This window comes from Tauraco erythrolophus, chromosome 11 (genome assembly GCF_009769465.1).
Source record: "Tauraco erythrolophus isolate bTauEry1 chromosome 11, bTauEry1.pri, whole genome shotgun sequence".
NCBI lineage: Eukaryota > Metazoa > Chordata > Aves > Musophagiformes > Musophagidae > Tauraco > Tauraco erythrolophus.
Window position 1 is genome coordinate 23692566 of NC_141475.1, and position 72089 is coordinate 23764654.

Below are 72089 nucleotides of genomic sequence, written 5' to 3' on the forward strand. Positions count from 1 at the left end.
TAATAGGACATGGCTCAATGGCTCTAAACTGAAAGAGGGGAGATATTGATGAGATCTAAGGAAGAAATCTTATAGAATGAGGTTGGTGAGGCACTGGCACAGGTTACCCAGAGAAGCTGTGGCCGCCCCATCACTGAAAGTATTCAAGGTCAGGTTGGATGAGGCTTTGAACAACATGATCTAGGGGAAGTTGTCCCTGCCCATGGCAGGGGGGTTGGAACTTGAAGGTCCCTTCCAAGCCAAACCATTCTATGGTTTGATGATTCTTTTTAATCCCAGCTGTATCAGAGACAAACGATACCTCAATAATCAAGGAGCTCCCACTCTGCCCAAGCCACCCATGCTGGATGAAACATTTAACCCTTTGGTGAAACAAAAACTCAGGTTTAATCCCTATTTTTCCCTACAGCATTTCCACCATGTGCTCTGTTCCCCTTTTTGCTCTAAAGCCAGAAGATGGCCACTGGATCTGTATAGAAATCCTTTTCTTTCTGCATGACAAAGGACAGGTCTAGCAGTGAGTAAGCCTGTCTGGACATAGTCAGCTTTCTCTTCAGCAGCCAAGAGTCCAAAAGTTGGGGTTTTATTTTGTGGAAAGACTCCTTGCCTGCCTGAGATACTAAAGAAATAATATGACCTTAGTTATGATCTTTGAAACTAATCTGTGATTTTCATTACTTTCTGCCTTTAAATGCTCAAATTTGAGCTGCCTTAAACAGATCTTTTCTTCAATAAATAGATATTTCTATGTTTTCAAAAGCAGTACCCTTCCAGTTTCAGCCTGAGCCCCCTCAAAAAAAGGTATCTAAAGACCTTTGATGTTGTTGAAAATCTTAGTCAGGCTTGAGCTTCGTCAGTATAATATGAGAAGAAAAAAAGAGAGTTCCTAGTGCTCTGGCAAGGTTGCAATTAATTTCAAATAATAAATAAAACACTTGAAAACGTAAATAAAAATACAGACATAGATTTGTTGGAGCGTGTTCGGAGGAGGGCCAAAAAGATGATCCAAGGGCTGGAGCACCTCTGCTACAAGGACAGGTTGCGGGAGCTGGGATTGTTCAGCCTTGAAAAGAGAAGACTTCGGGGGGACATAATAGCTGCCTTCCAATACCTGAAGGGAACCTACAGGAAGGCTGGGGAGGGACTTTTTACAAGAGGACTGTAAAAACACTGTCTTGCAGTGTTCCTGATAGGAACTGTCCTATCAGTGCACTGATAGGACAAGGGGAAATGGGTTTAAGTTGAAGGAGAAATGATTTAAATTAGATCTTAGGAAGAAATCCTTCAGTACGAGGGTGATAAGACTTTAGAATAAACTGCCCAGCGAAGTTGTGGATGTCCCCTCCCTGGAGGTGTTCAAGGCCAGGTTGGACGGAGCCTTGAGTAGCCAGGTCTAGTTGAGAAGCGTCCCTGCCCATGACAGGGAGGTTGGATTAGATGATCTCTAAGGTCCCTTCGAGCCTATGCCATTCTATGATTCTATGATTATCAAGAGCTATCAAAAATATTTAACATGCTTTTAACTTTTACACAGAAAAGAGAAAAACCAAGTGATGATGTAGACAAAGCAAGACGTAAACGGAAGTCAGAAGACACCCCAGACCTAGCTGTGGAAAAAGAAGAAACAACAGACACGGATTGTCGGTTCAGCCTGATACCTTGTGATGCGACACGTCTGTCTGATACTGATCTGAAAACCCCAGAGGACACAGAAAGGGACTTGTTCTACACTGATGAGGAAGACATTTTCTACCAGTTTGCTACGACTATGGTATCTACAAGCACACAATCGACACGTCATGGCTTTGAAAGTGCAGATGATCTGAGCACTCCCAGCAGCAGTGCTTCGCCCCAGATTGACAAACAGCTTCAGATGACCCTCCAGGAAGGCAACGCTTGCTACAAGGAGAACAACTACACAGAAGCAGCAGAGCGGTACTCAACAGCCCGGAAGGTATGGGCTTAAGGCAGTACAATCATGGTAGCAAAGTAAATGAAAGGCTGTCCTTGTACTAACCAGGTGTAACAATATCAAAGTGAGCAAGGAGCACAACACCTGGGATGTGAACAGTTTAAATAAAGATCCTGAGGTGCAATTTCAGGTGCAATCTGAAAATTAAGAGCTGTAGATAAATCATAGGAGGGGGCTACTGGCCTGAACCAAAAAATCTCAGGTGATTTTGTATTTTTCTCCAAGTCTTCAACTGTATTTATGTACAGATGACATTTAAGTCTCAAAGTCAAAAACAAATAAATGCTCCTCTTTTTAATCCCAGCTCTAAGAGGGACCAACGATATCTCAATAATCATGGAGCTGCCACCCTACCCAAGCCAACCATGCTGGGTGAAACATTTAACCCCTTGTCGAAACAAAAACTCAGGTTTAATCCCTATTTTTCCCTACAGCATTTCCACCATGTGCTCTGTTCCCCTTTTTGCTCTAAAGCCAGAAGATGGCCACTGGATCTGTATAGAAATCCTTTTTTTTCTGCATGACAAAGGACAGGTCTAGCAGTGAGTAAGCCTGTCTGGGCATAGTCAGCTTTCTCTTCAGCAGCCAAGAGTCCAAAAGTTGGGTTTCTTTTTGTGGAAAGACTCCTTGCCTGCCTGAGATACTAAAGAAATAATATGACCTTAGTTATGATCTTTGAAACTAATCTGTGATTTTCATTACTTTCTGCCTTTAAATGCTCAAATTTGAGCTGCCTTAAACAAACAGATCTTTTCCTCAATAAGTAGATATTTCTATGTTTTCAAAAGCAGTGCCCTATCCAGTTTCAGCCTGAGCCCCCTCAAAAGGCGGTATCTAAAGACCTTTGATGCTTTTGAAAATCTTAACCAGCCTTGAGCTTCACCAGTATAACATGAGAAGGAAAAAAAGAGAGTTCCTAGTGCTCTAGCAAGGATGCAATTAATTTCAAATAATAAATAAACAAAACATAAAAACATAAATAAAAATACATTATCAAGAGCTATCAAAAATATTTAACATTCTTTTAACTTTTACACAGAAAAGGAAAAAATCAAGTGATGACGTAGACAGAGCAAGCCGTAAATGGAAGTCAGAAGACACCCAAGACCTACCTATGGAAAAAGAAGAAACAACAACAGACACTGGTTGTCGCTTCAGCCTGATACCTTGTGATGCGACACGTCTGTCTGTCACTGATCGTCAAACCCCAGAGGATACAGAGAAGGACTTGATCTACACTGATGAGGAGGACATACTCTACCAGCTTGCTGAGCCCATGGTGTCTGCAAGCACAGAATCGACACGTCATGGGTTTGAAAGTTCAGATGATCTGAGCACTCCCAGCAGCAGTGCTTCGCCCCAGATTGACAAACAGCTTCAGATGACCCTCCAGGAAGGCAACGCTTGCTACAAGGAGAAGAACTACACAGAAGCAGCAGAGTGGTACTCAACAGCACTGGAGGTATGGGCTTAAAGCAGTACAATCATCGTAGTAAAGCAAAATAAATACTAAAGAAATAATATGACCTTAGTTATGATCTTTGAAACTAATCTGTGATTTTCATTACTTTATGTCTTGAAGTGCTCAAATTTGAGCTGTCTTAAACAGATTTTTTTTTCACTAAGTAGATACTTCATAGAATCATAGAATGGTTTGGGTTGGAAGGGACCTCAAAGATCATCTTGTTCCAACTCCCCTGCCATCAGCAGGGACACCCTCCACTAGGCCAGGTTGCTCAAAGCCTCATCCAACCCGGCCTTGAACACTTCCAGGGATAAGGCAGCCACAGCTTCTCTAGGCAACCTGTATCAGTGCCTCACCACCCTCAGAGGGAAGAATTTCTTGGATCTAATCTAAATCTCCCCTCTTTCAGTTTAAAGCCATTACCCTTTGTCTTATCACTACACACCCTTGTAAAAAGTCCCTCTCCAGCTTTCCTGTAGGCCCCCTTTAGGTACTGGAAGGCTGCAATAATATCACCCTGGAACCTTCTCTTCTCCAGGCTGAACAGCCCCAACTCTCTCAGCCTGTCTTCATAGGAGAGGTGCTCCAGCCCTCGAATCATCTTCGTGGCCCTGCTCTGGACCCGCTCCAACAGCTCCATGTCCTTCTTGTGTTGGGGACTCCAGAGCTGAATGCAGTATTCCAGGTGGGGTCTCACGAGAGCAGAGTAGAGGGGCAGAATCACTTCCCTCGACCTGCTGGCCACGCTTCTTTGGATGCAGCCCAGGACACGGTTGGCTTTCTGGGCTGCCAGTGCACATTGCCGGCTCATGGTGAGCTTCTCATCCACCAGCACTCCCAAGTCCTCCTCCTCAGGGTTGCTCTCAATCCATTCTCTGCCCAGCCTGTAGTTGTGCTTGGGATCGCCACAACCCACGTGCAGGACCTTGTACTTGGCCTTGTTGAACTTCATGAGATTCTCAGTGTCCCACCTCTCCAGCCTGTCAAGGTCCCTCTGGATGGCATCCCTTCCCTCCAGCATGTCCACAACACCACACAGCTTGGTGTGATCTGCAAACTTGCTGAGGGTGCACTCGATCCCACCGTCCATGTCACCAACAAAGATGCTGAATAGCACTGGCCCCAGTACTAGCCCCTGAGGAACACCACTCTTCACTGGTCTCCACTGGACATTGAACCATTGACCACAACTCTTTGAGTGCGACCATCCAGCCAATTCCTTATCCATCGAGTGGTCCATCCATCAAAACCATGTCTTTCCAGTTTAGAGACAAGGATGTCGTGTGGGACAGTATCAAATGCTTTAGATAAGTCCAGGTAGATGATGTCAGTTGCTCTTCCCTATCCATCTATGCTGTAACCTCATCATAGAAGGCCACCAAATTAGTCAGGCAGGATTTGCTCTTAGTGAAGCCATGTTGGCTGTCACCAATCACCTCCTTATCTGCTATGTGCCTTAGCATAGTCACCAGGAGGATCTGCTCCATGATCTTGCCGGGCACAGAGGTGAGACTGACTGGCCTGTAGTTCCCTGGGTCTTCTTTTTTCCCTTTTTAAAGATGGGGGCTATATTTCCCCTTTTCCAGTCAGTGGGAACTTCACCAGGCTCCCACGACTTCTGAAATATGATGGATATCAGCTTAGCAACTTCATCCGACAGTTCTCTCAGGACCTGCGAATGTACCTCATCAGGTCCCATGGACTTGTCCACCTTCAGGTTCTTTAGATGGTCTCAAACCTGATCTTCTCCTACAGTGGGCAGTTTTTCATTCTCGCAGTCCCTGCCTTTGCCTTCTGTGACTTGGGCTGTGCAGCTGGAGCTCTTGCCAGTGAAGACTGAGGCAAAGAAGTCATTGAGAACCTCAGCCTTCTCCATATCCCAGGTAGCCACGTCCTCGGTTTCCTTCCAAAGAGGGCCTACGTTTTCCCTAGATCCCCTTTTATTACTGACCTATCTATAGAAGTTTTCCTTGTTGCCCTTGATATCCCTGGTCAGATTTCACTCTATCAGGGCTTTAGCTTTCCTAAACTGATCTCTGGTTGCTCAGACAGTTTCTCTATATTCTTCCCAGGCTACCTGTCCTTGCTTCCACTCTCTGTAGGCCTCCTTTTTGTATCCATGTCGGTCCAAGAAGCTCTATGTTCAGCCATGCAGATCTCCTGGTGTTACTGCCAGGCCTTCTCTTTTTATGTTTTCAAAAGGAGAGCCCTATCCAGTTTCAGCCTGAGCCCCCTCAAAAGGAGGCATCTAAAGACCTTTGATGTTGTTGAAAATCTTAACCAGCCTTGAGCTTCATCAGTATAACATGAGAAGAAAAAAAAGAGAGAGTTCCTAGTGCTCTAGCAAGGTTGCAATTAATTTCAAATAATAAATAAAACACATAAAAACATAAATAAAAATACATTATCAATAGCTATCAAAAACATTTAACATGCTTTTAATTTTTACACAGAAAAGAGAAAAACCAAGTGATGATGTAGACAGAGCAAGCCGTAAATGGAAGTCAGAAGACACCCAAGACCTAGCTGTGGAAATAGAAGAAACAACAACAGACACTAGTTGTTGGTTCGGCCGGATGACCTGTGATGCGACACCTCTATCTGTCACTGATCGGAAAACCCCAGAGGACACAGAAAAGGACTTGTTCTACACGGATGAGGAAGACATTCCCTACCAGTTTGCTACGACTATGGTATCTACAAGCACACAATCGACACGTCATGGCTTTGAAAGTGCAGATGATCTGAGCACTCCCAGCAGCAGTGCTTCGCCCCAGATTGACAAACAGCTTCAGATGACCCTCCAGGAAGGCAACGCTTGCTACAAGGAGAACAACTACACAGAAGCAGCAGAGCGGTACTCAACAGCCCAGAAGGTATGGGCTTAAGGCAGTACAATCATGGTAGCAAAGTAAATGAAAGGCTGTCCTTGTACTAACCAGGTGTAACAATATCAAAGTGAGCAAGGAGCACAACACCTGGGATGCGAACAGTTTAAATAAAGATCCTGAGGTGCAATTTCAGGTGCAATCTGAAAATTAAGAGCTGTAGATAAATCATAGGAGGGGGCTACTGGCCTGAACCAAAAAATCTCAGGTGATTTTGTATTTTTCTCCAAGTCTTCAACTGTATTTATGTATGAATGAGATTTAAGTCCCATAAAGTCAAAACCAAATAAATGCTCCTCTTTTTAATCCCAGCTCTAACAAGGAAAAACGATACCTCAATAATCAAGGAGTTCCCACCCTACCCAAGCCAACCATGCTGGGTGAAGCATTCAACCCGTTGTCGAAACAAAAACTCAGGTTTAATCCCTATTTTTCCCTACAGCATTTCCACCATGTGCTCTGTTCCTCTTTTTGCTCTAAAGCCAGAAGATGGCCACTGGATCTGTATAGAAATCCTTTTTTTTCTGCATGACAAAGGACAGGTCTAGCAGTGAGTAAGCCTGTCTGGACATAGTCAGCTTTCTCTTCAGCAGCCAAGAGTCCAAAAGTTGGGGTTTTATTTTGTGGAAAGACTCCTTGCCTGCCTGAGATACTAAAGAAATAATATGACCTTAGTTATGATCTTTGAAACTAATCTGTGATTTTCATTACTTTCTGCCTTTAAGTGCTCAAATTTGAGCTGCCTTAAACAAACAGATCTTTTCTTCAATAAGTAGATATTTCTATGTTTTCAAAAGCAGAGCCCTATCCAGTTTCAGGCTGAGCCCCCTCAAAAGGAGGTACCTAAAGACCTTTGATGTTGTTGAACATCTTAACCAGCCTTGAGCTTCACCAGTATAACAAGAGAAGGAAAAAAAAGAGAGTTCCTAGTGCTCTAGCAAGGTTGCAATTAATTTCAAGTAATAAACAAAACACATAAAAACATAAATAAAAATACATTATCAAGAGCTATCAAAAATATTTAACATTCTTTTAACTTTTACACAGAAAAGAGAAAAACCAAGTGATGATATAGACAGAGCAAGCCGTAAATGGAAGTCAGAAGACACCCAAGACCTACCTATGGAAAAAGAAGAAACAACAGACACTGGTTGTTGGTTCGGCCGGATGACCTGTGATGCGACACCTCTATCTGTCACTGATTGGAAAACCCCAGAGGACACAGAAGAGGACTTGTTCTACATGGATGAGGAGGACATTCACTACCAGTTTGCTGAGCCCATGGTATCTACAAGCACACAATCGACACGTCATGGCTTTGAAAGTGCAGATGATCTGAGCACTCCCAGCAGCAGTGCTTCGCCCCAGATTGACAAACAGCTTCAGATGACCCTCCAGGAAGGCAACGCTTGCTACAAGGAGAACTGTGCAGAAGCAGCAGAGTGGTACTCAACGGCACTGGAGGTATGGGCTTAAAGCAGTACAATCATTGTAGCAAAGTAAATGAAAGGCTGTCCTTGTACTAACCAGGTGTAACAATATCAAAGTGAGCAAGGAGCACAACACCTGGGATGCGAACAGTTTAAATAAAGATCCTGAGGTGCAATTTCAGGTGCAATCTGAAAATTAAGAGCTGTAGATAAATCGTAGGAGGGGGCTCCTGGCCTGAACCAAAAAATCTCAGGTGATTTTGTATTTTTCTCCAAGTCTTCAACTGTATTTATGTATGAATGAGATTGAAGTCCCATAAAGTCAAAACCAAATAAATGCTCCTCTTTTTAATCCCAGCTCTAACAAGGAAAAACGATACCTCAATAATCAAGGAGCTCCCACCCTACCCAAGCCAACCATGCTGGGTGAAGCATTCAACCCGTTAGCGAAACAAAAACTCAGGTTTAATCCCTATTTTTCCCTACAGCATTTCCACCATGTGCTCTGTTCCTCTCTTTGCTCTAAAGCCAGAAGATGGCCACTGGATCTGTATAGAAATCCTTTTTTTTCTGCATGACAAAGGACAGGTCTAGCAGTGAGTAAGCCTGTCTGGGCATAGTCAGCTTTCTCTTCAGCAGCCAAGAGTCCAAAAGTTGGGTTTCTTTTTGTGGAAAGACTCCTTGCCTGCCTGAGATACTAAAGAAATAATATGACCTTAGTTATGATCTTTGAAACTAATCTGTGATTTTCATTACTTTCTGCCTTTAAGTGCTCAAATTTGAGCTGCCTTAAACAAACAGATCTTTTCTTCAATAAGTAGATATTTCTATGTTTTCAAAAGCAGAGCCCTATCCAGTTTCAGGGTGAGCCCCCTCAAAAGGAGGTATCTAAAGACCTTTGATGTTGTTGAACATCTTAACCAGCCTTGAGCTTCATCAGTATAACAAGAGAAGGAAAAAAAAGAGAGTTCCTAGTGCTCTAGCAAGGTTGCAATTAATTTCAAATAATGAATAAACAAAATAAATAAAAACATAAATAAAAATACATTATTAAGAGCCATCAAAATTTAAGATACTTTAAACTTTTACTCAGAAAAGAGAAAGTAATTACAGCGAGTGTGATATTCTATGTGCTAACTATTGAAGAGTTTTCTCTCATAACAGTGACTACGATATGCCCACTGAAGAAAGCATTTGCATGCTTTTTTTTTTTATTTGGAACATTTGAGTATTCTTAATTTTTCTATATTTTCTCCTAGGACTCTTCCTCTGCTCAAGGTGTGGCTTCAGAAAGTAACATTGACTTCCAAAAAATTTTCATAAACCCGGATAGCAAGGATGTCATGTTCTCCCAGCCAACATGTAGTATTAACATGTCAAACGAAGCAGTAGACAAATGGAATTACATTCCAGAAGCACTGCAAGAGGTCAATAACCACCTTTGGAGTGGAACAGTAGAAAATATGAGAATAAAAGCAGCAGAGCAAAAGAAGGAAAAACCAAGTAATGATGTAGACAGAGAAAGCCGTAAATGGCAGTCAGAAGACACAGAAGACCTAGCTGTGGAAAAAGAAGAAACAACAATAGACACTGATTGTTTGTTTGACCTGATGACCTGTGATGAGATACCTCTGTCTGATATTAATCTGAAATCCCCAGAGGACATAGAAAGGGAGTTGATCTACACTGATGAGGAAGACATTTTCTACGAGTTTGCTGATCCTATGTTGTTCACAAGCACACAATCGACACGTCATGGCTTTGAAAATGCAGATGATCTGAGCACTCCCCGCAGCAGTGCTTCGCCCCAGATTGACAAACAGCTTTACATGACCATCCAGGAAGGCAGCACTTGCTACAGGGAGAACAACTACGCAGAAGCAGCAGAGCGATACTCAACAGCACTGGAGGTATGGGCTTAAAGCAGTACAATATTTTGATAGATATTTTTAAGTTTTCAAAAGCAGAGCCCTTTCCAGTTTCAGGCTGAGCCCCCTCAAAAGGAGGTATCTAAAGACCTTTGACGTTTTTGAAAATCTTAGCTAGCCTTGAGCTTTGTCAGTATAATATGAGAAGAAAAAAACGAGAGATTTTCTAGTGCTCTGGCAAGGTTGCAATTAATTTCACAGGAGGAGGGAAGAGAAAGGAGGTGTAGAAAACCCCAGGAGGTAGGTCAGGGTTACATCCACCAGCCCTCTGTTTCCTGGAAGGCAGAGCTATCAGCGTTTACAGTAAAACTGATTGTTCAAGTTGTATCCTTATTCCCAGATTTCTCTAGCGCTCCTAATCTCAGCTAATTATATTGGAAATCCCTTGTATTATGACGATGTAATTCATAATGTGCCAGTAGAAGTCATGGTTCATAGTAATCACATAATGGGCAAGGACTTAGACGTAATCAGATTTTAGTTACCCTGTCGTGTTTCCATAATGCTGCTATAAAACCAGCATAATCACAGAAAAGCACCAGTTATTTAAACATTTTTATCAGATTGATGTACAGTAACTTTATCTCTCTCTTTTTTAAACAATGTAAGATAACAAAAATTGGGTTACAATTGCTGGGAACAGACTACGATAAACTGTTTGCTTTTGTGCTGAATGAAATTTAATAATGGCATCAGCCTCTCAATTTTTAGTAACATTAAACCTGTTAAATAGTAGCACTCCACAGCCAAAGGCTCCTTTCAAAAAAGGTAGCATCAGAGCATTTTGAAAACAGTATCTGTAAGAGCATAGCTGCCTTATAAACCTTTAGAGATGCCCTATATCCTCACAATTAACCCAGCTTCTAACATTTACTGTGCAGATGAGGGCTCAGCTTTTTCCATGACACATGATGCAAAAACCCAGTCATTAGCAGCTGTATGGATTTTAAAAACCAACGTCTACTTCTCAAATTAAATAAATAAAAAAATGAAAAAGAGACATTTTCCACTTTACAGGAATATGGTTGGTGATTAGAATAGAGGACTTGCAAGCTGGACTCCCCCTAATGTTTTATCTCCACTCTGACCCCAATCACTTCAGCTCTGCACTTGACATCCTGAAAAAGGGTCCAACCATGCTCGTTTCAGTGCCTCACTGTCAAAACTAATTCAAAAGTGTTTGTAAAACATTAGAGGCTGGCAGCTGACAAGCAAATATCCTATTCCTATTTTTCTTCTACAATATTTAAAGCATTTTATTTTAAAGCAATAAATATTATAGGAGTGAGTAAAATTAGAAAGTGTCATCCTTTTTAGGTTATTTTTTCCCCTACATTCAGAAATGAGCTGCGATGGGGACAAAAACACTTGTTACTCGAGAAGAAAGGAGTACTTGTCTCCTCCTAAGAGGAAATGGAAAGGCTTGCTCATAAATATCCTGGTGAAAGAATGAGTAGAGATTAAAAAATTTCTCCCTGAGATTGTCGACAGACAAATCACAGAATTGTAGCCTCTTAATCCAACTCTCCTCGGAAGCAAAACCCAGAATATCCCTGAAAGACACTTCTGCACTCTGCTTCTAAAAATCTCCAGGGAGATAGACTCCTCATCTACATCAGCAAGCCAATAGAAAGTTTTTCCCAATCCTCCATGGTACAAAATAGCTCATAATGTTTTTTTGTATCCTTATTTGACATGAAGAGCAATTAACCACCTATTCTCTCTGTACTTGCAACCTCTTCGCCCATCTCTTCTCAGTCTTCTCTAAATTAAATTCAGTCACCTTAGCATTTCCTCCCAGGTCATGTTTTCTAAACACCTGTATCATTTTTGTTGCTTTTCTCTGCATTGTCTCCAATTTGTCTGTTTGTTCAGATATAGACAAGCTGGAGATCATACATGGAAAACCAGAAAACTTAAATTACTGAGACTGGAACTGTGGCTGTTCTGCCCATTCCTTTTTGAAGAAATAAAAAAACTTTCTCTGCATTTTACATAGGTGAAGAGATGAGTGACATGTAACAAGCTCAAAGATCAGAAAATTCAAAAGTTATGGTTTCTGGTGCAAAGTGTTTACAGACATTTTTCAGATTTAAAGAAATTAAGGCTTTAGTCTGACATACAACATTTTGAGCTAAAGACTCTGATCCAGAAAGCCATGTGCATAGTGTTAAATTTCAATGCTATCACTAAAGTTAGTGCTACCTTATCTACTGAATATATAATACATTCTTTGGCTCTTCTTTAAGCAAAAACATCTTTTCTAGATCCATCTTTATATTCATGTGGTATTATCATTCTCTAGATCATGTTGTTTTTCAGGTATGCAAATAACAGGCAGTTCTGAAAGTCTAGCACTGAAATTATTGGATTTGGGGGGAAAAAAAGGAAAATTATTAATCAGAAAGAAAAATTGAAATGCTTGTTTCATTTAGACTTTTATATGTTGGACAGCATGCTGCTGATTACTGCAGACATTGGGAAGGCAGCATTATCAAGACAAGAATTGGTGGCTTCTCACTATTTCTGCACTATTTAGCTACCATTAAATTAATCAGGAGGGACTTAGTGTTAGTTAGCTGCACTACAGTTGGTCTGGGAGAGGAAAAAATAATGCTCCCTTGGAGAATTCTCACCATTACAGCTTAAGAATTAAGTACTTTCTGTTGCTAGTGAGGAAAAGAGCAGAAGAAATTGGGGCAATAGTCTTTGCTCTTAGCTCAGTAATACAGTATATTATATATACTACATTGAGAAACACGTTAAATTTCCCTAAATTTTTGGCATCCATCTGCTGGAACGTAGGGAAATAGGACTTGAACATCTGGACTGGGATATGAAGGGTATGAGAAATCATTCTTTAGCTTAAAACCTCAGTAAAAACCATATACATATATCTATAAAACCTCTAGCCAATTATTAACAGCTTAGCTACAAAATAACATTGAACCTTTATGAGGATCGAAAGATCTTGTCTCAAACTAATCTCCTAATATCAGAGAGCATAAAAGACTTCAGAAACATCAGCCCGTTTAAAACCTGCACAAATTTAAATTTCAGACCCTGTTGTTCTGAAAATAATCCTCCCCTGCGATTAAAAAATAAATGAGAAAGGTTCATGACTGCTGTGCACAGAAAGAAGTTCTCAGTATCTCAGCACACAGCTTTCGGGATAGAATATCTCAGAGACACGAAACACATCCCACGTGTGAGCTGAAGGTCTCAAACAGCGTGTGATTAATTCACCCGAGAGCTGTTGTGGTGCCTTCCACAAGCTGGAATATCTCCATTTTCCACAGATGGCTATTATGGGCACTGTTCCTATGGCAGGGAGAGAAACATTGGTGCCATCTTTTTTGCGCACCTTGAGTTTTCAGATTAACCTTTCTGTGGCTCCTTGTGTTGTGATTCACTGCCTGCAGAGAAGGCTTTGTCAAGACCATGCTCCCTCTTCCAGTCAATGATATCCGCAAAAAGCAAGTATTTTGAAAGTGGCTGTGGCACCAGTGGATGTAATTACATACCCATATAGAAGGAGGCAGCATGGTTCAACCAAGACTTCCATCCATTTTGTAATGAGAAGCAAAAATATGAGTGTTTCCTACACAAATATCTACGTGAAAAGAGGTTCATCTTAAGTGGTCTATCCAGTGGTAGAGCACATTAGGAAAGCACAGGTGGCTTTCTTAGAGGCATCGCTGCAAGGGCAGTCCTGAGAGCACCATAGGATCGGGGTATTTGGAAGCGCTCCCTGTTGTGACCATTGGATCAGTGGCAGCTGCTGCCCAAAGACCAGGGTGCAGCCACGGTTCTGCTCACCCTCCCTCCTTCAGCATTGTCTCTTTTTGCAGATGGGTCTTGAGATCCAAGAAGCCACTGATGTATAATCCGTTGCTTTACAGAGCACAGAGACCGGAATTACTGGTCATACCCTCAAATGAAAAGGGGTAGAAAATGGGACTTTATATAGTTTTCCTGATCCTCTCTTAGCAAGAAAAGTTGCGCAAGGAATATGCACAGTTTAACACCACGGAAGTCCTCAAAGGAAAGCATGCAAAAGGCTAAATATTTATTTTTAGCACCAACTTGCTGGAGCTAAACAATTAGACTTTTAAATTATGTATCCTTATCATCAACACAGGTCCTCTAGGAACCTCCTGTGAGTACACTAGGTCTTGGACAGAGAACATCAGAGATGTCAGTCACTGATCCCCCAAAGCCTGAGTGTGAGATGCTGACTTTATTCCCTAGAAATAGTCTTTTAATCTTCAATAACAAAGTTGTTTCCTAAATATGGCCTACTCGTTTAACTTGTTTAAAAAAAAAAAACAAACAACAACACACCAAAAAACAACCAACAGCCCTGATAATCAGCTCTTTTTCCTCTCCCTCTAGTCCCATCACTATATTTTTTGGCTGCAAAGCCAAGAAATTGATTTTTTTTTTTCTCCTACTGATACTTATTGTTTTTTATGGCTGCAGAAGACTTTAGACCAGGAATGTGAAGCTTACAGATGGCTCAAGTCTGGCTTTTGGGATAGAGCAGGAATCTGTTATAATGATCTGTTTGGACATGCTCCCATTTTTTGATCACTGAATTTGAATCTATTAATCTTCTAGACATTTCCAGCATGTCCATCACCATGAAATAAAGCTGAGGAACGGCATGGCTATTTGTCTATAAGGATTCGTGCCCCTGTTCTTCTTGCCTGAACTGCTGTTACATATCTGGCTTATAAAGTGCTTTTTTTTCCCCTCCAAGGAATACTATCTATTGACCATAAACCAATATACTTCCTCACTCACGTACATGTATGTACAAGAGCAAAATCCCTATTCCAGAAAGGACAGGCCATATTTTTCAGTCATTTTGGTGCCAAAGCAGATCAGTCAATTTCTAATTAACTCTAATTGGTTTTCTCACATGCTATTAAATTATTTACCTGGAGGTGACAGGTGCTCAAAAACACCAAATATTTTCTCCATATTTTGCAAATGTTAAGCAGTATAATATTTTATTAAAAATAATAATCACCCACCACTTGTCACTTGCAATCAAAAGCCTTGTTGACCCGAACACATGCAAACCACATGTTTTACAATCACTGAGAAATGGAGACAAGGCCCATGTAGTAGATTCCTTAGTGGGTTATATAAGAGAAAAAAAAAAAAAAGAAAAAAAAGAAAAAGAAAAATGTAGTTGGGACAGCCTTGGATGAGGCACTAGCCCATTTTGAAGGACACGGGCTCAGACTTTTGCTCAACAGTCAACATCATGCATGGCTCAGGGCATGCCACTGCTGGCTGGATCCATAAAAGGCTTCTCTGAAAGCTGGGCAGCTAAAAAAAAAATAATTCTGGAGGTGTCTGAATGCCACATCTCTCCCAACATGTATCACAGGCTTTGTGATACCCCATAGCAGATAAACCCAAACACATGATGCTACCTCACATCTCTCAATGTAAAGCACAGGTGCCTTAGAGCCCATCTTGAAGCAGACTTTCTTTTATGTTCCCAGCCCTGAGAAATTGGAGATATTTATCCTCCCAGCTGCCATCTGCTCCTGGAAGGTATCGTACAGGAACAGGGAGGACAGAGCGATTCGTGTTTAATTTGTGGCTCTGGGCACTTCCCAGCTAGAACCAGCACAGGGCAAAACTGCAACAGACAATCGGCTTAATTTATAGCAAGAAAAATTAGGCAAGTTAGGAGAAGGTTCAAACACTGAAAACAGCTAACACAGGCAAGCAGCGGTCACAGAAAGTGTGCTGTTAAAGTATTTTCTATCTGAAATGTCTTTAAATCATACTGCTGCATCCCTACATGGGCTCTGCAGAGGAGAGTCAGAGATGCGGGCTCAAGTGGGCACCGAATTGGAAAGTGTTCATGAACTGATTTGAGAGTAACTTTATCCATGAGGACAGTTTAGAGAAAATGTGTTATTAAAGTACTTTATTTCCATTTACAGATTCACACAGGCATACACAGACAGTAGGTGGTGACAGCTGCTACCAGAACCATTTGTTATCTTACTCCTGTTCAGCTTTTGACAGTGTAAAATGAATATAAATGTTGAAAAGCTTTACAGAGGTGAACCAAACAATACAAAGTAAGGGGGAATGAATTCTGGTTAGGTTACTTTAGGGAAGAGCTTTATTTCTGTTTATTCCTGAGGCGTGGATATGTGCTGTCTTTCTAATGCTGACAACGCTGTCAAGAGGATTCTTGGAGTTTACCAAATCCACACCATTCTGAGGTGGGGAGAGAGGGGAGAGCTGGCCTTGCAGCTAACTGTAATGTCATATCCAGAAATGGCATGAAAATAAGGCCTCAGTAAGTGATTGCTTTTCCCTAATAATCCTGTCCATCAAAATGGAGTAAACCTTTCACATAGTTCGCCTTAATAAAAGTGCTGGTGAGATATCTCTGTGTTTGGACTTAGCAGTAGCAAATCTCTCGGCATCAAAGGGATTAAATTAGTTGGCCTGAAATTATATTGCTTTTTCCAAGCAATCATGACAGCTCTCAAAATCTTGCTACAATATAGTCACATCCCACTAGCTGACAGTTGCCTCCAAAAACACATTCATTTGGCCAGCTCCTCCTGTGAACGCTATCAACAGCCTGATGCTCCTGCTTCAAAGTCCAATAGGCATCTTGAACCACAAGCCTATTGAGATTGGGACTGGTATCAGTTTTGACTTTTGTCTGATTGTTTGGTTTTCGCATGGAATATTTACACCATCCTCAATTCGGTTTGATCTTGGACAGGCTTGCAGTGGAGGACTGACAAATTTTGTATTACAAAGGCAATCTAGAAAGGAGATTTCAGTGCATCGTACAGAATGTAAAGTTCCTCAAACTATTGTAGTATATTGATTCTACAGTGTATGTTTCATTAGAGAGCTTTGGGGTCGGTTTTTTTTGTGGTGTAGTGGTTTTTCTTGGTTCTGTGACTACTCCTCTCACTCTGGCAATACTGATAACAGAAGCACTCTATAAAATAGAGATCAGTACTAAGAGGCACAGATTTATAGCACGGCGCAGATTAAGCTCAAGTCAAATAGATGATATTTTCCTAAAACCTTTGTTCCTGATTTAATGCTTCCAAAGCAAATTATTTACAATATGAGAAAGACCCGTAAGTTTGCAGTGAGGGCAGGTAAAGTCTTTATCTGAAGCTGGGCCAATAAACAGGAATGCCTTCAGCCTAGGAGTGCTGCAGGGAAGATCATTAGCTTCTGTGGGAGGGAAAGATTCACGTCAAGTTTATTCTTATAAAGTAGTATCCACCTAGAAATGAGCACCAACTAAAACACCACATCCTCTGAATTTTGTGGGTGCTTGAAATCTCATTTTTGCAAAGAGATCTTGTCTCCAAAAAAGGCCAAAACACTGACAGATGTGCAAAACCTGACAGTCTTTGGGGAGTATAAAATTTAGGTTTGAACTTGTCTAACCTGCCCCACCTGGTCACCAAATCCCTTCCATGTACCTCTGGTTCCTACAAAAAGGTTGGCTGTAGCCGAAGATGGAATTTAAGCCTAGACATAGGCAAGGCTTAAGATAAACCCAATGGGAACGTGGGGAGAGCAGGCTGAATCCCACCGCACACCAGACCCCGCAGCGAGGGCAGGCAGTCATTAAGTTCATCTGATAAAGTCAATACTCACCAGATCCACGCCTTTCTGCCAAACAGCAGTTTTCTGAATAGAAATAGGGATCATTTCTCATAAAACTTGGCACACCTGAAGCATGTTTGGCTCTCAGCCAGTACTGTGTCACCAGTAATATGTCCAAGATAGCAAACGTGTCCTGCACACATGTTACCATTACGGAATCCAGCGCTAACTCTGCATAGAGCAGCTAATATGCCAAAAATACCACACATACGTATTACTTGAATTATCCATTGCAGAGCACATTGCAGGAAGCCCAGTAAATTTAGTTCTTCTTACCTGACATCAACATTCATGTTTAGTAGTGAATTATATATTTTCAAGATGTTTTCTAGCAAGTTATTTACACAAATCTCATTAACAATAAAGACAGGGGGTTTTATATACAATTCCTGCTCTGCTGACTGAAATTGCATACCAAGATGTCAGTATGACTTTGAATAGCAGCTGGAAAGTTATGCTGCATAAAATCATATTATTGGGAGAAAAATCCTCTCTTTTTATTCTCCCTGCTGATGTGATTTTTTTTTTCCTCTCTCCACTGAGACAAAACTGCCATTAACTGGTTCTTAGTTATGCTGGTTTCCTGCAGCATTTTTGATAGTACCTAATAGTTGTAAGGACTGGATTAGAGTGCAATATACAAAAAGCAGTTTGTTTTCAAGCCCTACGTGAGGTTTGCTATCAGGTTTTAAAAATTATTTTCAGAAGTAGCCTTCCTTAGCAGACATTTTCTGGGATACAGTTAGTGTTCAACTTGCCAGGTGCCTGATGTGCAATGCAGTGATGTTACCAGGCTGATTACTTGGATGTCTCTGAAGTGAAGGCATCTGGTTAGGACTGTTGGCTAGCCAGAAGAAAAGGCACTAATTAAACATTTCTTGCCTTTTCAGGTTTGTCCCTCTCATTAGCCATTCTAAAAAAAAAAAAAAGTCACTCCAGGGAAAACCACAAAGTTATCTTTAAAACGGAGAGGCATGATTAAACATTCCCCTGCTGAAAAAAAAAAAAAAAAAAGAAAAGAAGAAGAAAAAGCAAAGCAATCAGCTCCAGCAAGACCAGCAGGTTCTTGCTGTATTCAAACTAACTCTTAACCCTTTCAGTCTGGCAAAGGAAAGCATGAGTGATCTCATGGAAGTTACTGAAGAATCTCATTGACCAAATTTACTTGTTTTGCCAAGCTAAATGTGCTATCAAATATATATATCTATAGCCACACACATAGATGGATATCTACTGGGCACCTTATTCTTTAAGGCAAGCCGTATACCTGAATTTAACATACACCAGACCTATAGCAGTGATTAGTAAACTGTTACTATTACCAGTTTCTTACACCCGAACCTTTCATCTTGTTTTCAGCGAAAACAGTTCTGGCAGCAATGCAAACATGCCAACGTACAGATCACCAAAGCTTTCATTTTATTCTTTCAAATTACACACGTGTGAACTAGAAAGGTATCTTAATGATCAGTATTTCCACTAGTCTTTTACCAAAGCCATGGTGGGTTTGAGGGGGAATCTTTTCCTCTCTTTCTTCTTAGCTAATGCCCGGGAGGTCTTTACTCATAAAATTTCCTTTCTTGTTACTGCCAAAATTAAAGCCTTAATACCAAAACAAGATCTATGCTAAGTTCACAGTGTCACAGACTTGTTCTGTGACCTTTGACAAAGTACTTTATCACAAGCATTTATACAACCAGGGTTTTCAGCAATGTATTTATAGGGTCCTCCACATTGCAAGAGAAACCTCCTTTAGCAGTGAAAGTATAACATAATTAGTGTCAGTCCAGCACTAACACAAAAATTGCAGGTAACACTTTCATTCCTTAAATTTCATTCATATACTTGGTAACTGCTTGAATGGGATAACTCAGTAGTCTTCTAAAGGATGCAGGTACACAAAACCTGCACGATGGCCTCCAGTTGTGACAAGGGCCTCTATGAAAACATAAACATCCTTTGGCAGGATTTTTTTTTACCTCAATATTATTTCTGGAAAAATATTCCTATCTGCTGACAAGGGTACTCTCAGGTAGACTAAGTCTGAAAGTAAAAAATACTGTTAGATTTGCTAGCTATGGTAAAGGACATAAAATGGTACATTGCAGGTTTTTTACCCCAGATTGGCTGTAAAGCTTCAAAGGTTTAAGTTGTTTGCTTCAATTTCATAGCCTCTATAACCTTTAAGATATTGGCAAGATTCCTGCAGACCAAAAGCTCAAAGTCTTAGGTAAGATACATCCCCAAATTTCCCAGTTTGGTATGAAAATAAAATTCTGTAACATAGCTCTGGGAAAAGAAACCTTCAATGGCACAAAACATAACTGCCTCTCCAAGCTCACCTCTATATCTGAACGTCCTTGTGACAAGACCTTTAGGTATTCAGAGGAGTAAGATGGACTTGCTCCTACCTTCACTTAGAGCCCGTCCAAAACCAGCCGCCCCTTCGATCTTCAAATGTAGTGTTATTGGACTGCAGACTACAGCAAGTTAAAGAAAACTCAGTTCTGCTGGGTGAGACATGAAAATTGCAAACAAGTCTCCTCCCTGCTCATTATGTCTGTGCATGGCGCAGCCTTTCTTCTTCCCTAGTTCTCAGTCCAGCGGGGGTTCCCAAAGTTACAACGATCTGTAGCTACAGAGGCTCCTTTGGATCCCTGGGAAATTTTCCTTTTCTCTTCCTCTTTGAAACTCCGATGTGAATCTTTCTACAACTCTTCTCCACATCCCTACCTGTGCTATAAAATCCCATCTCGCTGTCTCCTTCCTGCCTAACTCCTCCACTGGGAAACTTCCCCAAATGTTCTTTTTCAGGTGTTTTCTGACACTGTCTTTGCCTCACCCCCCAAAAAAGCTCACTCAGACTCAATATTCAGTGGCAGACAGGACAATGCAAGAAACAGTCCTTCTCCTGCTGCATAGCCAAGTCCTTTTAGCAGAAATGCCAGCAAAATACAGTAAAGGGTGATGAAACACACACAAAAGCTACCATCTCCACCACAGCTTGGAAACCTATGATGTGCTATTCCGACTGCACTGAGATGGTTTGCCCAACCAAAACCTTTTCCAGTGGTGTCTATATAGCTATCAAAAAAGTCCCTTATACCAGTGAGTACATTTAATTGTGCATCTCACTAATACCAGCCACTAGAGCTGTTTTGTATATTCATAACAACTTTTCTGCTTAACACAGAAGGACCTGTTTCTGTAAAATTAAGTTGAATCTTACTTTTGGTGCACGTTGCTGTTTGTATGGCACTAGTGCGGAGAGGTCCATCTCAAGCACATTGACCCACTGCGGAAATGCTACACAAAAATCAAGACAGAGTTTAGTATGTAAAAAGTATAAAACCTAGATGGTCCCAAGCACAGGTGCATCCCTTTAAAATATTGCTCTGACTGTGAGATTAAAGATTGAGTTATTATTCGTTTCTTTGAACTCTTACTCTGAGATTTCTTAGAGAAGACCCGGCAGAATCTAATCTTTGCTGTCCTTAAACATATTTTCTGAAACCTTATCTGCTCAGATACGGTTTAAAGAGACTCACGTCTTGGTTTTTGTCAAAGATAACTGAGGGGTTATGCAGGTCTAAACATAACTCTTCATATCAGCAGTAAGGCTCGAGGAAATTCTGAATTGCGGCACTTTACACTGAAGGGATCCCTAAATGATTCTTTTCTTCTCACAATCATTCAAGAACTTGAAAGTCCAAGGAGTAGCCTCAAATCTCGCATTCCCATAAATTTAACAAAGGTCACAGCATGGCCAATTCAGCTGAAAAGTGTTATTACAGAAAAACTTGATGATACTTTTATGTTCACTGATGTGAACATAATTCTCTGGGTCTTTTAGCTACATATAGCGTGTCTTATCCATAGAGACACTTCAGCAGATATATATGGTGCTATGAGCAAAGTTAGAAAAGAGGAATTCTCTGATTTATAACTTCTACTGATAACAAGATGATAGAAAATCTTAAATGTATGGGTGTTATTATATACACTGTGTAACTTCACTCAACAGAGAAGGGACATGAAAAAAAAATTATCACATCTGAACTACAGAGTCACTTCCTTGAATGACCCTTGTTACCTGTAAAGAATTGAGATGATCTCTAACCAATGCACGAAAATCTTAAAGGTAGGATTAGCTTCATGGGTGCTAAGTGTGGATGTGCATCTTCTTACTTTCAAGGATCACACACAGGAAGAACGATGCATATAGAGAAGAGCTCTTTAAAAGATTAAATCTTTCAAAAAAAAAAAAGAGATCTCAAACTGCTGAGTTGGCATTGCACGTCTTAAAGATCAACCACTTAATTTTTAACTACATAGGCACAAAAAACTAGTTATTGTAATTAAGCTCTTTAGCGATGAGGAGCTAGACAAACAGGCCCGTTACCCCTCCTTCCATTTTAAAGCTTTGGTACTGGCAAAACTGGACTCAAGTGGGAGTCCCTTGGTTATACCCCATGTAAAACAGACGCCACGTTCAACTGCATGAGGCTGCAGTTGCATATCTGTGCAGTAAGGGTCCTCAGCACTGGTCTCAGTGTGATCCAAGAGTTTAAGCACATAAACTAGACAAATATTAATTTCTTAGTCTTCATTAGAAATCTGCTTTTAAAGCTGATGCACAGCAAAGTCACTTAGATGAAATCATTGCACACTAAGCAATCCTGTTAGAGATGTTTATCCAAGCAAAGGACATTCAATTGTATTTTCGTTAGTAGAACTATATGGTTATTGTCCTTAAAGACAAGGCTCTTGGACTTAATATATTGGTTTACAGGTGTGTCTAATTGCTTACAGTTGAATTTTCTTAAGAACTAAAAACTAATTTTTACTACTCTTTGGCATTACAACATCAGGTTGCCCATAGATTAATGAAACAGAAGATTTGAGGACCCAACATAGTTCTGCCCAGTATCAGTGCTGAGGACTCTCTGAAACGATACAGAGTTTTGGGTTATCTAAATCTAATGATGCACATTATGAAATAGAACGTTATTTAATGAGAATGTCACTAGCTGTGATGAACAGCAGGCTATATCCATCAGGAAAAGAGTATTTTTTTTTTTTTTTAACGGAAAATATCATGTTTCTCTCTGCTAAATTGTATACAGCTCAAGAAAATAGAAAAGATGATTGAGCTCATCCTTTTTACCTTCCATAGCAGTTTTCTGGAGGGATGAGCCCTCTCATTAGATGAGGGGGAGAGTATCTGGTTTCCTTGCCTCCACTGTCCTACCCGTGAGACAAAGGCAGCAGAGCCCAAGGCAGAGCTCACCACTGCCTTACAGAAATAAGTAAATAGCTGCCTGAGACTCCTCCTTCGGCCTCAAGACAGTCACAGATTTTGGGAGCCTCAAGTTGAGCCTTTATATTTCTGAAAATGGGGAAAAACATAGTTTCTTTCCCAGCAGTGCTTTTCATTTTTTTCGGTTATTATCTGCTCTTTTGACCATCGCTTCCAGGAAGATGACATTGCATTTTATATTATGTTCACATGTATTTGTACTGATTTTTGTAGTGCTAACTCTAGTTAAAGTCAGGGTATATTTTACTTAGAAGTCAATTTTCTGCATTCATCAGTTACAAAAAGCATTTCTATCTAAGAAAAAGTGTATTATAACATTAGTAAATAACATTTTTGTTTCTTATACAGCTTTGCAATAATGGTTTCGCTATAGAACATCCCTTTGAATCATCTCCAGAAGATATTTCCAGTATTGCCAGTTTTATTGAGGCAAAGCTTGTAATCTGCTGCTTAAAACTGAAGAAGCCTGATGAGGCTCTGAATCATTCACACAGGTAAAAACAAATATTGATTTGATATACTGCTAAGACTGAAATAAAAAAATTAAACAAAGACTAAGAAAAAATCCTGTGCAAGAAGAACCAGTCTACTAATAAGAAAAGAGGAATCAATAAAACATAACTTACACATGGCAGTGATGTTTAGATGGGACTAATTCTCAAAATTTGAGGCATTAAGCCACAATAGCCATGTATACATTTACTGCTTTGATAATGCAGTAGGTAAGGATAGCAGGTGAGTCACATACATAGTTAAGGGTACCCTTAAGATTGAAGCTCGACAAACATAAACATGCTCAGCCTTATACAACAGTAACAATATTATGAGCTCTTGATCTTTTTCAAGCCAGACTAGGTCAGGGATGGCTTCAAATTATTTTCATTTCATAACTCCTCATGGGCTCACTTGTGATCCACATCAAAGCCCAGCACCACCAGCAATGCATAAAGAAGCCAGAAACAAAACTTCCACGCGGTGGAGACGAAATTCCCATTAGTTTCAGATAAGTTAGGATTTTACTGGGTTTGTGCTGTCTTTAATTAGCATTCAGACATAACGAAAGTTTCTGTTAAGCATGTGCATGTCCTGCCAGCAACACTTCATTACTGAGGTTTCTGTTCATTTTTTCCTTTGTATGAGATGCATTAGGATGGATGTTGCAGTTACTGCAGGGTGAGGATTTTTTCATACAATCATCTCAAATGTAACTACAAAAGAGTAGCTACAACAAAAGAGGAGGCACTTGCTTGTGCCTAATGTACAGGAGACAGCAGTTAAGAATAATGTATTGGTAGAGGAATGCAATGCCATCATGGCAGCAGGTTCACCTAGCTACGTGCAAAGTCAAGGGAAGTCTGAGAATCCTGACTTAATGACAAGGTCTTTGTCTCCCATTCTTACTCGTCCTCACCCTCTTCCCAAGCTTTTTTTTTTCTGTAAAGCCACGCCTACCCAAAGCCTATCCATGTTGTGGGAGTGCATCCTTCACACTAGTCCCAAGTGCCATCTGGGCTGGAGGTCTGAATGCCCATGAGTGGTTAGAGAACAGTAGGAGCTCTCCCAGGGCACATCTAGTGGTCACACAAACTGTATTCCTTTCAGGTGGAGTATTCCATTAGGTGACTCAAAGCATAGGAAATGGGGGAGACAGATTCCCAATAGAAATAAATTAATAAAAAAACAACAACAAAAAAATGCTTTCCTCATGCAAACTAAAACCCAACCACATTTTTTCATCGTTTCTCAAAGACTATGGTAGGAAAAAAAAAAATATTTATTTATAAATTTTGACTGGACTCCCAACTTCTGCAAAAGCACTCATGATCTCTCTCTTATTCCACCTGTTATTTCCAAGAACACTAAAAGAAGAAGAAAGATATTTGGACAGTATAAATAGGACTAGAACAGGAAAGACTTCTCTTTACCTCTTTCAAGTTATTTTGATTTCAAAATAGTAAGATGTATTGAACGCGGTGCTAGAGAAAGGAAAGCCTATTCAGACATGCTTTGGTTTCAATTGCCTTAAAAGAGAAACCATGACCTACAGCAACTATGACCTAGAGTGAAAATAAATGCAGTTCGATTGAGATCACTGGAAAACTGAAGTAGGGAAAAATTCTTCACTCTCTCATCTATAATTATAACAATTTGTTCTTAACTCCTTTAGTTACGTAGCACAAAGAAAAGTGGCAATCAGTAATGCCCATTTTCAGTATAATTCATTTAATAACCTGCAGAATGGGAATAAATCTACTGACCATGGTTGTCACACTGTAAAGTGCAGGAACTGACACAATAGTATACCAGTAAAAATATTCTTAGACATAATTAACATAAAGACAGACCTTGAAATATAATCAATGGCTATATTTTTCAAAAAGAACAAATAAATTACTCTGAGCTCTCTGACTAAAAATAGCTTACTGCCATCAGTTAACTAGTGCATATAGAATTTTTATTCCCATTGAGTTTTCATGCCATCACCACATTGTAATGGTTTGCTGGTAATCCTTTGGCATTAATCACGAATCCAAATTAAAATATTCATTTCTGCATTTATTTGCATTTACTGAACTATTCTTTCTTTAATTTCATGTAAATTCCACAGCTCCTGCATTCATTTCTGAAGCCTTATTAACCAAAAATCAGCTGTAATATTCTTGCACATAGTTGTATCAAATATAGAGAAGTGGAATTCGCTAGGAAGAAACCTTACAAAATATCACAACTAGAGAAAGAGAGAAAATAAAGAAATCCAGCAGCTCGGTTTTAAAGTGTTCAAGAACAGACATCTTCAGGGGAATAGCTTTCCCATTCTTAAGAAAGGAAAGGGAGTGCAATTTATATCATCAGATTTAGATCCTGTATGAGAAGTCAAGTCTGGGTCCTCCTGAAGAGTGGAAATTGTATTCTCTGGTTTCTTAATACCAAAATTTAAGGCTGCCTTTAGCATCGCTGGTACAATTGAGGACACTGGCTAGGTTCTGATCATTTGTCAGGCTGATACAAAAGATTTACCCTTTGCAATCAAACACTGTTAAAAACTGTTTCGCATCCATCACAGCTCTGAACAAACGTGCCATGGATTCACCTCACCAAGCAACATCTGTGGTAACCTACTTGACCACCATTTTTCATGATAAGATAGCCATCAAAATAATTCCTATCTTGCAATCTGAAGCTATAAAATGAATCACACAATATTTACATGCCCTGTGGTCCTTTTGGCCCAGGCATTATGGCATACTAGGGTTTAATGATCTTAATAACCCCATATGGCTTGCTGAGAAATTAGATTTTCCCTTTGGTTGCAGAAGGCAATTTTCAATTATAGCAGATGGCAAAACAGTGAAGGTCTGAGAAGTCAAGAACTGACTAAGAAACCTCAGATTAGTACTTAGGCCTTATGTTGCTCAGCCTAATAATGTCAGTGGTTGAATTTTTGCCCCAAATGAAAACAATCGTGAAGCAGATCATAGTATTTCAGCAGAGCAGTTCCCCAATTACAGCTGCTCTTCAGAGGGCCAGGCCCAACAGACAGATCCATAAAGCTCCAGTTGCATGTGGAAAAACAACTCACCATGCATCATGTACACAGCTCAGCAACTGCTCAGATTCAATTTTGTTTGAAATTGGAGAGAGCGATGCTGAACTCTATGACAACTGAAGTTGGAAGAACCTTCAAAACATGATATACACAACTTTCTCAACAAGATTCTATATCCCCTTACAGTTTCTTTATTTCACTTTTTTCCTCCAAGTCAGCTAAAATTAATCTACGTCAACACCATGTGACTTGCTGTTTGAACAAGGGAAAATAACACAGAATCTTTCTATTAGAAATGTGCTTTTTTTTTTGCCACTGCACTTATGGTTCCTCAGCTGCTACGGTACTCATGGCATGCAACAACAGACACATGGCCTGAGCCAGTTGCCTAAACAGGCTACTGTTTGTAGAGATCTGGAACGTGGATCAAGCACTAGAGAACGAGGACGAGGTTAGCATCATCTACCCAGCTACAAGTGACAAAAAGCATTTAGTTTCATTTCTGCCTACTTTTGATCACTCCCTGCCAACTACATTGAGGCTGCTGGTGCCAGAGGACTCCTTAGGAAATATACTCCTCAGTAGGCAAACAAGGCTGCCTGCCATGGGTGAAGAGTCATACTTCTTCCCAATGGGATTGCCATCATGCCATAGGAAGTCCTCGGCTGGTGGTGGGAGGTACACTAGGAAGTGCCATTGGGAAGGATATTTGCAACCTGCCTCCTCCCAGGGCATCCTTGGGCTTCACTCCCTGCCCTCCTTCCCTCAATCTGGAAATTGTGGACATAAGGTTGACAGAAAGAGGAATGAGACACTGCAGTGTGTTTCTCTAAAGTCCCCTCAATGCAGTGCCTGAAAAATATGTTCATCATAGTGAAGACTGCTGTACGGAGCTATTCAAAATCTTTGGGGGTTAGCAAAGATTTTCCTGTGTCCTTGCAGACTCTGCTCCGCAGCACGACCCGCTGCCAATTCTCTCCCTCTCTCCCAGAAAGGCAATGCATAGAGAATGTAATAAATCCATGAAGCTTTTTCTGCTATGCCTTTTTATGTGTTCGGTGGAAGACAGGGCTCTCTAATGCCTCTTGCACAATTCATAGGGAGACACATGAAGTAGAAAATAGCACCTCTGTTAAGCAGTACACAATTGCTTTAGTGATCACTTAACAGAGGGAATCTCTTATGGAGGCTCAGTGGGGAAAAATCTAAAACAGCCGAAGGCTCACAGATTTAATTCTAAATCCTCTGCATTTTTCCAAATGACTTTTCAAATACTTACAAAAGGTTTAAAGTAATTATTAATGATCAAGCTTTATGCAATATCTGTCAGAAAAAAAGGCATCTCAAAATTTGGTCAGTGTATTATAGACAGGATAAATCAAGACTCTTTGATCCAGATGAATTCAGAACTTTCAGACTAAAAATTCAGCTACTTCTTCATTCCCCAGCTTCCTTATTTTGCACCTTTAAAATAGGACTAGATTAAAGTTGAAGAATGGAATTCTAGTGAAATATTAAATAATAAAAAATAAATAATGCAATGATGCCATGATACAATGCTGTCTGTAGACATTAAAATGGAGAAGAAGAGAAGAAGAGCTCAAGAAGAGCATAGATTTTTAGGTAGAAGTGAAAAAAAGGAGAAACATAATGTCTGACACTGCTCATCTGTGGGAAGTGTGTAATATAACATATACTTTGCTCTAAACTACTCTTCTAATCTCTTTATCTACTCAGAAAAGGGAAGAAAGAAGAATTAGCAGCATCTAATTACTTCAGCAATTGTTAGGCATATTGCAATATACATAATAGATGAGATATTATTAATACAAAGCTATTCCATTGAGATGCTCTAGATAATATAAACCAGAAGTACTCTTAAAAAAGAATTCCTGCCACATTTCAAATATTTCTCTGTACTTCAACTTTTTATTACTTTTTAAATGAGAAGTGTTTTCTCTGGATTCTGATTCTCAACTCTGAATCAGGTTATTTCCAGGTTGGTGTATCAGTGACATAGCTCCTATTTCAGGGGCTGAGATTTCCACCATTGAGATCAAAGGCTATATTCCCATTGACTTTGGTGATGCTATATTGCAAAAACATTTATCTACACAATGTGTGGTGGGATCCTAATTAGGGAAAGAATATTTTTTAAAAATTGCCCTGGAAGAAATACAGTTCCTCGTGGAAGGAAAAGTCTAGCAACCATTGAACCATTTCGTAACAGTTGAGATACATGACAGCAGTCCTAATGACATCAGAAAATTTGGTGGTCCAGAAAAGTGATACATATACAGCTGGAGAGTGAGTGGGAAGTACATTATGCAAAGAAGACAGGGAATGCAGAGTATCTCCACCTGTGTTAAGAGGTTTTGGGTGCTTTGAAACAAGATCTTGCTAAATATCTTTTTGTTCTGAACCAGAGAACTTTCTCCTTTTTACCACCTTCACAGCTGAGGAATCAAGACCTGTATAGCACATTTATCTTATGCTTGCAATTCAAAGCAAATTGCTGCTGCAAAACCTTTTAGCATGGCAGTTATATTTCACTTTACTGACAGAGAAAAGGTGTTGTGTGAAACCTTTTTTGGGAACCCACATTTCCTCCCTGTCTGTTTAGATATGAAAACCTCATGAGATAGTTTCTTCTGTGCACTGAAGATCCTCACCCATAGATGCCATAACTGCATTTCTTTCTGGTTGGTCATACAAAAAAAAAATCCCACCAGTGTCCTTCGTCAGCATAAGAGGATTTGGTCCTCTCCCTTGATCAACCTAAGTTTAGTAGAAGCTTTTTTGTCTTTGTTCTCTGGAGAAGAGAAGGCTCTGGGGAGATCTTCTAGCAGCCTTCCAGTACTTAAAGGGTCCTACAAGAAAGCTGGAGAGGGACTTTTTACAAGGGCATGTAGCAATAGGACAAGGGCCAATGGCTTTAACCTGAAAGAGGAGAGATTTAGACTAGATCTAAGGAAGAAATTCTTCCCTCTGATGGTGGTGAGGCACTGGAACAGGTTGCCCAGAGAAGTTCTGGATGCCCCATCTCTGGAGGTGTTCAAGGCCAGGTTGGATGAGGATTTGAGCAACCTGGTGTGGTGGAAGGCGTCCCTGCCCATGGCAGGGGGGCTGGAACTAGATGATCTTTAAGGTCCCATCCAACCCAAACCATTCTATGATTTTCTCTATAACACAGATGTTATCTGATTTTGCATGTCACTTCTTTTTAAGGCCAGGGCAGGGAGGGAAGGGTGCTCCTCCCCTTCAGGGGCCAGAGTATTCACGCAGGGGAAAGTTCCCCGAGCACAGGGCAGGGAGGGCACAGCCACAGCCAGGCATTTGGTGGCAATAGAAAGAAATCTTCCCCATGGACCAACAGGTCTGAATCTGCCCAGACACCAAGAAACTGAAATCAAGCTCAGTAGAAAGGCCCTGCCTCCCTCTCATGTCCCTTCGACATGAGCCTCCTCACTGTAGACAACCACCACCTTCTTTTAATTAATAATGTCCATCAGCACTGAAACCACCGCACTCTTGTCCCTTGGGAGAAAGTGCTCCTGCGTGCCTGCTTTCACAAACCTACCACATATTTCCACTGGCAACACAGAGGTTTTTTTTACCCTCTTCAGGATGTCAGCTTTGGTAAACTGTCACATAGGGCAAGGAAGCCCGCAAGCTTTTGTGTATCCAAGACACATCCCTCTTAGTTCCCTACCACAACCCTGGGAGAAGTGGTTTTGAATACAAAGTTGACTGCAAGCAAATGTACCTCCATGAGGTCCCCAAATAAAACTGAAATAAAAATCATAACACAGCTGCACATGCCCATTGTAGAAAAATATGATGAGGTTGATTCCTGGCTACTACAGGGTTCAGGAATTTAAGGTTCAGAATTTGACTGCCTCGAGTAGAGCTGACCTCTTAAACCAGCCCTTGGGATCACAGGCCGGAGCACGGCAGACTCGAACAGCTGTAAGACTAGTAACTACACTGCAGATAAGCCACCTGCCATATAGACAAAACAAGGAAAAAGAAGAAAGTTGAGATTCAATGTAATTTGCACAGGATTTGTCAGGTTCAGCTGTAAGCATATTGGGGCTGGATCACCGGCTGTACTGATTGACAGTATTCACTGAAGATAAAAGCATTGTATTAGTCTACAGCAACTGAATACATGGCTCTGCTGAATACTAGTTGACACATCTCCTGTGCTGACATCGTATTTCATGTTGAGGTGAAGAACGCCTCAGCGATTACATTTGCACAGTCGTCCCGTACCAGTGACACGCGGACGTGCCGGCACAGCGCGCTACCATACCGACCCGTGATAGCTTTACGTCTCTCCACAGAGGCACGTGTTGCTTTAGGACTGAATTTTTTATTTCTGATAAGTCACCTAATTCCTCTCTAATAGTCAATTAGAATTGACTATTGAAATGCATTTGTACAGAACACCACACCATACCACAGGAAGGCATGGACAACTAAGGAAAAGAAAAAGCTTCTGCCACCCGAATTAAAGAAATAACTGCATGCACCTCTCCAAACAAGCTATCTTTTACTCACAGTACTAGCAAGAAAAATGAGTTTATCTGCTTTAGCAGTGAAGTGTATTTTTTCCCCACTTGTTTCATCTATAGAATCATCTCATTGACTTTTTCTTGGCCTATAAAGGCCAAACACGAATGATGTGGTGGATCGTAGCAGAGGCACTTTTTCATGTCAGTCAGATTACAGTTAAATCCCCTTACATTTGGGAAGGAATCCGATAGAGAATGTGCACCTTGGAGAAAAAGGCAATGTGATTTCTAGCAGCCAGTTCTGATGGAGCAATCCGAGTTTCTCGCCACACCTGTTTCCTTAACATCAGGCAGCAAGATTGAAAGAAAAACTTGCAGAGAAACACACAGACTAATGTGTGCATCTTTGATTCACATACTCCAACTCCTACGATGGGGAGAGAGTTGATGCCGTCTTCCCCCCACCTCAGAGTTTGAAAAAAAGATAATAGGACAAACACTGTATTATTTTTAAGAGAAGATGTCAAGATGAAAAAATGAAAATGTCAAAAAAGAGGCTGATATACGGCATTACTTAAGGACTGTTTTGTTGAGAAAAACTGACCAAATGATTTACGAAAGGCTTTTAACAGGGCAGTCTTTGGATTACAGCGAAGATGAAAAATAAATGAAAATCTATTTCAAGTTTACTTTAGCCTAGTCATTTGACAGATGGGGGCAAAACCTGGCAAGAACACAAGTTTTAATCTTCAGATGTAGTGACTTTATTTGCAGTTTTGCGGATTAGAAGTTTTCTCTGTGCAAAATAAGAGCTATCCATTTTCAGATATTTCCTGTCAAAACTACTTTTTCTACCTGGAGCTCCCATGAGAGGCACATGAGTAAAAAGACCAAAGGACCAACGCTTCTGCTCATGGCACAAGTCACCACGCACAGAGATTGTCCCAACTGCGCCGCAGCTGGCGTGTCCACCACCTTCTTCCCTTCCTAATTCTTCTTTCAAGCCTCCCTCTTGAAACACATCCCTCCTAATTAATTACTGGATTAACCAGCCTAGTATCAAGACTGCTCATGGCTGGAGGTGGATCTTGGAGCACGGACTTGTTCTCAGTATGCACAGCCTGGCGCAGTTCTGCCTGGCCAGATGGGTCCCCCATCTGCTCCTATTTGAAGGAGAACTTCCTGGAATTCGGGTTTTCCTCTTAACCTTTGTTTCTATGAGTCCTTTGCTTCTTATTTTCATTCAGGTTTTTCTTTCTTTTTTCCTTCCTTTCACTAAAATCACCTGAAACACATCAGAGTCAGATTTAAAAGCCAAAGAGAGAGTTCTGCACAGTTTTTGGGCACACCTGGCATTAAATGAGCATTGCTCTGCACAAAGGCTACTAAACTGGAGCTGCTTTGGTACAGTAAAGGGCTACTTTTGGGTAGAGTAGTAATATAGCAGAAATTATTTCTCGTGTATAGGCTACAGAGAGCCTAGCAACATCAAACCAAACTGCCAGGAGTCAAAAGGTAGCTCTCTGATGTTCACTCGAGCTATTAGGATGTGCTATAATATTTTTCAGTATAGAATTTATAGATTGAGAGAAGCAGTTGATCTTTTTGAGACTAGTAAAAAAAAAAATCAAGATGGAAAATGGAGAGCTGATATCTAATTCTTTTAAAAACTGCCACAGTTCTATATTTGTTATAAGCCTATCACAACACATCCTGCTCAAAGACTTAGAGAAAATGTGTTGCTAACTACCAGGGAATTATTGATTTTTTAATTTTTTCCCCTCATAGTGCTATTGCTTGGCTGTGGTAGAACTGATAACTTGGAAAGGGGAAAAAAAAAAAGGGAAAAAATCAATATCACTATTATCAACTGTTGACTACTGTCTACAGCAGCAAAAATCTTTAAAATAGCTTGCAGAAGTACCAGTTGTCATCTACGTAAGGTATTACAGTTTTGGTCAAATCATTAAATGCTGATAGTATTTGATCTTTTAGTTTTCCAAAAATCTTGGTGGATTTTATTTTGGTTAAATTAAGTTTTGGTGACCATTAGCATCATCTAAACCTCAGGCCTGAACCACATTTGGCTGAGAACTGCAGCATTAGCATCCCGGTTTGGCACAACAGTAGGATTGTGATGCACTTTACCCAATTGCCTCCATGCCAGATTATTCACAGACCAATTTTGGCACTCACAAGCTAGACTTTTCAGAGAAAACTACCTGCACATTCTGTGTGAGCTGGACACAAAACACAAGTAGCACCTAATGAAGGTACAGGAATCCAAACCAACTGCTGACCTTCAAGACAGCTTTGAGCATGGGGACATTTTGTTTAAGGGAACAGACTAAGACTAGTCTGAAAAAAAAAAAAAAAAACTATCTACAGTAGAGATGTAGGGGTCTCAACTTTAGCTTCTCCAATCAACTGATCCACTCCTTAGACATCCAATTACTTGCAAATGTATATGTAACCATTCAAAGCTTTAGGCTTTCTTCTGTACGCCATGAAGAAAGTGCCTGCAGAGTCAATTTAGTTCACAAGTCTTCATCATCTTGGAAATACTTTTAGGTTTTAACTTATTTTGAAAGCTCCTTCTGAAGGCCCCAGACATACAGCCCATGAGTGCTGAGTACATACAGAAAAGACAGTTATTAGTCTTCTAAAATGCACTGGGTGTTTCCATAAATGTGAATTTATAGCTGAATGTGTTTACATATATATTTATATTATAGTTTCAAGACAATGAATAAACTTCAGTGAATTATTAGGGTATGAAGAGGACTAGCTTTGTGGTTATTTGTAGACTGAAATCACAAGAGCAGTAGTTTTTAATGCTAACATGATATTCAAAACTTTCAATAAGGAAACAAAAGCCAGTTTGAAAGTTTTCTTTATAACAGAATGTAGTGTTAATCTCTTCATTAATGTTTTAAGTTACCATTAAATACTTTATAAAAACATTTATGTAGTGATAAATATTAACCTTTGCATTCTAGAACACGCTTTGCATCCTAGAACACACACACACCTTTTCTACAAAAACTGGGAGAAATGCTGACCGGAGAAGCCAGTCACTTGTTGGAGATCTCACAAGTGGAACTAATTAGATGTAGAAGGAGCTGTCACTCTTGCCCTCCCCTTGCTCACATCAGAAGGCTACTCCACCTGCCAATCTAACTGCTTAGCTTATGCTATTTTTATCCTTCCATTTTCTTCTGATATTGACTTAAAGCCTGTAATTTGTTACACCTGGAATTGCATCTGTTAAAGTTACAGGCCTGAGAAACATGCCAAGGTCCACCCACATGGAACCCATCACTCATACAGAAAATATTTTTAAAATCTTCCAAGTTAGCATAAAAAACACATTCTAGATGCACAGATCTTCCAGATAAACGGGTCAGACAACTGCCACTCTTGTTTGTGGAGCTAGGGGTTAGCAAGAACTTGCACTGTAGCATTTTTACTTATGTTATGTACAAGCTAAAGGCAATAGAGAATATTACCACAGGAATTTTTCTAGAACAATACACAAAGCCCTAATGAAACTGCATTTATGATATAACCTCAATAAAAATTTTAATAATTCCTGTTCATATATCACAGCTGTCAAAAGTAATAGTTCATATGACATTTGAGGCATGCAGTGTTGAGTTGTATAGAATAAGTGTATACAATATGTATCTTAGACACAGTTTGACTATTAGTAGCTTTTAATGATTTAGGAATTAGAAATCTAACCTTGTCCCTCTCTCTCATCTTTTAAAGGAGCATTATTCAGAACTCAGCCAATTTCCGGAACCACCTGCGCCAAGCTGCTGTGTTTAGGCACTTAGAGAGATACTCCGAAGCTGCAAGGTATTCTGCCGCGCGTGGATTTCTAGTGGCTTCTCTAGATCTCTTTCATTCCAGCTCTCAGTAGTAAGGATATCATCTCTTATATCCAGGCTTTTCCAAAATCAGTGGGAGCTTTGCATTGGCTTTGTGTATACGATCTCACATGCAGCAGAGCTCCAATCCTCCCAGTTTGTATAACATGAATAATCCCAGTTATGCACCTAGTTGCAGTTCGAGTAAATGGTCCTACCTGCACTAGCCTTTCTCAGGCACAGGGACAAGCCCTGGTCAGGTCCCAGGGCTGCACTGGCACAAAACCTGCATGCACACAAGCATCTTCTACTCCCTGGTTTCCTCATAACCCTGGGCAGAAGCTCAGGTGCACTCTGAGTGGATGAGAGGAAAAAAAAGAAATTAAAAAAAAAATGCCACCAAACAACCACCAAGATCAAAAAACCCCCAAGATCTCAAGGTACACTGTGGTATGCTGCAAAATTTAGCCTGCGGGCAGCTGATGATATTGCTGGTGTGAACGGGAACTGCTGGCAGAAGGAAAGCCTGCAAGAGGAAGCTCTGCTTGTATGCTTGCAACACACTGCCAAAAACTAAAAGTTTCAACATGCAGCAGAAGTTTTTAAACCACTTAACATGCTTAAACGAAAGAAACGCATGGGGAAATGCAATGGTGCATTGCTGTGTATCATCACTACTACTAACATTAGACACTTCGAGAGGACTGTTGGGCTGAAGACCACAAGGTATATCACAAAATATTTCACAAATCATTAGCTAACTAATGACAGAACAGTCAGTACAAATTAGACGTGAGACTGAAAGGGTCGCTTTGCTCATCACTTAAGACGGATGCCAGTGGTAGAGCTCTGAAGCTATTAAAATAGCAGCAAAACAGTTTGCACAGGGAGTGGAAGATGACTTGATCCAAGCAGAGTTACAGAGAGGATTTGGGAAGATGAACTTCCATTGTCTGTGCTGGACTTCAGCCAGAAACTCCAGGATGAGCACTTTTCCTTCTGCAGGAAGGACCGCAAGCCAACCCAATCCACCCCTTTTTAAAAAAAAAAAAAAAAAAAAAAATTACAGCTCACTTTTCAAACTAAGAACATGAAAAGTTTTGTTGAAAAACAATGAAGTGTTGGAATAGAAAAGGAGATCTGGGAACTATCTCACTGATAATGGTCTCTTCTTCCTAAAACGTTGTTGGGGTGTTGATTCAGAGAGAAATCATTATCTACTGAATCCTCAACAGTTGAGGTTCACTGATCAGCCAGACATTTTAGAGCTGTGTTAGGAGAGTATGTTGCTTTGTGAAAGATAAGGAACCCTGTCCAGGATACTTTCAAACCCCAAAATTCACTAGTATCCCAACAGGTAAAGTGATATAAGGGGAATTGTTTGGGGTGCTGGGGGGGAGGGGAAAGGAGGGCTTTACTCGTCAAATCAAGGGAGATTTTTAAAAATACCCATACTAAAAGTTAAAAAATACACTTTTCAGAAACTGATCTTTCCTAAGCAGCAGTACATATAAATTACCATATTTGAGAAGACAGTATGAACCAAGAAGGTGTTCATAAATACGATCTCAAAAATTAAAAAATAAAATAAAAGCCTGTGTTTGTTGTCACTGCAGATAGGCAATCAGTAAGTTTACTACATCAGCAGGCAAGAGGGAACTGTGTCAGCCTTTTTTTCCCCCACATTGAGTAGCTTTCAGAAAACTAGATGATTTTAAATGAGATTATGTATTTTGTAAAGGAGAAGAACATTCTGACAGACTGAATCCAGAGCAGTTCCAAAAGCAGTGACTATAGCAGTATTCAGAGTTTAGCCTAGTTTAACATAGTGTTATAGCAACTGTGCAGAGCTGCTTCTGCAGATTGTGTTAAACTAAGCTTAGCACTACTTCTGTCATCTCACTGGAGTCACTAGTCTCAGTCGAACCCCACTAACGGTGCAGAATGTTCTCTGCTTGTTACAGACACACCATGGCATACAGATATTCCGCTGCAGTTTCTGGAAATACAAACTTGGTTTTTCTTAGCATAAGGTATCATTTATTTCTGCTTGCTTTTTCCACTAGAACAAGGTCACAGTATTTCTCTTTCTGCTTTTAAGTAGCCCCCTTGCCTTCCTACCTCTCTCATTTGCTTTTTAAGTTATTGCATAGTCCATTAAATACACCCAGAACACTGTATGGGGTACATGCGCAGGAGCGGCTGGTTGTGAGCAGCACTGCTTGGCACAAGCAGCACGGATAATCACATTTAACTCAGCCTACCTATTAAGCTGAGGTCTCCTGAGATTTTGTCTCTGAGGAGGTCCCAGACCAAATTCTTTGGTTTAGAGAAAGTCATAGTTTAGAGTAAGTCATAGTTTAGAGTGGGGTCAACTGTAATTTCAGCATCTCTCAAGTTCCTCTGTGTGTAATTTTCACTAGTTCAGCCCAGCATCCAGAGAATAAGCCCAAGAAGTAGTCCAAATGCCAGGATGTCTGAATTAATGTCAGAGTCTGAGATGACCATATCTGCATTGCTTCTGAATTTTGTCAGCTGCATAGGGATTCCCTTTGGCATAGCACTGTGATAGGATGCAACCACGTAGAGTGCAGCCTGAGGCCATTTGGCATTGTAAAGCAATCCTAGAAACACCACCGCGGGGTCACAGAGTCTGCAAATGATGAATTCCAAAGTGCTGCAACCACTTTCACTAAGATGTCAGCTAGTAAATATATTTCTCCTCTATTGGTATCTCTGATGTTTAGGAGACTGCTCTTGACAAACACAGTAAAGATTTAAACCTCAGAAGGGAGAGAACCTATTTCAGTTGAAAGAACATCTTGGCCCTTGAACAAAGGGGCATAAATGCATTACATATAAATTTAGTCTGGAAGTTACTAGGAAGTTTTAGGCATCAGAATGCATTTAGGCTTAGGATCAGCCTCCAATAGCAGCTCCTGGAAGTACCCTGCCAAAGGACACATAGCCACAGCCAATCAAAAGATCATTTTATACCAGAATGGAAAGTTGAAGAAAGGGTCCTGGGCTCACTTCTGTCACAAAACTAACAAAATGCTCTTGGAGAAGGTCGAGGACACCCCAGCCTTCCTGACAATATAAGGACTGCTGTCTTACAGAAGGATGAGATGAGGGACATATATGTGCAAGGGGACGTATAACCTGCAGAAGAACCTCGGCGATCCATGCTATCTCTAAGGATAGAGCAGACAAACCACCGGCCCCTGATTCAAAGATAAGAGTGCTAGAAAGGGAACATGCACCCAAGGATGAGCCTCCAAGCTCCTGAAGGAAGAGTTACCAGAGCCTATGCGTCCTTCAAGTCACCAAGCCCATGGGCTGTGACCCCACAGGTGCCTGTTAACACATCCGCAGGAGAAGGTCTAACCAGATGAGCAATAAGGCATGAAAGCAATTTTTCTTCTTTACTCAAATAGTGCAGGCTATTGCTGACACTGAATAGTCTTGAATCAGTAGTAAGGTGAAAATTTTTAACTTAAAAGAAAAACATGGCCACCTATTTGCTTTGAAACTGGAGTTTTAAGCACAGAAGGGATTTTGCCCCTTTTTATCATTAAGCTGTGTAGCTCTCAGCTTTCTGCTAATCAAAATGCTGTGCTGATTTAACAGTGTCACTGTGTTCTGTGAAAAGCTGAAGATAGCTCTTTTATCACCAGCTAGAACACTAGTGACTTGAAATTAGCTGTATACATGTAGGGGAAAACAGACTGACTGTCCCTCTGCCAGAACAAACAACTCATATTCATCTGACTGCGTAGAGTAGGGGTAAAAAAAAATCCTTAAGGAGGAAGGAGTTTGAGAATCTTAATGGCTGTGGTACAGCTGACTCAGCTTTTTTTGTCGTTCCTATTCAAAAAAAAAAGAAATCTAGATAATCCTATCAGCTGAAAAGCAGACTGGGCCTGCAAATAGTAAACCTCAGCCTTCTGTATGAGTTCAGGTCTGTGTCCCCTTTTAGACAGACTTGACAACGTAGTGTGGGAAAGCTAGGTGAATAATTTGGGTTAGTTGGTATGTCTGGTTTGGTGTTACAAAGTGTGCAGTTGTGCTAAGGAAAGATATGTAAATAATCGGGGTTGGAGATGTGAGCTCAAGGAGTGGCCTCTTGCACACACTGTGCTACTGCCTTTTCTCTTGGAAAAAAACGAGGAAAGTTTATATTCTTTCTCTATCCTGATTATTTCAGTTTTTCTAAACTGAAATAAACAAACAAAAAAACCCCAATTTTATGGAAAGGAAAAAAAAAAATCGGTTGTCATAGCAACGGACACACTCCTCCCCCCCCCCCCCCCTTGTTAACACCGGGAGTCCCTCCGGTGCCGACTGGGAGCGCGCTCTGGCAGCCGCGGCGGGTTATTTTCATCCCGTTATTTCGGCAGCGGGCGGCGGGCCGAGCCCGGCGGCTGTTGCCGCTCCGGCGGGAAGCGGCCCCCCCGCTGCCGGCAAAGCGCACTGCACCGGGAGGACGCGTTGCCCGGGACTGGGAAAAAAATCGGGAACCGGTTTTCCCACGCCCAGGGAGGGATCCGAGAGCTTCTGCCGGTGCTGCGACCCCCCGGCCTCCGCACAGCAGCGCTGTTTAAGGAGCGCTCCGTACACTGGGTCTAGAAGAGCAGCTCTGACACGTGCTGGGAGCAGTGAAAGCCCAAAGGAGTGGCCCAAAGTCCACGTGGCCTGTTGTTTAATTTGACACCGATATATGATGTCAGTCTGCATCTAAAATCGCCGGCCGTTATTTCTGCGCCGCACGCGCTATTCTTTACCACCTGGCAATTCCTGTGTCCTGGCGCGGCAGCTGCCATTAAATGAGAACCATTCATTATTACTGCATGGCAATCTCAATATCATGCAGAAAGTTGTCACCTGCATGCAGGCGTGGGACAGATAACAATGAACATACTCTACATACGATGCCACTTTCCTCGCAGGAAACTTATTTCTGCTTTCTAGCAATGAGCTAATGACCCAGAAGCTTCAGCAAAGACAGCAAGAGCACCTCATCACCAACTTGGGACGAGTTTGGCAGGACAAAAGAGTTTTGGAGCATATTCCCCATGTATATAAAGTTTACTGGTGAACTTTTAAAAGGAAGTTTTAGGCAGTCCTCTGTAGGAATTAACAACATCAAGGTGTTATAAATTAAAGAGCAGAGGGATTCTCAGGCAATTTTTGCCCCATCGTAGGGCTAGTCTACATATAGGTAAATCCTGACATTAGTAATTTCATTCCTGCTCAATATTCTGGAGTTGTTTCTCTCTCATCATCTAACACTTTCAAGTATCTCCATAACCTCAAAGTAACAACTTTACATTTATTTAGGATACATGGAGAGGTTTGAAAATTAACTATTATTATTTTGTTAACTTTTCAAATAGGATCATTACATTGAAATAACTACGTCCTACTTATTCCAGTTACAAAATCACTTTCTTTTTCTAATCTCAGAAGAAAACAAGAAAAGTCATCCAGAAGAGAGCAGTAGTTTATTTTGCACCTCGCATCTCAGACTCAGTACTATCATGTTAGAGATCTCACGTACCCAGGTGTCTGCATCAGAGCTAGAGCTAAATAGGAATGCTAAAGTTCCTGTTCCACTGAAAAAAAAAAAGAGAGATGCACTTACCCTTTCCAAACAGCAGGTTTGCACAGGGCTAATAGCACAAGGCAGTGGCCAAGGCCTTCTATTAGTACCACTTCCTGCAGATCCAGGTGAGATCACTTGAAGCAGGGAGCAAAGGTAATTTTCTGCCACTTAGCAGCTTCCTGATCTTAGCAGCTTCCTGATCTTAGCAGCAATTGGGGCCGAGTAGCACAGAAGAGTAAAAGTTACTCTAATGTGCATAGGCTGCGATTATTTGTAAGGCTCTGCCATCTGCAAAGAAACCCTCCTCTCCCCTTCACGCCTTCCTTCCCTCCTGTGCAGCTCCAGGGGAACAGCCAAGGCCGGAGGAGCTGACCTCGAGTCTTGCCCTTATAATTTTTCCAGTGTTTAGAGTGGTAAACGGACAAACAAGTATTTAGGAACAACGCTTATTTCCCGTCTTCTTTGCCAGCGTAACGCTTTGGCGCGTTCCAGAAAACTCTGCGTATTCCTTACACTCCTGCCATCCGTTTTCGTGTCACATACTGGTGTGGCTGCTTCAAAGGATTTGGCTGTTCATGTCAGCAGCTGTCATGCAGCAAAAGCTACCTTTGACTCTTTTATTACAAGTCCTGGAGATGGGCTGAGGGAGACAGTTGAGGCTCAGCGGTGCGCTCAGTGCTCGCACATGTAGAAATATATCTTATTATTCTGCACCACCAAGTGGCCAGATGGTGCAGATATTAGAAGACACCTTTGGATCCAGGCTTGCTACATTAACCCAGTCAGGTCTGGTTATGTTATGGAAGTTGATACTGGCCCAAACTGGCAACTAGAAAAAAAATTCTGATTATGAAGCCTCCAGAACTACTGTGGTTCTCATGTCAAATGGAGCTCTTTGTTGGGCTGCGTACCTGAAACTCAGGTATGTTTTAAATATTTCAAATTAGTAACTCAAAACTGGTCGATGGTTCTGTAAATATGAGACCAATATTTCTGAATGTCAATGAAGTGGTTGTGTCAGAAGTAGAAGAGAAAGCACATATCTGCGGCCTTTACCATTAGAGTTTAATTCTACTATCTTTAAAAACGGGGGGGGGGGGGGGGGGGAAGATGGCATTTCATCCAGAAAAATACATTACATGGTCTAAGTGGGAGCTATTTTCCCATTCTTTTGTACCTTTTGCTCCTTGTCCACAGGAGGGTTCAAAGCTGAACTCATACATAGTCATTCTAGACATACAAATGAGAGCGAGGTCTGATGCTGGCCAATGTTATTTGTCCAAAATCTCCACATGACATAAGAGCTGATCCCAACTGATAACATTAATATTGCATTTAATATACAGTATTGATACTGTAACAAGGCAGGGAGAGATCCCTCATTCTGTTTCTGGGAACATCAGTTCATTTCAAATCATCAGGACATTTCTCCTTTCAAGGACTTCTGCTTTCTGCTCTTTCCAAATCCCATATGGGGAGGGGAGTTAATCCTGCCCATCCCTACTGAACTCACCATAGAGCTCCTTTTATGTATGGAGCTCCAGTGAACAATGAAGCAACTCAGCTTCATTCTCAAGATATATGTTATCCCTGTAAACCTTTAACAAAAAAATGCAGTCCTGCAGTATGTTCTAGACTTTTGCACGCTTCATTCCACCTATAATTTTACATATAAAATTGACTATAATTCACAATTTATGGCTAGTTTAGTCATTGCAGATTCTCTTCTTTATCTGTATTTAGTATTTTATCAGTCTGCAGATTGGACCGATCAATGTGCAAGTACAAAAGAAGGTTACAGCTGGTTCTGTAACTAATTTTCAAACTTTTTTTAAAAATAGACACAGCATGTATGTGGCATAGGTGAAAGTGTAAGTAATACTGGGCTAACCCAAACAAGAATGTATACATTGTATGTATGTATACATACAAACAGAAATGGCAAAAATAATCTGAACTGCAGAGTTAGGTAACTAAGAGTGACTATTTCAGCTAATTTTTTTGCCTGTTCCCTGGCCAATTTCATCATAAAAAGGGAAGCTTCGGAGTCAGACAGTTTGAATATTGTATTTTTGTCTCAGTTTTGGGAAAGTAAATTTCTCTCTTCCTCAGTGCTTTATGCCTTTGTGTATTTCAATGGACGCCACACTTTTAACCTGCCTGAGTATCTCGATCGGTCCTTTGGTTTCTGAGTATTTAGGTCCCTAAATATTTTTTGGTGCCGAGCCCTGTAGCCATATTCAGACAGCATGTGTCACCTGTGTCCCTGCTTCTGGAAATCTGTAGTTCCCCATTGCATGTGTCACTTTGGTTCTGTGAATTGAGCCTTGGAGGCCTTCGAAGAAAACTCCCTGACTTGGGCATATTTGGGGTTGGACACAGGCCATACACATAGAGCCTTAATGCTTGTGTTTCTTTGGAAAGTGCAATTTTTTAAGTCTCTCGTAAGCCCCGAGGTCACGGTAGCAAGCATCGGTCCTGACCCGTGTGTGCTCCCTGATAGCAGAGGAACTGAGAAGTAAAATTGGGATGGAGGCACTCGAAAGGCTCAGAGGGGTTTGATGTATGTGCTCACCATTCCTAATATGATGCACAGCAGTACGGGAGAAATCTAGCAGGGATAAAAGCAGATGTTGAAAAACTAAACACGAATGCTGGAAACGTAACTGTGCTTCTGATTATTTAAATAAGAACAAATTAAGAAGGAATAATAAAGAGGAAAGGCGTTTGTTTGGAGTGCAGTAATGCCTGGAGACCTCTGCCACGATCAGAGCAACATTGTGCTGAGCATGCTGCGAAGAATTAGCAAAAGATCACGCCAGGAGGACTCGCACACCAAATAAGAAAATCAGTCAAATATGATCAGCTGATGCTGAGAAACAGAGAAAGATGAAGCGACTTGTCTGAGAATTGATTCCAGTTTCATCCAGGGCACATCTCCACCTTTGAAAGCAGTGCCACGCTGGAAGGAGAAAGCGTTGGCCACCACCGAGGAGTGAGAAGTCACGAACTGGATGTCGCGTTGTGCTGCCAGTGGGATGGATCCTCGCTTCGGCAGTCCGCAGCCTGTGGCCGGGATGGCAAAGCACACTGCGGGTGTCTCCGTATCGACCGCTCGTGTCCGACCCGCAGGAATGCTCCCGCAGCGGCAGACAGCGGCGTGATGCTCGGGCTTAAGGATGTGCCAGTTTTAATCTTTGAAATGACAGCAGTTGGGGGGCGATATATTTGTCGATTTCAAATTGCAAATGACCACTTGCAAATGTCCTTGGACTCCAAAAAAGATAAGGCTTTAGTGCTTGAGCATTGCACTAAATTCAGGTTGAAAGTCCCTTCTTTCTGACGAGGTGGCCCAGGATGCCACCACCGCTCACGTACACTGGCAGGGACTAGTTACTGTTATTGCCACAGGAGCTGGAAGATTCGTGGTCCACCTCCAGTAGACCAAAGGTGCAGAATAAAGTGACAGATTCATTCAAAGTCTTCCCTCAACCTTGTGCCACATAGTTCTTTTCCTTTTGCACCTCAGGACTCAGTGAAGGTCTTTCCTCAAAACCATCACCAATTCAAGCTGGCAAAGCTGGATGCTTTGCTCGCCTCCTCTGCTTCATCCACAGGATCCATATGTCATTCCTGGGATTAAACCCTGGCACCAGTTGGAGTCAATGAGAGTTTTGCCAATGATTTTCAAGGCAATGAGGATTTCATCCTTTGTTCATCCTGTGCCGGCTGGGCTAACGATGTTCAATTAGAAAATGCTCTTTGTTCTAGTGCAGTTGAGAGGATTTTTGCCAATGATTTGAATGAGCATTGGATAAAGCTTATGGCTAAATCCAGTCCTTATGCAGAAATCCATGGATCCTACTGAATTGCTTTTCTCTCAGCGAAATTAATGGGAGCTGTATGAGAACATCTAAGGGAAGATTTAGTTCCTGTTTGTAACAATATGTTACCCCCTGATACTGGGCCTGCTTTGAAACGTTTATTGTTAAATCCATGTATTTTTGGTTATATCTCATTAAGAACATAATACAGCCTTGGAAAGTACATTCTGAAAGGGTATTACAACAGGATTGGGATTACTGTTTGTGAGACACTTTTAACTAGGGGGAAATTTCAAATTCAATTTACAGGAATGTCAAAGCACAATTAATATATAGGCAATGATAAGGCGAACATGCAGAAGTACACATTGATAGCACTACATCAACAAATAAACTTTTGGTGCTAGTAATTAGGTACACAAGATTATTATATGTTTAATTGACTAAAGTGACAATTTGGAATTACATCTAGTCACATTTAATTGGATTTGGAATCTCTAGAGGAAAGGAAACGGAGAGCAGTGTGGAGAGGCAGCCATAAAAGCAAACTGATTTTCTAAAGTCTGTTAAGACTCTGCATTAATATCCTTTGCACAGTAGTTTTTTAATATCTCTCAGTCTAGAAAGAGTAATGCAATGATTGTCACAGACAGTGGGAGTACTAAAGCATATCCAATTAGGTAGCAAGATAGCTGATTACTTTTAGTTTGGGGTGTTTTTTTTAAGATATAGTTTAATCAAAGGTGAACTATATCTGAGTTTGCCATAGACAAGTGTTAATTCTCAGACTGCTGAGCTACAGGATGTTATACATGTTGATGCTCTCCTAGAAGAAATGTACTTATAAGACATTCCACCCAGAAGTTCTTTAAAGCAAAAAAAAGAAACGCCAGACTAAAATATTGCATAGCAGTCATTAAATATTTGCTCAGAGTAAAATATGGAAAAGCTATAAAAAGAAAAGGCAGGGTTGTTTGCTTGCAGAAAGTTTGGCTAGCTAAAAAATGTTTACTAATGCTTGTCTTAAAGTTGGACAAAGACTGAGTGTTATGTGTAATCTTTTGATACAAACTTCATGTTACACTCTTTTAATATTACGTCCTTTAAATGTTGCTGTGTACATCCTTCTCTCCCTATACACTCATTTATTCTGCTTTTGTCATCAGGAGCGCCATGATTGCTGACTATATTTACTGGCTGACAGGAGGCACCAAGCAGCATATAAGCAACCTCATCAAAGAGTATTGGCAGGTAAAAATTGATAGCTCAATGAGGAAGGAGGTGCCCATCTCACTATTAAGACCAAAATGAAGGATTACTGCTTAAAAGACTGCCGACAAAGGTAGCTCTTGGGCATATCAATCAACAGGACACTATACAGTACTACCGTATTTATAATGAAGTAGATTTTCTTGGACTAATTTTAAGGGCAAAATTCAAGGTTGTTAACCCTTGGCTCATACTTCAATTTTATGGACTGCTATAAAATTTAATTCTGGATACTCTATAGTCCCCTAAGCTATTTTTTTGTGCAGTCTTCCTACCTTAGTGACACTTTCCTCTTGCAATTTGCATGATACTAATCCTCTGACACCTTTCCAAACTCTTCAACCGGAAGGGGAGGAAAAAATGACTGTAACAAATGGTCTCAGAGGAACCTAAAGTGCTCTGTGAAGGATGGCTAGGTAAGACCCCGGTCTACAAAGATTACTTATGTGGGGAGTAGACCATTGACTTCAATGAGTCTCATCTCATGAGTGATAGTTATTTGAGATGGCTCTTCAGCCACATCAGCACAAATTTAAGTTTCAGGGTACCCCCTTCTGCTCTGAGGAAAGCTCTTGCACAAACTTGGAGGTGAAAGGATGCTAGATCGTTTGCTGGGAGAGGCTCATTGCTGCAGGAGCGTATCACTGCCAGTAGTTTCCCAGCCTTCATCCCCATCCCTTCAAGCGACCATTTCAGAGTGAGTGCAACGTTTGGGCCTCAGGTGGTGAAAGACCCTTCTGCCTCCCAGAGTGTACCTGACCCTCAGGTCCTCCTTGTCCATACAAAGAATATAATGATACTAGGAAAAATATATGTCCCTTGCTATAAAATTTCAGAGTCTGATTCCGATCCCATTTATTTTGGGTTTGTTCTGTGAGAACATCTGTGACATCTGTACTTTATGTGAAGGGGTGCAAAATACTTCTGACATAAGCCAGAGTAATGAAGATTAGAATCTAATCTTTTATCTTCACTCAAATGGTAAATTCTTCCCTTTTAAAACTATTATTAGTTGTATTATTATTGGTAAAATGGAATAAATCTCAGTCCTAGGAGCTGCTGAATTTCAGAACTGCTGTGAGTGCAAAGTGCATCTCATTCAGTGAATTACCCACTGGGCTAGTGTTTGCAGTGCCTGTGAACTTTCTTATATGCTTTCCAGCAGAGAATTTCTTCTGTACAGAACAGTTTGATTTTTTTTCCCCACTGGGTGAGACTCGTTTAAAATCTTGAGTTCACAAACAGGTTTTGTGAAGGGGTCATTTCTTCGAATGGAATGTCTTTTTTTGTCTCTTAACACTGATATCCATTGACTTCCCTTCTTGATGTCATGGATGCAAAGCTCCAAAGAATAAACCTTTAAAGGAGAAGCTGTCATAGCTGTTCTCTCCCCCAGGGGTTCAGACTGCCCTGCTATGTAACAGGGCCGAAAAAGTGGCATAAAGGACAAGATTCATCACAATGCCTCCTTCTAGAGTCTAAATCAGAAGCTATGGTTGGGCTAAGGTGGGAATGAACCAGACCAGAAGTGGGGCTACTGAATCTCTTCCATCCATTATCATCATCATACAATATTAGGATCATCATACGAAATGATTGGGGCCATGATAGGACTCTGGTTCATCTCTACTTAAGTCCAGAGCTCACAGCTCGTTTCTCTTCCTGATGAAGAGTTCATGTGTGGGCCTCCCTGTACCCCGTGGTACCAAGAGGCCCCACTATGTTGTTTGTGCCCCATTCCCACCCCTTCCCTGCCTTTCTCTGGAACCTGAGCTGCCGTCATCTTTATCTGCAGAAGCTTTGAAACGTCAGTAGAGACCTAACTGTTTCTTTGATCCCCCACCGTGCTTGATTTTCACTGGGAGACAGAGATTGCTCTGCAATTTTGTGCCTTTTGTGCGTATGCCTCAGCGTGGGCTAGGCTAAGGATTCAGAGGTATCTGCGTGGTGACACACACGCAGTAGAGGCAGCTGGGTGCCCAGTACCGCTCCCACTCAAGTTAATAGCTAGCACTTAAGAAACACTGCTCACGAAGGTACATCCCCAGCACCAGTAACAACCTTTTCCTCCCCTCACTGATGAGTTCTGTGCGCTCAGCATCGGGGGTGACTTCAATGTCATCAGTGCACACAGCAGCAATTACGCACTATGATGTAGCATGTGACACTGCACTGGGACTTTCCACCACAGAGAGACCGAGCAGAGGTAGCATAATCTTTTTTATTAATATTCTCTCTATTTCACGGTGTAAAGCTGAAAATAACTTGTCACGACTATACATGCTCATGTGCCTTTGTAACCAAAGCAACAGCTATTGATGCACGCTTTTCTTGCTAACTACTCCTCTGCCCCAGAACTCGCTAGCGTTGGCTCACAACCGTGAGCAATATTTTCTGAGGAGGAAGGGAATAGATGGTGAACAGGACGCTTTGTTTTTCGCTTTTGTGAAGAAAGATTTTTGGATTAGATTTGTCACTCTTTGCTTTGATCAGCGGGTCATGTGTATAATCTTCTGTTGTGTCATTGACTACTTTTGTTTCTTCTTTTCACGATTCTTTTAACTGCTGGAAAAGGCTTTTCTTCCTCACAGCCTGTCTTCTACTTCTTTCATGGCTTCAAAACATTGTACAGACCACTCGGATCCTTCAGCTGACGTCTTTACTGCAAAAAATTCAGGCCCTTCATTCACATCTGCAAAGCTCTTTATTATTTCTCCTGCTTCTAAATCACTGTTTTTTCTCTCCTGATCTATTCCTCATGCTCAGAGCAGTCTTCATCTTGTCTCTCCTTTGGTTTTCTTCTCCTGGTTTTGGTTTTATGCTTTCCTTTGAACAACTTCTATCCCTGACATCAACTGCCAGGGTCCTGTTTCTTCAAAACTCTTCTTAAAACATCCTCAAATGGCTCCCCTCCTCATTATTATCTTTTACGTATTTTTTCTTCTTCAGCAGCGATCAGTTCCATGTGACTGTGTACCTCCTCTGAGGCAGACTGCAAGCTTTGTACTGTCAGATTTTTAAGGCCAAATGGGCTCATAGTGACGAATTATCTGACTTTCTGCGTAAAAACACCCCAGAATTTCACCCTTACCTTCCTGCATCGGTGCCAAAAGAGGCGAAGCAGAGACTGGTTTTGAGAAAGTTATCCAATCCCCGTTTAAAGAGTTTAATAATAGAATATTTACCATAACCCATCTAAAAGATTATTTGTTTCATGGTTGTCCCCTCTTTCTCCCCCAGTTTACAAACTGGGCTCTTGTCGAGTCCAAACTTCCAGCAATTTATATTAGGCATTCATCTCTGAAAGCTTAAAGATCCTTTAGTACTTGTTATCCTCTCCCTGTATACGTACCTATGGATCATGATCAAGGCAACTTTAAATATTCTTTTTGATTAGCTTTTTGATTAGCTTTCTTTGATTATCCCCTTTAAAGTAAATCATCTATTTCTGGATCTTCTGTACGGTGATATGTAATATCTAACGCCCTGTGTTGGTTTTGAATATTAATACCCACCTTCCATTCCACTCTGAGATAAGGGTGTAACGCTGATGAGAGGTGAAAAAGTGATTTGCAATAGATAATATTATTCAGTAAGTTGGGTCTTTTTCTCTGTTCAAATATTTTATTCCTCGAAAATATACGTTCCAAGTCAACATATAATCAAATGGATGAGCTTTTTTTTTTTCATAACCACTACAGAATATGCCCTGGACGATTTGTGTATTGGCTGTTAGATTAAAAATAGGCAAGTTAAATAGAGTTCATCACAACAAATAATAACGCGAAAGTTATTAAATTTATTATGCTAGATATCTTCAGAGTGGTAGCAGCAAGACAAAGTTTAAACTTACTTATTACTATAGTCAGGTAAGCTCCCTAGCATTTATTGTCAGCAGCGCAATTTCTCAGCTGGTAATAGCAAAACAAACAGTAGACTTGAGATATTTCATCCCATAGAAAGAGTTCCTCTCCAAGCTGTCTAGTTCTACTCACACCTTTGTAAACTATTTCCACTAGCTAAAAATTGTGCAATATACTCTGGATGTTTCATTCCATGAGGAGAAATATATCACGCCCATGCTACAATGTCAAAAATGCCTGACATGAACCTTGCAAATACCTTGAAAGTTACAGCCTGATTTCACCAATATCTGGCACAGACATCTTGGTATAAAGTGCCTTTATTACCTAATTTATAAACAGCTCAGGCTTAACTCATTAGCACACGACAAATTTAATTGCTTTCATTATTCCGTCGTGAAAACCATGTGGCCTATTTTATACAGAAGTTTCAGCTCTAGCATCCATTATGCATTTATATCCCAAGTCAATCCCATCGAGCCGAAGTCTTACACTCAGTGCCATTGCACCAGCAATGCATAAGTTGCAGAAACTAACAGAAGCCCAGGAAGGCATTTCCAAGCTTGTAGGTTCATATCTGTTTGCTTCCATAACCATCTGTACTAAAACCCTTCATTCCATGACACAGCCAGCCAATGTGTATTTGCTACAGCTCAAATGGAGACCTTTAACTTGCATTGGAGCAAACTGCGCTATTAGCTTTAGTTCCAGTTCAACCTCAGTGTTTTGGCCAAGATTGTGGCCGTCACAGAGCTGCTCTTAGCACATTGAAAATCCTGTCTCTGTGATCACTGCACACAGAGCTTGCAAACTTGTGTTTCTGAGAACATTTCTGTCAGCTAAACTCAACATCATGGAGAAAGCTTCCACTAGCACATGCATTGGCTGACATGGAAGTTTGGATATTCAGACATTTGTTTTGCTCTTTTGTTGCTGTTAAGAACATCAGGTGCTTCTGTTTCAAAAGTCTGGGCTCTTGCAAGCACAGAGCAACTCGCACATCACACAATAAAGCAAATGATAACCCAGTCCTGCAAGGCGGCTGAACACCTACGGTGCCACCATCAACGCTGTCAAACCCTTCAGAGCTCAGCTTTATCTCACACCTCATGGGGTGATGATCCAAGGCAAGAAAGTTAAAAGGCAAAAAGCTCTTGGTAGCCAAAACCTCCTCCACAGCCTGAGCCAGTGACGAGGCCTGTGCTCATACTTGACCCGTGTTCTGCTATGGAGCATGAGGTTTCCAACCTGGCAATGGCAGGGAAGTTTTGCAATCCTCCTAATGGAATGACTGATAGGAGCTGACAGGCTGCCTCACTGGGCAGCCTGGCCATCACATCACTGAGAAAATGTATTTCTCATTAGTTCTTGCGGCTATTTTAGCAGATCATGCTGTGCCACACTTCACTGCAGCAGAGTACCTTCTTTAATCAAATGTGGGGGAAAATCCCATTGAGGTCAATGACTGTTGTGTGTACAGCCAGAAGTAAGTGTCTAATATGCGTAAGCCTGTATTGTCTCAGAAGTCTGTGGAGCTTGTTGCTGCTTTAAGAATTAATTTTGAATTTTCTCATGTCGGAAAAGAGGTAACTTTTCTCTTATCCCTCTTTATAAAATCCAACAGGTAATCTTCCCTCTTCTGTATCTATGGCTATTTTGAAGGACAACACTTGCCTTGAAGCACTGAGCTTTTAATTTTCTGGTGGAAAATTGGGACGTAATCATTTTCCTCTTCCTGCACATTAGAAGAAAAAATAGATTTTGGCCCATAAGCAGGAAGATCATTTTGTTCTTAAAACACTGTACTAGTATCCAGACGATCTCAGTTCAGCTTCTGACCAATTCATGGGATTCCTATGTTCTCATTGCATCATGGCTGAACGAACTTGTTAAAATTAAAATTATTAACATTTTTTCAGGGCAGAATGGGCCTCTTCCTACGTATGCCATTTCAGGGATTCAGGCCACTCTGGCTTTGGATTACACTATTTGTAAGACATAACACTCAGCTGCAAAAAATCAGCTTCATTCTGCTCTCAGATACACTAGTAAAAATATGGAGTAATTGAAAACTGGATTGAGAAGGCAAATAAAAGAACATAACAGAGAGTTTCTATCATGTTGATACTGATTTGGGAGCTTTTTATTGCTGTTGTTATTGCTGATATTTCCATTCCAGAAACAATTCTACATGTACAAAACCAAGGAACTTAACATTTTTCTTGTATTCTTTCTTTTTTATTAATATCTACTCCCACATATTTTCTACCTACTCCTATTTTTCAGGTACCAGATCATTCATGGTAGAATAACTGTTGCTTGAATCTTATTTATGTTTACATGTTAAGATAAGTTATTAGTTTAAATGTCACAATTATTAAAACAGATAGATTAATTGTTTCTAATTTCAGGAAAGAGGGATTTATTTAATACTAGCTGAATGTAATAGGCAATACATACCTTGCTGTAGTTGGTAGCTGTTGAAATCCCAGTATGAAACAAAATACCCACCCAATTAGAGCTTTAACTGATGACAGAGGCCCATAACCATATGTTAAAGATGCTGAACTGGAACAATCTGGCCAGCAAAGCTCCAGACCGTTTAAAAAACTTACATAGCAGCTCAAAAGTAATGTGCATATTTCACAGGTCGAATTTTCAATTCATTCTGTCTTTTACTGGGTTGCAAAGCAGAGCTTTAAGATTTACAAAAGAAACCTGAGAAATCAGCATGGAAAACCAGCCATTTTGTGCTGTTCTCAGGCCCTTATTTTTCCCTTGAGTTGCAAAGGTCCTTAAGAAGTTACACATTCATTATCCTCTTCCCTTTTTTTGTATATCATCTCCTTCCTTTGGGAAGATGAAGCTACAGGTGGGAGTTTGTGGTGTTCCCAGGATCATTACTATTTATGTAGTTTTCCCTCTGCATATCTACTCTTGAAGAACAATAGAGGACATCACACAAAAAGAGATAAAGTCACTTTTCAGAAACATCGCTATATACAGTCAACTTGTCTTCTACTAAATTAGCAGGCATTCAGCCACATAAAGTAGTTTGCTATTGCAATGACTCAGGCATGATTTTTCGCTGCCCCTTTGAACGCTGCTGTCCATTCTACAGGCTAACCACATCAGTCACCATCTCTGGCTGTCTGATTCATCTCTTCACATTTAAGTCAAGTTCCCAAAAGATGTTGAGCTCAGTGCTTGGAAGGACTGACATCTCCTTCAGTTAGTTTCTCATTTTAGTTTCCTTTTCTTTCTTTTTTTTCTTTTTGGGCTAAAAGCCTTGAAAAGCCCCTACAGCAAGTATCCCACATTTCTCCCAGGAGCATTTCCTAGCCAGGGTCACTCTCTGTCTCTTCAAGCACTTCCCTGAATCACCAGATGGACACAGCATCCAGGTGTTGGCCAGAGGGTCTGACTACCTTCATGTAAAGCACTCGGCAATGCTCAACCTTTAGCTCTGCCTGTCGGAGTTCAGATGTCCCTCTGAGCCCAGGCTACCAAAACTGTTCAGCTAAGCATGGTTTATAATCCTCTTTTACAAAAAAAACCCTGCTGTTCAAACTGTGACCCATTCCTGACATAGCAGGAGCTGTGCCGAGCTCACCCAACACCTGCTGAGGACTTGTGATGGCGAAAGACTTCTCCCACGGCTGGAAGGGCAGCCCTGCTGCTCAGAGCAGTCATGGTGATTTGCCTTATTGGAATTAGAGTATTTCTCACCGTGAAAACTCTCTTACCCTGAAGAAAGGGGCAACATTAACAAAACTGGTTAGAAGCTAGGGTTTTGGCCAGTAGCTTCATGCAAAGGATAACTGGCTTGTTCACGGGGATGATTCTTTGATACTTGCACCCACTACTTCGTTGCAGATTTACGTCTGCTTCTGTTACCACGCCAAGGCGCCATGTCTGCATCGCAGCTAGCTGGGTGGTGAGCGCCTCCCAGCACGGCGTGTCGGTCACGCCGACTATCCGAGGGTGCTCGTCTCGCTCTGCTGGGCTCGCTCCGCTGGGCCGGCTCTGCTCACATCGCAGTGTCCCAGGCAATCTCAAGGCAGGGGCACGGGTAGGTGGTCCAGGCCAGGTGCCACCTCTGTGGGGAGACTTGGAGCTAGAGCTGCCACCTGGTTCGGATTCGCACGGTTGCTACCGATGGCAACAAACCGTAATTCATGCAGTAACAGGCTCATCTGGTCAAAGCTCTGGATCAGCCTTGCAAAGCAAATATAGTTTCATCGGTCTCAGAGTTGCTCCAGCATTGCAAAGAAATACTGAAATCCTTCACGTTTACCCCTGCACTGAGATGAAAGGGGAAGGTCCTCAGTTGGTAGCAAGTGATACAAGAGCTGAGGGCTCCTGGAGCATTCTCCATGCACGTGAGCTTGTGAGATCAGAGGATGGGCTTCTGGGCAGAGAGCTTCCCTGAACTAGAGTTGTATTTCCACATTCCTGCTCAGTCCCTGCTTTTCCACCTGCCAGCATCACGGACGGAGAGTTTCACAGCAGCCTCCAGCCTTTCCCAGACTCTATATATTCTATACATTCTTTTAATGAATAGTGATCTCTTTGGAAGGATATAAAGCATGGATTTCTTTTCTCCCAAAACATAAAGAGATACTTATTGGAGTATCAAACAGATCTTGAAGCTTAAGGTAACCCATGTGCAATACCTCTGCCTCTGCCTTTCAGAAGTCAGCAGAATATGTGGATCTATCACTGTGGCCCTCTGCAAATGCGCTTTCAAAATACGCTGCATACAAAATAACTCACAGAGACTTAAAGACGTTAATAACTTAAGAACCTAAATAAGCTGATATTTGATGTGACCTACATTAACGGGGAGTCATTACATGGCAGATAAGCAGAAAGTTCTCATCTATTGTATAATACATGATTTATTCATACCGTAAACATATTGAGAAAAGGATATGCTCTGGCATTCTGTCTACTTATTTTTCCCGCAGAAAAAAAAAAATGTAAGAAGATCACGCTGGTGAGAAGATATTCATATCACAACAGCAACAGACTTAGTGGTGGGGCTGCCAGATACTTCTTTATGGTTGGAAAGATATAGAGAAAAGCACATAGGTTGCACCGCAGTGCACCCATAATTCTAACCACCAGCCTAAGAGTGGGAGCAGTTCATAGAAGAGGCTAACAGCCTTACCCTGACTGATATCATTGCATTAATAAAAATCATCAATAAAAGCATCAATTCCTGCTGTACTGCAAATGAGACAGTGGCTGAGTGTGTACTGCAGCTGCAAGATAAGGCACTAGAAAGATATCTAAAATTTTGGCTAATTCTAGATGTCAAGATAATTGGATTTTCCAAATTAAACCTTTCTGTAGTTAAAGAGGATTAAGGTTAGGGACTGTAGCAGGGAAAACTACTGTCACTGTTATGACGAATTTGCTGCTAGAGTGCCATTTTTCTTCTTCTCTGTCTGCTCTAAGCAGGCAAAATGGCAAGAGCTTCATAAAAGTCTTGAAGTAGTTATATCATCTGCTATCAAAAGTTGGCACGGGAAAGCTTTGTTTCTTGTGCATCTACCTATTCATTTCATGAGCTCTTAACAGAATTTGAGTGGATGTTGAAGGGACAATATAAGGTTGTTTAGGCTAAAGTTTAAGTTTTATTGAAAGGGCTGTGAAATATAATGTTACTAGGTATGGTAGAATGTAGGGATATTGCAGAGCCAAGGTGCTCGGAGAAGAAGAGTATTTGGTGTCAGGTCAAATATATTTTTAAATCCTTGATCAAAACAGAGCTTGTTGTTTAGGAATGTCTTTGGCTTTTTAATTGTCATGAGAGCAAAACGTACATCCCTCAAACCGTGTGAATGCTTGTGTCTCATGAAAGAATTAATTGCTATTTTAATAGAAGTGCTGACAATATAAATACTCCTTGAGACACTTGTCTCCAGATGGTTTCTCTGCAGACTTTCTCTGATTCCCCACACTTCCAAAACAGGGATATAAACCTCCTGACATAGCAGAGCATGAGTCAGTCCCATAATTACAAAAAAAAAATTCTTCCCTATCATCAGATTACTCTGCAGCCTCTTCTTGAGTGAGTTCTTGCATCTTCACTGAAGGAATAGATTTTGGCTGCTGCTGAGGTAAACCACCATATTCAATGGACTTATGTCAATTATTGTCCTCACATTATTGTACATTGCTAGAGGAGCTCTTTCTTATGGTTTAAGGTCATCTCAAGGACTTCACTTTTTCTAACTCTGCTGAAATTGAAGGCTGGAGCGTAGCACTGTGTGATGGGATATCGTTGCAGAGCTCACTTGCGAGATACGCGAAAAAAATCATCTTTCTTTATCATCTTTATCAGTTTAGCTGGTATCTCTACTCTCATTGAAGAGCCTGATGCCTCTTCCACTCTGAGGCCAGAAGAGCACCATCCTCCCTGATGTATCTGCAAGAACATTGCAGAGAGGACCCTTCAGATAGAAAGACACCAAAACACACGCAAACAGGAAAAAACAGTTGTCCTATCCTCTCTGCAAGGACTCTCTTGAAAGTCCATTGGAGCCCTTGCAATCCTCTCCATGGTGTGCCTGGATCTTGAGTGTCTGCATGGCATATAGCGTGACAGATGATGTTCTGTAGGCATCTCTGTCTCCTGGACACGCTGCCAGATATTCATCCACGGGCATGGACTTCAGTGCATAAAGGCTTAAGCAGAAAAATCCTTAGGGATTTCATCATATAAAGTTTTCTCCTCCAAAGTTTTTATGGGCTGAAGTTTTATATCCTTAAAGACTTTACCCCATAAAAATCCAAGAGGATAATAAAACAAATAGCATCTATGTCCAGGGTCAGTAGCTTGGGGGAAAAAAAATGCTCTTGGGTAATAATAATACCTTCCATAGAAGTATTGACCAGAAACTACAGATCTATTCTTTTCCCCGTTGGCTGACATTTTACCGTTACTGCCCTCTGAGCTAGTCACTATTTGCAAGCTGTGCAGAGTAGCCATGGGTACGTGGCCATGCAGAGCTATTATAGGCGTGACTTTGAACTGTTCTTGAGGATGATAAAGCCAAAAGTGAACTTTGCAGGCAGAATACAGAGCTTGCCTTGTCCAGCCGCTCACGTTTTCATCTCGCTGCCTCGCTCCATGTATTTTAAATCTGAATTGTATGGATACACCCAAAAACATATTCACGTGCTCATAATCCAGATTAGGAAACGGCTGCCAAGCTCTAGAAAATCAGCTGAATACTCAACATCTCACACAAAATAAGGGTGACCTAATTCTGTGCCTATATTTACACATGAAATTCAGTAAAATTTCAACGCGTAGGCCCCTGCTTTTTTAAAAACGTACCTTGGAAAGCTAGATTGGTACCATTGTTTTGCTACTGATCCTCTAAGGGCCCTGAACAACAAGATAATTAAAGTCCATAGAAATATGAAATCCTAAAATCACTTTTCTGTAAGTCAGTGCAGAGTGGTAAGTATTCCCGCAGGGAGTAGCTGGCAGCTCTTGGCAGGAGGACACACTTGCTATTTTCCGGTCTGATACCTCCAGATCTGTGGCATTAACCATGGATAACACGGCTCTGCCCGTGGAAAGCTGGAACTCCTTCTCACCAGGAGGGGAACGTTTTTACTGCCCTGGGTGGTCATGATACCGTTACACACATTTGAAGCTTGTTAATTTTCCGGGGCTAAATACTGCCCGCTCCAGACTGGTTCCATTCCAGTAAATGCAGGATAATGGGCTGACTAAATATAGTAATCTAAAATATAAACAAATCCCCAGTGATACCCTCGACATCCAGGCAGAATATTCAGTGTAAGAGCACTCAGGGTGCACGCATGGCAGCCTGTCCCAATATTTGTTCAAAACAATGACAGCATTTCTATGGTTTTTCTGCACACCCCATCCCAATGGGGATAAACAAATAAACTGGCATAAGACCATATCAGAGGACCTGTTGTCTAAAGCCGTTAAAGAGGAGGACATAGATACTTAAGTAATTGTCACTCTCAGCCTTCCATTTGGGATTGGTGGGAGCCGTCGTGAACTAAACGAATGACTCACAGAGGCACACCATGTCTTGGATAATTTTACATAGGTGGAGGATAGACTGAAGAACAAAAGCGAGGACTTGTCAATAAAACACCAAGCTAGTTCCAGAACAATACTTCCTGTGAATCACTTCAGTGTATGAAGTGATCTGGGAGATTCATGCACCCTGTGTTGGCATTGTCGCTATCAGCCATGTTTACCCTTTTGCCAAGATACATTAATGAAGCCTTGCGGTTCCCCCAGTTTCCAGAAAGGACTGCCCATGTCAAGAAGATAAAATCCTTTTTAGCAATAAATGCAGCCGCAGCAAGGCTGAACGTGGTCGTACCCAAACCCCAACCCAGGAGAGACTGCAGCTCAGCCTCCCTGGCACTGATGGATACGAGTACCGAGCAAGGCTGTTTTCAGGCTGGTAGCTCCTCCTGTCAGTTCCAGCACCAGTTCATTGGGGTCCACGGAGTGTGAAATCCACCTCTCCACATAAGACCAGCACAATGCATCATTTGAATCATTTTGAAGGGATGACAAGGTTCATAAGCTTCGTGTTGCCCTCTGCACAGGAGCGAATTTTACTCTTCATGCAAATGGTGTTTAAACGCAATATTTTAAGACTAATATTCCGTATAGGCACAGCGTCTGATTCATGCCAACCCACGAGGTAATATGAATGTTTAGTATTGTTTAACCAGCTCCCAAGGACTGAATAAAACCCTCAGATGAAAGATGTGACCTTCAGAGAGCATGGAATCACTTTTTCTTTTCATCTAAAAGATAATTGATCTAATACTTCTCTCCTCATTGAAGACATAGGCTCGCTGCACTGAAAACTGTTTACAAATGTTCTTTCTCCATTAAATTGATTTTCTGAGTAGAGATAGGCAGTGTTTTCTGGAACTAATTTAAATTCCCCTCTAATTAATATTCACAACCAAAATATGTTATCTTTGCATGACTGTGCAATTATTAAAGGGAAAATATAATCTGTGAAAGTAGTTTGTTTTTTTTTCTTTTTTAACTAGCCCATAACCGACATGAAATGTATCATTTCCTTGCCTTTTTTAGGGTATGATTCAAGAAGCCATCGCTGGAGAAACATCTTTTTCAGTTATGTACACACCATTCACGGGACAAGCCAAACCTGACAAACTAAAGCAGATAAAGGACTTATTTGCTAAAAAGCACCCTATGTATGTGCAGCACATATGTACAGGTAACAGCAGCTTTCACATGCTCTTCAGCACTGTATACTGTTTGATGCGTATGAATGACTTAAAAATTGAGTTTGAGAGAGTATAAATTTCTACACCTCTAGGGGTGGTAGATTTGCTCTGTGATTTGTACATGATTTAAGTAATCAAATCAGTACTGAGGCAAAGCATAGACTTTATACTGCAAATCCTCATAAAGATGATTTTTAGCCCCATGTTTCCATTGTCGAATGTCATTATTGCAACTAGTCTTTTATTCAAAGGTAGATTTGCAGTGTATTGTGGTGACAGTGAGACCCGAGTTCATTCCCATCTCCGTGGATTTCCACTGGTCACCAACAGTCATCTCTGCAGCAGGGCCTTCGCTTTCCAAAAATATCCTCCCTTCTACAAGCACTAATGGACTGACTGCCACCTTTGAAAGCATCTCAGCTGTGGGGATGGGAATAGATAGCCAGGTTTCCTTTAGCCTGTTGAAGACAACGAGGATCCAGGGTAAACAAGGGCTTTACAGAGCCTATTGTCATCTCCTGGCAGAGCTAACTCAAATTACATCTCCTGGACTAAATAGATGTTTAAATTCTGGTGACCACAGCCACCATATTTCAAGAGGAATGGGCATGACATTTTGGCAAAAGAGAAGCAGGGGGATAAAAGGCATGTGTTACTATCAATAACCTGATGACTTGTGACATAGTTGACCCTGATAACACTTGGTTTTGAGTGGGTGATTGAGAAACATAAAAGGGAAAGTACATTTCTCAGGTCAAATTCTGGAAAGCCTCTCTCTTCGTCACACAAACTAGATGCATAGCTCACCCCTTGCTGCCGCAGATAAATAAGGCTTCCAAAAGAATGCACATTGTGTCTTTGGGGACGAAAAGAAAATCTATTTGAAAAACACAAACAGGGATTAGGAAACCAAGTGTTTACTACAAAACTGTGCAAATATTTAACACGAGTAAACTCGTTTTGTTCATTTTTGGTTTGCATTAGGAAGCCAGTATAAAACTAGATCGTGTTTTGCAAGTTGCAGACCACCCATGTATTGGGCTTCTGGCAGTAGCTTTAGGGGTGTTCAAAGAGGGAAAATGAGGATTTATCTATCACAGAGGTTGTAAAATCCCTGTCTACCATTTACTTGCTGATGCGACTTTGTGGAGAATTTCCTGGGACAAAAGTATTGGCATTAAAAGCAGCATAAAATAAAACTCCCTGAATGTGATTTTAAAAAAGATATATTCATATCTCACATAATGCCCTCAGTTTACAGCAAGGGTAAGACTTTCAGGAGCACATAAGCAGCAAAAGTGTGCAAAGTGTTGCACTGAAACTCAGTTTGCGTTCGTAAATCACTGAATGACTGAAAGTGTCACTGGTCATTTTCTTACTACTCCCAGTAAGGAAAAGAAAAATGGTAAAAAAAAAGAGGATGTAAAAGATCCCAGTCCTAAAATACTTTAGTCAATTATAAACCAGATTGAATAGAATCAGTTCTGCCCTCAAATGTGTTTGTTTACAAATATATATTGATTAAAAGACTTGCTTCAAATTCCTCTGAGTGCAGGTTCTGGGATCACTGAAGTTTCTAGGAATCAAATGGGATTGAGAGCCAAGAAAAAAACAATATGGGTATCAGGGGTTTGAGAGTGCCATGGTCTGAGAAGTCTCATGCAGGTGGGACCTCTCCCAACCTCTCTCCTTTCTGTCCTGGAAACCCCCTCAGACAGCATGGACACAGTTCCTTTCCCTGGACTCAATGCTGAGATAACTCAGAACAGTGTTAGGTGAAGTCAAACGTAGCAGTAGGAGTTTCTCAACTTATCTATTCAGCCCTGACCTAAAATCACACTGCCCGCCAAAAACAACATCACAAGCAACAAGTTCAACTCATTGTCAGGGTTGTACCACTGAGCACTCGACCTGCAGGGCTGTATCTCACATAGGTGAGATTAAAAATATGAGCTAAGCCCCGTTTTAACAGTGGGTGTGAAATACCGGACACCTCATGGATGTGTTATTTTAAATAACCTTCCTATTCTGTAAAAATCATCTGTTCAATTTTAGTCCAAGTTCTGCTTGAGTGTAAGGACTGAAGTGATTTCAAAGCTTTCCTTATTTCCAAGGAAAAGGAGTAAATGCACATTGAGATCCAAGTATACAATGCAGTTTGTTGCAAAATTGGGAATCCATCAGAAGCAGAACGTGCTGCAAGGGAAGTATCAGGTCCACTCACTTTGATTTATATAGGGGGAAGTCCGGAGAGCTCTGAGTGGGGTTGTCCATTTGTCACTGTGACCGCACAGCCTGGCATCTTAAAAGCAGAGCTCACAGAAACATAGCACTCCTTTGTGAAAAGTGACACTGACACTCAATCTAGGTTTATTTTTTGAAAGAGAAGGGGAGGGAGGAAAGGACTGGCCTGGTTTCCTGAGCAAAGGTGGTTTATACAATTTCTCTGAGCATCTGTCCTCGCCGAGGTCAGGGCAGACCAACTCAACTGATACACAGGTTTTTTGGCAGCGGCAGTCACAAGCCACAGCACAGGCTGTCACGTGCTGGCTGGGTGGACTGGAAAGGACATGAGGAAGCATGGGATTATGTTGGTGGTGACGGTAAAAGCACAAATCTGTAGGAAATCAAGTCTCAGAAATTCAGGGGACAACATACCAGCTTCTTTTGGAGTTAAAAGATCAGGATGTTATGTTACGGAAGTGTTGAGTTATTAATGCTTTGGATGATCAGCACTGAGAAGTGCACAAATGGGAAGAACATGTTTTATCTTACACATCAGCAAAAGTCAAGCTGTCGATGCAAAAGGTTGCAAAGTCTGGAATTTCAAAACCCAGCTGTAGCTGGATGGGTTGGTTTGGTCACTTTTGTTTTGCCAAGCTTCCTGGATTACATTTCACTCCTCCTTAGATTTCCTATTTTTTTCCTCAAAAGAACTTCTCTTGCAACTGAAAAGAAACGTAACAGTGGAAATTATTTTCCTTTCCATATTCCAGATCTTCATGGAGTTCACATGTTGCCACAGACAGCCACGTGGTCGTCGCCTCCCCAGCAGTACTTACTGACTCTGGGTTTCAGAAACAAGCATACTGGAAAAGTCGTGGAAAGGTGTTTACAAAGAAGACTGCCAATCTTTTCAGGTACGCCAACTTGCTTAATAGCTGGGCTAGCTCAGGGGTGACCTCCATGTCCTTGCTAAATGAGGTGGGTCGCGGGTTTCTCGGGACCCATTTCTCTGTGCCTGCAGCCCTGTCTGTCCAGAGAGCTCTTCCCCATCCTCCTCTCTCCTCCTCCAGTTTACCCATCATTTTGCTAGATCCTTTACGGAAAATGTATACGAATAAATGCAGTATATGGTTTTGTGATTTCATTTCCTAGACCAGAAAGCACCTTTGCGCGTTCCCACGAAAGAAGAAACAGCAAGCTTTTGGGAAAGCACCGGGAACAGGATAGCGAGAGTACAGGATTTTATAAGGAGCACCAAACTCACTGTAAGTACAAAATTCACTTTCTGGTGTGTAATGTGTGCGGCAGCAGAAGCCTGTGCATGTGTGAATGACGTGCTTTTTGGTGGGTAATTCATTCTGCACATACTCCTCCTGTGTCCAGAAATGTTCAGTGAATTGCAATAGAAACAGAGTTCAACTGGGTTTTAGATACCTTCAAAAAGTAGCCCTAATTATTCAACAGTGTACTTAGTTTATTTAAAATCACTTTGCATGCAATTTTCTCACATCTTTATGTCCTATTATATTATATCCCTACTTCACATAACTGTCAAAACTACTCACTATATTTAATACCCATGGTATACTACACTTATCACCAGGATCTCCATCAAGAGTTAATAATTGCTACTTGAACCATTTCTAGCGATTTAGATCCTGATGCCTACATAGTGAAGTATGTGAAATAACCTTCAAATCTGTTACAACCGTATTGAAGGTATATTAGTTAATTCTACTCCATACTTTCTGCAATAATGTACACAGCTTTTTAGCACTATGGCTTTGATTAGCACAAAAGGTCAAAAATCAAATTTGCATGTAGACTAGACTGTTTTAATGCAATTCTTAAATTATTCTCCTGAAAATAAGTGGAAGCCTCTCGTCCCTAGGTTGTAAATGCTAATGTTAATGCTTTTTCCCTAGCAATAAGTTTTTTAGTTTTCTGTATGTTGAAAGAATCGGAGCCATTTCCTCGTCAGGGGTGTCTAAGCAAATCACAGGATTTATATTCTTAGGTTTTGATACCAGATAGGAGGTTGACAAAAACTGCTACTTAGCAACCCCTAGCAAGGAAGAAACATTAGCTAGATATTTAGGGAAGCTATTTCTCCTTTACTCTCAGAGAGCAGCTGCTGAAACAACAGTAAGTGCTTGAACTCACATGCTTAGTGGGAGGTAAAGGTGCTTAGTGCTTCGCCAAAACGGGCACTCATAAAGCATCTGCATCGGCGCGAGGCAGGTGGAGCAGGCTAAGGGCAGACATCCCCAAGGAAACACACAGCTGCTTCTTTCCAGTTCTTTCCTAAAGCCATGTGCTATTGGCTTCGGATGACCAAAAGCCCAAGTTATTGATGTGCAGGCTAACAGAAGTGGCATCTTTGGGAAAGTGAAATACCTGTTATTGTGGTGTGCACTGAACTTTAAACATTTCAGAAGTTAGAAGTATAAACAGACAGTGGGGTGGGTACTGGGTACAGAATAAAAGCCTGTTTTTTCTGAAAGCCGCAGTAAAACTGAATTTTTAAAGTTTTTTTTTGACCGCACAATTCTCTCTGAGTATGACAGAGCTTTTAGAGGTGAGTTTCCTGTACTGCAGTTACTCAGTCCCTAAAGAGTATTGGGAAGAGAAAAAAAACTTGAAATCGAGTATATTTTGAATTCTCTGTAACTACTCTGTTCTGTAAATTAATTTGGAGGAACAGGACCACATGGTTCAAGCAGAGATATGCGGTATCTGGTATCCAGGGTATAGGGAAAAGAAGACAAACTCAGCATGTAAGAGATGAGAGCAGAGTGGTGTTTTACATTTGCTCAAGCCAATCCCCACTAGCTGTATGAATTTACACTGCTCCTACATAGTAATATTTTCTACCAGCTCTAGAACTCACCTCACACATTTAAATACTCTTGCTGAAACAGAAGAGGGCTCTCAAAAACACGGGGTGAAATCCCAGCACCACTGAAGCCTGCAGCAAACTTGCCTTTTTCCCAAGGGTGTCAGCATAGCATCCCCGTGGTTCAGGCAAGGTCTGCCCAAGTGCCACCTCCAGCAGCGGCAAGAACGGGATAGAAGGTTTGAATCATGGTCCTATAGATTAATAACCAACCACCAAACAGCCAGTATGGGAGCTTTAATAGCGAGGAGGCAAACCCCAAGACAGAAGAAATTATCACTAAGTTAGAACAAACAGCTGCCACTTCCACATCCATTATCGGTGGAAACATATTCACTTTCCCTTCAGTTTTCATAGTGTTGAATGATCCAGGCAAGACAGAACCTCTGACCCAAAGAGCAAATGACAAAGCCAATTATACCTGATAATACAGATAGGCACAGAGCCAGAACTGCTCTGCTACTGGTGATTAAAATCTCTTTATGGACCTGGCAGAGATTTGGCCACTTTCGCTTCCTTGAAAGTATTCCAAAATTTTCTTCAAGCTAGAAATACGATTCCATTGTATTTCCATCATGCACAAACTAAATTAAAAAATTCTGCAAGACAAACTTCAGATACAGACTCTAGCTTTACAACTTCCTTTAAGAAGATAAAAGAAAATACTTGGGTTTTAATAGAACAAACATTCCTTTCTGCCCTCTTCTTCATTTGCAGAAGCAAATGTACAATCCAAAATGCTTGTCCTAATCAGATTTTTTTTTGACAAAAATTTCTCAGTGCTAAAGCAGAGCTTATTAAGCCATGGCAACGCTTAATATAAGTGGATTCTGCCACCTCAGTTTTGCAGCTACACAACCTGGAGTTAATTACATGATTTATACACACACCACTGTTGGTAAGGCGTGAAGTTAAAAAAAGCAGAGCATTTTCTGTGGGCTTCCCTTCTTCATAAAGAACAGCCAGCCCCATTTAAATCAAGGGGACGTTTGCGTATTGTAAAGCAAGAAGCATTTGAGAAAGAATGTCGCGGTCTGGTCCCCGCGCAGCATCATCTGCTGCTGGTGGGGAAATGCCATAAACCTCATCTACCCAGAAATACATACCGGGACACAAAGGTTATTTTATTTGCTTTAAAAAATACATACCAGTCAGACCTTCAGCTACTCATATTCCAGTCAAGATTACCAGCATAGACAAGTGGCTATTCTATCAAGTGATTTTACTGGGGTAATTTCTGCTGCTTTGTACACACCAAGCTTGCCTTTCTCCTGCTGTAGTCCCATGCCGATGGCACACGGTGCTACTTAACAGGAGAAACAGTGGCCAGAGGGACTTATTAGCCTGCTCATATTATAGAGGTGAACAAAACCCACCATATGATTCACAGCATGCTGCGTACGTTTACAGACCTCGCTGTTTTGCTGTCTATTTTTTAAGCAGAAGGAAAGTGTTCACTACATACAGGTTTCTGCATACACATTTTCTGGAGGATACCAGGGTCATTAAAGAAACATTATGATGGATTTTTTCCACTTGTTATTGCAATGCACTACAGAGCTGCTTGCAAGGCATAAATTCATTTACATTTTGAGCTGAAAAATAGTGGTAAAGACCCCACAACAGAAAAGAAGGACTACTGGGGGGCATTCCAGACTTTTGCAAAATGGTGTTGTTAAAGCTGATAGTTAAACGTGCCACACATATTGGGTATGACAGATCCTGCTTTAAATCCAGGCTGACCAGCCACTTTGCTTTTCTTTTTCTTTAGCGCTTGGCAATTAAACATTCTTTATAAATAGTAGTGGCATAAGGGATGACTCCTTCCTTGAGTATAGAGAAAAAGTGAAGGTATCATCCCAAAATTCTCAATACATGAAAGGACACATGATTCACTCCTCTCACATGCTTTCCAGCTCCTTTTTGCAATGAAAACCTGTCCTATCTTTGCTCTGGTTGTTAGTGCTGGGTATTTAGCAACAGCAGGTAAGCTCCATCCAGAACAGATCTGCTTTTTGAGGGTGCTCTTTCATCCCAAGGTGAGAGGAATGAGGATGTCACAAGGCTCATCCTCGGGCATCAGGACCTTATTTCTCTCCTAGAAGGAAGGTCTTCAAAGACTTTTTTTTTTTTTTAGTTTAAAGGGAATTCCTGCAGCAAAAAGTTTTCTGGGGAAAGCTTCTCTCTTGAGAGGCCCCTGCCTCAGGCAAGACTGCCCACTATGAATGAAGTCCTTAAGAGAAACTCCATCAATTGCTCACTTTCACTTTTTTCTTTAAATTGTCCTGGGAATAACCAGACAATAAGGGTGAGGCCCATCCAGAAAGTAACAGCATCCTAATTTAATAATTTATTGTCCTAATATGTTACTGCATTTCTAAGGTGAATGCAACTGTCACTCTATGTACTGCATTTGTTGGCTCCTTTGCTACCTGGTTCCTCAAATGTGTTTCTCTCCTCTTCGTTAAAGGAGCCAACTCTTTTCCACTGAAGTCTCCATTTAGGTTTGCTCTTTACTTAACCTTCACTGTGCCTACCTGAGCTGGTTTCATCTTCATCTGATTGCTTGGCCACTTTATTATGTTTTTTTTTACTGCAGCTTAGTAGGCTCTTGAATTCTGGTCTAGTTCATGTAATTCTCATCATGTGGTTCAGCTCCCCGTGGAATTTTTCCTCCTGCCAGCAGCAGTTATTTACTTTCTCTTTCTGCATTTTTCGTTGTCACTGAAACGCCACCTCTGACAATGTTCAGCCTCCTCTAATCCTTTCAAAAAAAAAAACCAAAACCCCGCTGTAGGTTATTTATTTATTTACTTCCAACCTAAACTTAAATAGCATTGCTAGATCCACAGAGTGCATGTTGGCACAGATGCCCAATTTGTTTCCCATAGCTACGTGGCATGCTCTCATATTTTTCTGGAGAGTCAAGCAGAGAAAAAATTGTTTTCTTTTTGCCTTTACTTTCTTAATCATTGGAGAAGCCCCCAACAGACACAGCATGATGAGAGAGGATTTTTACCTGCTTTCTTAGCTGATGACTCAATATACTCATTTCTTAGCGCTTAGACAGAAAGGTTTTGGGCGGATTTCAAGAATAGCAGGGAAAAACCTTTTGCTGTGTCTAAAATGTTGTGAGACTATTTTATGTTGATAAGAGCTCTCCTCTCTCATTAGCTGATTGCTTCTCCTTATTTTAATGCATACAGCTCTACCTTGGGACACAGCTATGTGGCTTTCAAACATCGATGATCAGGTGGAGACAGAGCTCCATTTTTTTCCTTGTTTTAGTGTCATGCTAACTAGACTGTGTCAGACTCACAATTTCACATATCAGAGATCACAGAAATCTTTTTTTCTTGCTGCTGTCTCCCACTAATACTAGGCCAGGTCCTCAGAAAAGGATTTTTCAACTGATAAAAATAGTTCGTAAGAAGGTTGTCCTGGTCTCTTGACTCCTGGTCAACAGGAGTTCATGAGAAGGTAGGCTTGGTAGGGATCTTCTGGCTCCTCAAGTCAAATTACCTGCTTCTTTATATCTTTGCATCACCTAATATCCTCTTCATAAATTGAGTAAAATCCAACTTAGAACTAGTTAGGCTTTCAGAACTAGTTAGGCTTTCTGCCTTTTGGTGAAATACACTGCAGACCTTCAACCTGAATTATATATATATTAATTTCCACCACAATCTTATTTGTACCTATTTATACACAATGGTCCTTCTGTTCTCATTGTCTTTTATCTCTCCTTCCTTTTTCAGTTGTTTGCTCTCTTTGGAATTTAGCCCTGCATTATGTTTATTGAGAAGAATAATAAGCTCTTGGCATTTTCATTAATAGACTAATCAAACCATACTTCTCTCGAAAGAGGTATCTCCTGCTGGCTTCTCTCTGCTCCATGATGCTTGGGTTTAAATTAACCTCTCCAAGCACAGCTGACTGGAGCTGTCTGCAATACTCCAGAGAACTGCTGACCAGAGCTCCTTTTCCCTGTGCAGTGCCGGATTCTCTCCTTCAGCTCATGGAAATACCAGTTCATTGGCTCAGCTCTTTCTTTTTCAGTGGTTTTCATATCTGGAATTCCCAGGTTGTAGCTGTGTTCCTGCCACTGGTCTCCAGTGCATGGTCTTTTATTTTGTACTATTTTACAATTATACTAGGTACTATATTAAAAGGGGTAAAATTAACTATACTAGGATTACTCATGTCTTTCTAGAGTTTAAAGAAAACTAAGCTTTTTCTTTTCTTATTAAGACGTATAGAAAGCAAGAACAGTGTTGTTTTAAATTCTTAGACTTGATACAAAAACTATGCTGATAGTCATTTTGATAACACTTGATGCTGGCCTAGTGCAAATTTCTGCAAAACCAAGATCAAGATCAAACCAAACGATCACGATTCTTTGCCAAGAGAAGTGCGTTTTAGAAAAGGGACACCATTAAATATAATTCAAAACTTTCCTTTCACCCTGTTCAATATACAATTGGACCTAGAATCACCTACCTGGAAGCGTACATCAACGGCAGCATCAGCGTGCCACCGTATGTGACTGCCACAACAAAGGTCTGCTAAAAATACTGGAAGTGCTTTTGAAAACTAATGCCAATTCTTGGAATTTCAGGCACTTAAATACATTCACAACCCTGATTAGATGAATGGAAATATCACTCTGAAGGGCTGAGCATTCAGATGTGCAATGGCTACATCTCGTCGGGAATCTAGGCCAAATTGCTTTTGAAAATCTCAGTAGGGTGTTTATTTGCATTTTTGGCATCACAATACTTTTGAAAATATGGTGGTAAGGCTGCCATCCGTCAACCTCTTCAGCAGGTGCTGAGATTTTATGCAAGCACTTGGCTGAGTTTCCGTATTCACATGCTTAAAATTTACCATGTGTCTAGCTGCCTGGAGGATCAGAGACCACCTCTGCAGGTTTCAGTCCCACAAGGTTATATATTTGAAAACTATGGATTTGCCTAGTCTGCAAACAAACCATAAGCTGACACACTGCACGGTTTCCTCAACCTCTTCACTGAAACTTTAAAAGCAATCCATAAAAGTCAGATAATATTTAACAGAGGGGATTATAGAAAAGCCATTTCCAAATGAGAAAATTGCATTCATATTTGTTATCTGCTGTCTCCCCTTCACATATATTATGACTACATATTTATTTTTCTAGTACTACTAGAGAGATTGGGGGGGGAAATCTTTTTTTTTTTCTCTATAAAGATTTTCAGCAACATTATCTTAAAGGTGCTCGATGCCATATTGCTTATAGTATTAGCAGCACAAATATACGTGACAATAAGCCTCAAGGCATAGGACTTGAAGGATAAGTGCGTTTTCTGCAGCTCTCCTCTAACCTACTTGCTTTTGCTGAAAAAACAGGACTGTCTCTGTGCGTGTTCACGTGCAGTAGAGAAGTTGTATTACGCCAGCATCCTCGGCCGTTTGGAGAGAGTCGAGGAACAGTCCCAAGTGGTTAATCAAGCAATGGCTGAGCTAGCAACCGTTCCCTACCTGCAGGACGTCACTCAGAAGGATGCCGAACTAGTAAGTATTTATTTCTGATACTTGTTTTGGCCTTTAGAGGCAGAGAGCCAGGGAGAGAAGGGTTGGGGCAGAGCACCGCACTGCAGTTTGCTCTGGATATCTTTTTTTTTTTTTTTTGAATGTGCGGACCTGAAGTAGGTTTAAAATCCTACTGCAGTGCCTTGTCAGAGGAGGTGCTAATCACCTGCAAGGATGACTTTTATAGAGCCAGCATGACTCATCTGTAGGCATACTTTTAAAACCTCTTCTTTTCCCCCCAAACGTCCCCAGATCAGCCTGAGAAAGTGATTGCAATTATTCAGATCTTGCTACTTTAAGGTATCTAACATCAGAAGCCACCTGCAGCAAAACAGGCCAAATCTAGTTAAAGCTGAGGAGAGAGGGGAAAGGAGAGAAAAGATTTCTCTTTCCTGGCTCCATCTACAACTTGCTCCCTGTCACTGAATAAACCCATCTACCTGCTATGCTTTTGGTCTTCCTTTGAAAAACAAGGCCAGTGATGCCAGCAGGGCTGTTGCAAGACTAGAATCAGTAATAGCTTGATAAATATATTGATAACCTGCAATCAGAAAGTAATGTATGGTTACTCTTCCACGAGGCTGTCCAGTTTTCTGATGAGGGAAGGAGCTCAAGTACATCTAAATATTAAGCATTTCATTCTAGAAGAAAAAAAAAAAAAGTCCCTGCACAGTCTCTGTATTTAAATGCAGTCCAATTTTGACAATCCAACTGTGGTTCGCTAAAAAAAAATCTCTTGGTTTTCCCAGAGCCAGTCCCTCGCCGTTTGTTTGCAATCCTGCAAAGCTCCTAAGCTCTGCAGAATTAAAGCTTCCCAGCAGCTTGCTTTAGGGGAGAGGAGCAGTGGCCTGCAATTGCAGGAGGTGGTTGCCAGACTTTGAAGTCTGGGCTCGAGATAAGGGGAGACGACATTGCAAAGAAACTCTGTTATTAAAAGACACTCTCCTTTTGATGCAAGTTTCCTGGTATTAAACTTCAGCAGGCCCACATTTCAAGGCTGACTAAAGGGTCTTGAGTTATTGGTACATATTTCAGTGATGGATTTTTCTCCAGGGGGCAATATTTTCAGCACATCACGCGTTAGGCACAGGCTGTTACACTCTCGCCTGTATCTTGTCATGTAGTAATCACGAGCCTGACCTCCCTGGAAAGCTTTTTGGGGGAGGCTCTAGGCCACCCGAGACAAAGGTCTTCAGTCTCTTAGGGGTAGGACTGGGCAGAACAAGGGTCCGTGCCAAGAGATTTAAGTGACAGATTGTAAATCTTGCAATGAAACACATATGCTTTGTTTACTGAGCCCGAGGTAAAAATGTTTTTTAAAAGAATAAAGGCAGAAAATCTCTACCAGCTATCCTGTCCAGAGCATTAAAATGTATTCATTCAGTATTCATTTATTTTTCTTTGTCCTCTCATCCTCCTGTAAGATATATCTGTAGCCTGTGTGTGCAAACAGAGGCTCAGATGCTTCGTAGCTAGAATATTTTAGTAAACTTCAGGCACCACAGTGTTAAGGCACAAGACTGCAAGCAAGAACTTGCAGAGTGGCTTCACCAGGGAGTGATTAATGGGCTTTACCTTTCCTGGTGGCATCAGCCCACATGGCATAGGCTCCTCTTGTGCCGGTTGGGACCGTTTCCCGACCACATCCCAACTGCATCAAGCACAGAACATTGCTGCCCACCGTTGGGTCTGCACGCCCGAACCATCCAGGCAGCGAGCAGAAGATCCTCATTTGCTCAGCCTCCTCATTTCATGGAGTCCAGGCAGGATGAAACATTTGCAGGACTGGCTGGGCTGTACTGGTGTGATTCAGCAGCCCTCAATGGGTGCTACAGAGGCAGCCCCCCCGCCAAGTCCATGGGGTCAGAATCACAGCACCCATGCTGACTCCACGTGCTTCTCGCTGTACAGCAACATTTCTAAGAAATAGCTAAATTTTTCCATGAAGAAGACTGAGCTGGCCAAATTCTAATCTCAGTTGTACTAATAAAAATTTAAAGTAATTCCTCTGAGGTCATTCTAACTTTACCTTGGTAAAACTGAGATAAGACTTTATGACCAAGAAGGCAGTTAAATTGTGTGAGTTAGAAAATGCTAAAGATGCCAAATGTTTATTATCACATACAGTATAAGTTGTATAAAGTTTAAAACACACTGAATTTATAATAGTGCAGTTTGCCCTGATACAGCAAGAATCCCAAAGGCATTTCAATTATAAACTCGTCTGTGTAAATGTCTTCCTGTAGCTAAATAAATAGAGTCCTAATCTATAGCATAGAGAACGTCAACTGAGGCCTTTTTAGATCAGTATTTATTCATAGACCCTGGGAAAACGAAGATTCCAGCTAGCTTGAATAGTTGAATACAAGTGGGGAAAAACCCTGAAGAAAATCTTTCCAAGGTTTACGATTTCAATGTCACCATATTTGTACATCATAAATCAAGATGAAAGCTTGTTAAAAAAGCAGAAATCTATTTCAATTTAAAATCAATGAGGACAAAATATTTTTTGAATGCAACATTTTTCCTTGGAGGGGATTTTCCAAAAAAAGACCAGCTTTGGGAGCGTAACTGTGGTTTGCCAACTGCCTGCTCTTGTGGCGTGCATGTTTTCTCTGCCAATAGAGCTGGTGAAAAACTTTCGGTGATAAAAATTAAAACCAGAGCATATGCTGGGCACTTTTCACTGGGACATATCAACATTAGTGAAACTCTAATTGGAAAGGTTTCTTGTTTCAACTTCTTGCCCGAAGCAGTGAAGCCTCCAGCCAGGTTGGGCTGTTGGAGCAGCCCCTTGGGGGTGGCAGATGGATGTCCTGGTCCCTGTCCTGGTGGCTGCTCTTCCACCAGCTCTTCAGAGAAAATCATTCCAAGAAAAACAATGGAGAAATTCTCCCCTTTCCCTGATCAGTTCCCCCTCTGCCTGGTTTGACG